The sequence below is a fragment of the Schistocerca gregaria genome, chromosome 3 (assembly GCF_023897955.1).
Source record: "Schistocerca gregaria isolate iqSchGreg1 chromosome 3, iqSchGreg1.2, whole genome shotgun sequence".
NCBI lineage: Eukaryota > Metazoa > Arthropoda > Insecta > Orthoptera > Acrididae > Schistocerca > Schistocerca gregaria.
Window position 1 is genome coordinate 627,901,575 of NC_064922.1, and position 72,089 is coordinate 627,973,663.

Below are 72,089 nucleotides of genomic sequence, written 5' to 3' on the forward strand. Positions count from 1 at the left end.
TCCATGCTACTTTATCCTGTGCAATCTTCTTCATCTCCCAGTACCTCGGTTCTAGGCTCTCAGTCCGGGTGTGTGGTGTCCTTAGGTTAGTTAGGTTTATGTAGTTCTAAGTTCTAGGGGACGGATGACCACAAATGTTAAGTCCCAAAGTGCTCAGAGCCATTTGAACCATTTTTTGAACCCAGTGCCTACTGCAACCTACATCCTTCTGAATCTGCTTACTGCATTCATCTCTTGGTCTCCCTCTACGATTTTTACCCTCCACGCTGCTCTCCAGTACTACATTGGTGATCCCTTGATGCCTCAGAATATGAGCTACCAACCGATCCCTTCTTCTAGTCAAGTTGTGTCACAAACTCCACTTCTGCCCACTTCTATGCAATACCTCCTCGTTAGTTATGTGATCTACCAATCTAATATTCAGCATTCTTCTGTAGCACCACATTTCGAAAGCTTCTATTCTCTTCTTGTCTAAACTAGTTATCGTCCATGTTTCACTTCCGAACATGGCTACACTCCATACAAATACTTTCAGAAACGACTTCCTGACACTTAAATCAATACTCGATATTAACAAATTTCTCTTATTCAGAAACGCTTTCCTTGTCATTAGCAGTCTACATTTTATATCCTCTCTACTTCTACCATCATCAGTTATTTTGCTCCCAAAATAGCAAAACTCCTTGATTACTTTAAGTGTCTCATTTCCTAATCTAATTCCCTCAGCATCACCCGACTTAATTCGCCTGCATACCATTATCTTCGTTTTGCTTTTTTTTATGTTCATCTTGTATCCTCCTTTCAAGACACTATCCATTCCGTTCAACTGCTCTTCCAAGTCCCTTGCTGTCTCTGACAGAATTATAATGTCATCGGCGAACCTCAAGGTTTTTATTTCTTCTCCATGGATTTTAATATCTAGTGCGAATTTTTCTTTTGTTTCCTTCACTGCTTGCTCAATTTACAGATTGAATAGCATCGGGGAGAGGCTAAAACCCTGTCTCACTCCCTTCCTAACCAATGCTTCCCTTTCATGCCCCTCCACCCTTATAACTGCCATCTGGTTTCTGTACAAATTGTCAATAGCCTTTCGCTCCCTGTATTTTACTCCTGCCGCCTTCAGAATTTGAAAGAGAGTATTCCAATCAACATTGTCAAAAGCTTTCTCTAAGTCTACAAAGGCTAGAAACGTAGGTTTGCCTTTCCTTAATCTCTCTTCTAAGATAAGTCGTAGGGTCAGTATTGCCTCACGTGTTCCAATATTTCTACGGAATCCAAACTGATCTTCCTCGAGATCGGCTTCTGCTAGTTTTTCCTTTCGTCTATAAAGAATTCGCGTTAGTATTTCGCAGCCGTGACTTATTAAACTGATAGTTCGATAATTTTCACATCTGTCAACACCTGCTTTCTTTCGGATTGGGATTATTATATTCTCCTTGAAGTCTGAAGGTATTTCGCCTGTCTCATATATCTTGCTCACCAGATAGAATTTTGTCAGGACTGGCTCTCCCAAGGCTGTCAGTAGTTCTAATGGAATGTTGTCTACTCCCGGGGCCTTGTTTCGACTCAGGTCTTTCAGTGCTCTGCCAAACCCGTCACGCAGTATCATATCTCTCCTTTCATCTCCATCTACATCCTCTTCCATTTCCATAATATTGTCCTCAAGTACATCGGCCTTGTATAGACCCTTTATGTACTGCTTCCACCTTTCTGCTTTCCCTTCTTTGCTTAGAAATTGTTTTCCATCTGAGCTCTTGATATTCATACAAGTGGCTCTCTTTTCTACAAAGGTCTCTTTAATTTTCATGTAGGCGGTATCTATCTTAGCCCTAGTGATATATGCCTCTACATCCTTACGTTTGTTATGTAGCCATTCCTGCTTAGCCATTTTGCATTTCCTGTCGATTTCATTTTTTGAGACGTTTGTATTCCTTTTTGTCTGCTTCACTTATGGCATTTTTATATTTTCACCTTTCATCAATTAATTTCAATATTTCTTCTGTTACGTAAGGATTTCTACCAGCCGTCGTCTTTTTACCTACTTGATCCTCTACTGCCTTCACTATTTCATCTCTCAAAGCTGCCCATTCTTCTTCTACTGTATTTCTTTCCCCTATTCTTGTCAATCCTTCCCTAATTCTCTTCCTGAAGCTCTCTACAACCTCTGATTCTTTCAGTTCATCCAGGTCCCATCTCCTTAAATTAAGAACTTTTTGCAGTTCCTTCAGTTTTAATGTACAGTTCATAACCAATAGTTTATGGTCGGAGACCACATATGCGTCTGGAAATGTCTCACAACTTAAAACCTGGTTCCTAAATCTTTGTCCTACCATAATGTGTCTGAAACCTTCCAGTGTCTCCATGCCTCTTCCATGTGTACAACCTTCTTTCGTGATACTTGAACGAACCAAGTGTTAGCTATGATTAAGTTATGCTCTGTACAAAATTCTACCGGGCGGCTTCCTCTTGCATTTCTTAGCCCCAATCCATATTCGCCTACTACGTTTACTTCTCTTCCTTTTCCTACCGTCGAATTCCAGTCACCCATGACTATTAAAATTCGTCTCCCTTCACTACCTGAATAATTTCTTGTATCTCATCATACATTTCATCAACTTCTTCATCATCTGCAGAGCTAGTTGGCATATAAACTTTGTTCTATTGTAGTAGGAGTGGGCTTAGTCTCTATCTTGGCCACAGTAATGCATTCACTATGCTGTTTGTAGTAGCTTACCCGCACTCCTTTTTTTTATTCCTTATTAAATCTACTCCTTCATTACCCCTATTTGATTTTGTATTTATATCCCTGTATTCGCCTGACCAAAAGTCTTGTTCCTCCTGCCACCGAACTTCACTAATTCCCACTATATCTAACTTTAACCTTTTAAATTTTCTAACCTACCTGCCCTATTAATGGATTTGACATTCTACGCTCCGATCCGTAGAACGCCAGTTTTCTTTCTCCTGATAACGACGTCCTCTTGACTAGTCCCCGCCCGGAGGTCCAAATCTAGGTTGGCCGGATTAACTTGTTGTTAACCCGCGAACCAGATTTGAACTGGGTTAGGTTCGTCTCCCCTTATTCCAGCAGCGGAAAGATAACGCGCTCGGCACTCCGGGCGGGCATATTATGCATCCAAGTTGCTCACAAGTATAATATACCGACGCATGGAAAAAAACGTTCGTTAATGTTGTACTGTGGAAACATTCGCAATTCTGAGAAAATAGGAGTAAGCTATAGGGAAAGTCGAGTAGTAAACCGCATGTGAAAGAATCAAGAGCAGCAATAAACTAAAAAAAAGCAGGAAAAAAGAGCAAAGATTAAAAGGGATGAGGGCTTTCGCCTCACTGATCAGTCTATACATCGAAGAAGAAGCAATGACAGGAATAGAAGTTTCAAGGCAGGGATTAAAATTCACAATAAAAGGATATCAATAAGAATATTCACTGATGACATTGCTGACGTCAATGAGTGTGAAGAGGAATTACAGGATCTGTTGGATGGAGTGACCATCAAATGAGTACATAATAAGGAATGGGAGTAAGCATAAAAAGGTGAACGTAATGAGGAGTAGCAGAAATGAGTTTTGTGATAAACTTAACGTTAAAACCGGTGACCACGGAAGGAATTCTGTTACCTTGGAAGCAAAATAATACATTACGGACACAGCAATGAGGATATAGAAAACAGACGAGCACAGGCAAAGAGGGTATTCGTGACGTAAAGAAGTCTATTACTATCAAATAACAGACTTAATTTGACGAATAAATTTCTGAGATTATACGTTTGGAGCACAGTATTGTATGTGAGTCGATCATGGACTGTGAGAAAATCGGATGTAGTGCTGTAGAAGAATGTCGAAAATTATGTAGACTGATAAGGTAAGGAATGAGAAGGCTCTTCGCAGAACCGGCGAAGACCGGAATATATAAAAAACATTGACAAGAAGAAAATGTCAGGGAACTACTTCCATGCTGCAAGAGGAACCGGCGTAGCGGAAAAAAACTATGGAAAAAATTGAGATTGGAATACATGCAACTAACATTTGGAAATGTAAGTGCAGCGGCTTCTCTGAAATGAAGAACTTGGCTCAAGAGAGAAATTCGTGGCGGGCTGCATCAAACCAGTCAGAAGACCGATGAGTCACAACGTAAAAGGTTGACAGTGGAGCCAAGATTGGACCAATTACTATGCGCAAGAAGCCATTTAAGCTATCATTGTTCCTGCAATCCACATGCAAATGGAAGACGAAGAAATCTTAATAGGCGGTGCGATGGGAAGTAGCTTCTGCCACGTGCTCCTCACTGCTCAAGGGGCTTGGTTTGTAGGAGGGGCGTTCAAAAAGTAGTGAAAGACATTTTTTTTCTGAAAACAGGTTGGTTTTACTGAGGATTCCACTACACCATATTATTCCCCCATCTTTTGGCTACAAAACCCTATTTTTCGACATAATCTCCGTTCAATGTGACGGACTTACGCCACTGTACGCCTGCATTATACCACGTACTAATCGACGTCAGGGCCAACTTCTTGCTGCATTAATAACTACGCCATCATCCACGTACTGCTTTCCCCCGGAGTTCATCCTTCATTGGGCCAAACAGACGGGAATCGCAAGTTACGAAATCCGAGCTGTAGGGTGGATGAGGGAGAACAGTCCAGCGAAGTTTTGTGAGGTCCTCTACCAACAGAGACAATCAGCTGTGCGACGTGGTGTTTGATCGTGACCCATCTACCACCTCAAATGAGAGTGGCCGCACGTTCCAACATTGCAGACGGCTGTGTGCGGCCGGCCGGCACCTGGGTAATCGGACACGTTTGCGCGACCTTTTTGAGATGATGACAGACGCCTCGCCCAACCACACACCGTGATTTTATTTACTGTCAGGTCTCTGTAGACATTCTGAAAGCGCTTATCAATATCTGCGATGCTCTGGTCTTCGCCAAAAGAAACTCAGAGACAGCTCTCTGCTTGGAACGTACCTGCGTTACAGACGACATTTTGTAGGCTATGTATAGCGGCGCCACCTACCGGTACTTCATGAAACTATAGGGGGCTGAAGTGGGAATATTCCAAGATGTCCCAACAAATTCCACATCGTTTCAACCGAAATTAGCCGAGAAAAAGGTAAACGAACTTCCAGCATGCCGGAGTGGCTTGGGTCAGCAACTTCTGTTAATCAGTAGAACGAAAAACCAGTCCAATTTTTTTTCATTCGATGATTAGTTTCGGGTCTGACCTATTTTCATATCATCATAACATAGTCGACAATAGCACATTTTCAGTGCATACCGATATCGGTATACAATGTAAATGTTCAGTTTCATTGCACATTTTTGACATCTTCGGAAATGCCATTTTCGACTATGTTATGATGATTTTACAATGGGTCTCGCTCGAAGCTAGTCATCGAGTGAATAAAATGTAACAATTTTCAACTTGGACTTGATCGCCTTTTATATGTATGATATGATAATGAAATCAAGACCCTACGCTGCCGACAGGCGTTCATTTACATCAATGGGGACAGTTTAAAATGTGTGTCCCGACCGGGACTTAAACCTGGGATCTCCATCCTTTCTTTTTCGATATAGTTCGTTGCGTTTGGTCTGGGTGGTCAAGTTGATCGTTGTTTCCTTTAGTTAGTTTTTTTATTACAGAGGGCAAGCAGCCTTCTGCCCAAACACGCTGAGCTACCGTGCCGGCCTACCGCCGAGGGCACAGAGGATAGCGCTACTGCAGGGACTTATCCCTCGCACGCTGCTCATGAGACCCATGAACTCAATGTCCACACACTATATTCCTAGTGCCCCTGCCCATTACACTCATTACTCACGGCAGACAAACTTACCGAGTCCCGTAAGAGTTTGGGCAATACGTGTGCATCTGCAGATGATAAATGGGTATTCATTGGACAAATATATTATCCAAGAACTGACATGTGATTGCATTTTCAGGCAATTTGGGTGCATAGATCCTGAGAAATCAGTATCCAGAACAACCACCTCTGGCCATAATAACGGCCTTGATATTCCTGGACATTGAGTGAAACAGAGCTTAGATGCCATGAACAGGTACAGCTGCCCATGCAGCTTCAACACGATACTACAGTTCAGAAGCAGTAGTGACTGGCGTATTGTGACGAGCCAGTTCCTCGGCCACCATTGACCAGATATTTTCAGTTGGTGAGAGATGTGGAGAATGTGCTGGCCAGGGCAGCAGTCGAACATTTTCTGCATCCAGAAAGGCCCATACAGGACCTACAGCATGCAGTCGTGCATTATCCTGCTGAAATGTAGGGTTTCACAGGGAATGAATGAAAGGTAGAGCCACGGGTCATAACATATCTGAAATGTAACGTCCACTGCTCAAAGTGCCGTCAATGCAAACAAGAGGTGACCGAGACGTGTAACCACTGGCACCCCATACCATTACATCAGGTGATACGCCAGTATGGTAATGACGAACACACGCTTCCAATGTGCGTTCACCGTGATGTAGCCAAACATGAATGCGACCACCATGATGCCGTAAACAGAACCTGGATTCATCCAAAAATGACGTTTTGGTATTCGTGCACCCAGGTTCGTCATTGAGTACACCATCACAGGGACTCCTGTGTTTGGTGCAGCATCAAGGGTAACTGCAGCCATGGTCTCCGAGGTGATAGTCCCTGCTACTGCAAACATCATCGAACTGTTCGTGCAGATGGTTGTTGTCTTGCAAACGTCCTTATCTGTTGAATCACGGAGCGAGACGTGGCTGTACGATCCGGTACAGCCATGTGGACAAGATGGCTGTCATCTCAACTGCTAGTGATACAAGGCCATTGGGATCGAGCATGCCATTCTGTATTACCCTCCTGAACCCACCGATTCCATATTCTGCTAACATTCATTGGATGTCGACCGACGCGAGCAGCAATGTCGCGATATGATAAACTGCAATCGCGATGGGCTACAGTCTGACCTTCATTAAAGGCAGAAACGTGATGCTACGCATTTCTGATGGTACGAGGCATCACAACAACGTTTCACCAGGCAACGCCAGTCAACTGCTGTTTGTGTATGAGAAATCGGTTGGAAACTTTCCTCACGTCAGCACATTGTAGGTGTCGCCACCGGTGCCAACTTTGTGTGAATGCTCTGAAAAGCTAATCATTTCCATATCACAGCATCTGTTTCCTGTCGGTTAAATTTCGCGTCTGTAGCACGTCATCTTCGTGGTGTAGTAATTTTAATGGCCAGTAGTGTATATCATTCGGCTGCAGAGCGGCGGACTGTGCCGCTGCCAGCCCTCCCCTGCCCATATGGGACAGGGGAATGAAACCACAATAAAGGAAAAAAAAACTAGGACTGGCTTTTCGTTCTGCTGAAAACAAAACTGTTGTATTACTTGTGGAACGGCCCTCGTAGATCGCTGTCTTCTCTTCCAATCGCCGTGTTACACTATCTGTTCAAGGTCGCTGCCGACGATAGTAACATGGCAGATGTGGTCCGAGCTCTGGTAACAAACAGTTGCCGGCGAGGTCGCCGCCGGCCGCAGCGGCAGCGCTGCGCTCGCGACCTCGCGACCGCGCGTGCGTCGCTTCCCCGTCTACGTCAGAGGCGCCACTGGACGCGGCTGCCTACCCGCCGTCTGGCGGCCGGGGACCTCACAGTAGCAGCGCCGCCATGGCACCACCACGCACCGCGCTCCTCGTCCTCGCCGCAGTACTGCTCTGCGCTGTCGCCGCTGCACCGTCAGTACGTACACCCGCTAGCCTCGCCACTCTCTCAGCTCCATTCTACATTTTGTTAGCCTTCTACATTAATTTACCCCTACCGTGAACTGCATGACTCACAATTTGACGAGCTCTTCTCTTATCGCAGCGCTCCCTCATGTACTCTTCCTTTGTCCATTTCACGCCTCATTTACAACTTAATGTCTAATGGCTTGTTCGAAGTTCTGTGTCCATCCCTCTGGCAGATTTCACTGGCATTGATATTTGTTTTAAATCTTTCGGAACTAATTTTGTCCATTTAGTGTCCGCTGCTCTACTTCTGTGTAGAGTGTTGAAGTTTCTTGAAGGGAACCTTGGGTTTAGCATTCAACGTGGAGTAGCGGGTGGCCGTATTGGATTGCTTCGTAAGTTCGTAGCGTTTTTCCGAAAGTTAAATAAACACAACAGATACACATAACAGAGATTTTAGTCATCAATAATACATTATTCTTCACTATTTACATAGTCTGCAATGCCCGGGGTAACTCTTCGATTCCGCCGCTGTAAAAATCACGATGTTTTGAGTCGAAGAACTCGTCGAGTCTTATTCGGAGCGCATTTTCATCCAGCAAGGAAGTTTCTTGAAGGTTGTTCGATACAGAGCGGGAAAAGGTGAAAATCTCAGGGTGCAAGAGCTGGTAAATACGGTGGGTGCGGAATGACTTACCAACCTAACTCCTATATAGTCTCTTTTGTCAGTCTAGCAGAATGCAGACGGGTGTCATTGTGCAGTATCATCATTTCACGCAGTCTTCCTGGTTTTTGTCTTTGGATTGTGTCTGCAAGACGTCTCACTTGTTGACACAACAGTGATGTGTTACCTTGGGTAAGCAATTCGTAGTACACCACACAGTCACTGTTCTGCCAGATACATTATCTTTTATGGTTCAAAAATGGTTCAAATGGCTCTGAGCACTATGGAACTTAACATCTGAGGTCATCAGTCCCCTAGAACTTAGAACTACTTAAACCTAGCTAACCTAAGGACATCACACACATCCATACCCGAGGCAGGATTCGAACCTGCGACCACAGCGGTTGCGCGGTTCCAGACTGAAGCGCCTAGAACCGCTCGGTCACTTCGGCCGGCTATATGGATGCACGCATGTCTTTGTAAAGGAAATTACTGCTTCGTCTGCGCTAAACCATTCCTTTCTTTTCCTTACGTTAGCAGAAAGACACCATTCCTCGTCAACAGTAAAAGAGAAAGCAGGATAGGAGTGTTCGGGTTTCTTCACTAACCTGTTGATGACGAACGGGCTGAGAGACACATATGGCCCCCCGCTAATTTTTGTGAGTTTGGCTTAGAGCATGCGGTTCCCATACATACTATTTTTGAACCTCCCCCACTGCATGAAAATGTCGCACGATGGTGGAATAATCACAGTTCCATACACTTGCCAGTTCTCTAGAACACTGACGTCGATCATTGTGGATTAAAGCCTTTAAACGATCTTCATCAAATACCGAAAGTCTTCCTGAACGGGTAGAGCCACTAATGTTAAACGATCCTCCTTCAAATGAGAGAACCACTTTCTTGCCGTGCTCTGTCCAACTACATCATCCTCAAACATAGAGCAAATGTTTCTGGTAGCCTCCGCTGCTGTCACCCCTCTATTAAACTCAAACAGAAGAATATCTCCGAAATGTCCTGATTTCTGCACTTGGCACTGAATTTTCCAGCGTCCTCAGCTCCATTCAGTATCTCCAAATGACAAAATGACAATATGTAAACTCTTATAGGAACAGTGAATTACAAATAAAAAAACGACTATCGACAAATAAACTCATAGCAGCTGGAATAACAAGAGGCAAAACAAAAACGCTTCAACTTAATTAAAGTGAGGCTACTCAAGGAGGTCCAGTGTGGACTGAAATTATCGTATGGCAGCGAAACGCGACAGATATGCTAGTGCGTTAATGCGGAACCGATTTACACTGGAAAAAATAATTTTCAATGTTGGCCACCAGATACGAAGCTGGCGTTGTACAGCATCTCGTCGACGCCTCCGGTACTCATATTGAACAAACTGGGTAAATGGTGGTTGATAATAAAATCAACGTTATGCCTTCCTCACTTATTTGACCTTTTCTGCTTGCTTCCGGTTCCCAGTCCACTACATATGGGTACATTCCTGTACAATTTTTCCATTCCATCGTTGTGGCTGATAAAGCAACCACTGTAAGATTTTAGAAAAAATACAGCCTTAGTTATGGAGGTTTTTATTTTCAAATTTCAATGAGACGTTTCGTCTGTGGCAGGCATCTTCAAACGGCAGCAAACAGATCACTCCGTACGCCGTCTATAAAAACGAGTACACGATGCGAATAAATCGGCAAAATGTGGTTAGGGTCGTAATCGCATTTTGTCACATCGTGTAATCATTTTTATGGACGGCATGCGCCGCGACCAGTTTCTATAATCTGAAGATGCCAATCGCAGGCGAAACGCGTCCCCGTAATTTGAAAATAGAAACCTCTGCATCCAAGACTATTTTTATCTCACGTTTCTATCCGTCATTGATTCACAGTGCCAGATGTGCACCTAGTGGCCGAAATTGAAATAATTTTTTTCCCAGCGGAAATCGGTTCCGCATTGACGCATTAGAATACTACCAGCTGCGTTGCCACACTGCACCTCTGTGATTAGCTACACTTTCATTATAGTAGTAATGAAAAAAGTTGCGAATATATCAACTCAGATATTGATTAGATTTGGGTATAGTTCAACTGTTGGCAGCTTGTTTTAAACCCTCAGAAATGTAAAATTGTGCCCTTCACCAAACGTATAGAAGTTGAATCCAATGACTACAATGTAAATGAGTCACAGTTAGAATCAATCAACTCATACAAATATCTGGGCTTAGCAATTAGTGTGGATATGAAATGGAATGCAGATAGCAGACCTCGGTTCGTGGGCAGGATACTGCGAAAATGCAGCCACTATATGAAGGTGATAGCTTCCAAAAAATTCGTGCAATACATCTTCACTGGAACATATAAAAGTGTATGCAATTTTTTCACTTTATTCCTTATGAAATGCAGGCACTATAAAGTGTTTTTACAATTCACACAACATATAAAGTGGCTCTAAATATTAAAATGTTCTTGTGCAGTGCAGGAACAGAAGACATACTACTGAAGAATAAGAGTGCTGTAACATAAAATGGAAGTTTTCTTAAGATGGGCATGATAGCTCGAAACCAGTAATGACATTAAAAAAAAAGCATTTTAAAGCCATTTGTGGCTCACTTCGCCCTTCGTCAACGAATCCCTTAGAACCGTACCAGACAACATTAACAGGGGTACTGAATATGTCCAAAGAAGGGCAATACCAATTTTGAGAGCTTCGTTGTTTGTTAGACTCGAAGGATTGCGTCACTAATATGCTCAGAATCATTTCTCACAATGCTAAGTACACACTGTTACGCACTTCAACGGTTCGTGTAGATATTCTTCACGGGTTTGCAGCCGGATCATTTCGTCCTCCAGAGGAGGACGAAATGATCCGGCTGCAAACCCGTGAAGAATATCAGCAGTTATTACGCCGGGAAAGTCTACGAAATCACAACGGTTCGTGTAGTTTGCATATAAAGGTGGACCATAGAACACTTATCTCCCCTGTTCCCTGTTAAATGTGCAGGTTCGTGATTACGAACAGCTCTGCATCTACCTCCTTTCTAAATAGGAAACATATTTTTCCACGGAGTCTTTCAGTTCCAGTTTCCTGTAATAACTACTTCTCGGGGCTCTTTCGGTATACTGTGGGTGACAATATGGGAGTTGTTATTATAACAATATATTGCTTATGTTTCAGATTTTAAACGTATACACTTGTTGTTGTGGTCTTCAGTCCTGAGATTGGTTTGATGCAGCTCTCCATGCTACTCTATCCTGTGCAAGCTTCTTCATCTCCCAGTACCTACTGCAACCTACAGCCTTCTGAATCTGCTTAGTGTAGTCATCTCTTGGGCTCCCTCTACGATTTTTACCCTGCAGCTGCCCTCCAGTACTAAATTGGTGACCCCTTGATGCCTCAGAACATGTCCTACCAACCGATCCCTTCTTCTGGTCGAGTTGTGCCATAAACTTCTCTTCTCCCCAACCCTATTCAGCACTTCCTCATTAGTTATGTGATCTACCCATCTAATCTTCAGCATTCTTCTGTAGCACCATATTTCGAAAGCTTCTATTCTCTTTTTGTCCAAACTATTTATCGTCCATGTTTCACATTCATACATGGCCACACTCCATACAAATACTTTCAGAAATGACTTCCTGACACTTAAATCTATACTGGATGTTAACAAATTTCTCTTCTTCAGAAACGCTTTCCTTGCCATTGCCAGTCTACATTTTATATCCTCTCTACTTCGACCATTATCAGTTATTTTACTTCCTAAATAGCAAAACTCCTTTACTACTTTGTCTCATTTCCTAATCTAATTCCCTCAGCATCACCCGACTTAATTCGACTACATTCCATTATCCTCGTTTTGCTTTTGTTGATGTTCATCTTATACCCTCCTTTCAAGACACTATCCATTCCATTCAACTGCTCTTCCAAGTCCTTTGTTCTCTCTGACAGAATACAATGTCATCGGCGAACCTCAAAGTTTTTATTACTTCTCCATGGATTTTAATAGCAACTCAGAATTTTTCTTTTGTTTCCTTCACTGCTTGCTCAATATACAGATTGAATAACATCGGGGAGGGACTACAACCCTGTCTCACTCCCTTCCCAACCACTGCTTCCCTTTCATGCCCCTCCACTCTTATGACTGCCATATGGTTGCTGTACCAATTGTAAATAGCCTTTTGCTCCCTATATTTTACCCCTGCCACCTTCAGAATTTGAAAGAGAGCATTCCAATCAACATTGTCAAAAGCTTTCTCTAAGTCTACAAATGCTAGAAACGTAGGTTTGCCTTTCCTTAATCTAGCTTCTAAGATAAGTCGTAGGGTCAGTATTGCCTCACGTGTCCCAACATTTCTACGGAATCCGAACTGATCTTCCCCGAGGTGGGCTTTTACTAATTTTTCCATTCGTCTGTAAAGAATCCGCGTTAGTATTTTGCAGCCGTGACTTATTAAACTGATAGTTCTGTAATTTTCACATCTGTCAACACCTGATTTCTTTGGCATTGGAATTATTATATTCTTCTTGAAGTCTGAAGGTATTTCGCCTGTCTCATGTACCTTGCTCACCAGATGGTATAGTTTTGTCAGGGCTGGCTCTCCCAAGGCTGTCAGTAGTTCTAATGGAATGTTGTCTATTCCCGGGGCCTTCTTTCGACTTTGATCTTACAGTGCTCTGTCAAACTCTTCACGCAGTATCGTATCTCCCATTTCATCTTCATCTACATCCTCTTCCATTTCCATAATATTGTCCTCAAGTACATCACCCTTGTATAGACCCTCTATATACTCCTTCCACCTTTCTGCTTTCCCTTCTTTGCATAGAACTGGGTTTCCATCTGAGCTTTTGATGTTCATACAAGTGGTTCTCTTTTCTCTGAAGGTCTCTTTAATTTTCCTGTAGGCAGTATCTATCTTGCCCCTAGGGAGATAAGCCTCTACATCCTTACATTTGTCCTCTAGCCATCCCTGCTTAGCCATTTTGCACTTCCTGTCGATTTCATTTTTTGAGACGTTTGTATTCCTTTTTGCCTGCTTCATTTACTGCATTTTTATATTTTCTCCTTTCATCAATTAAATTCAGTATTTCTTCTGTCACCCAAGGATTTCTACTAGCCCTCGTCTTTTTACCTACTTGATCCTCTGCTGCCTTCACTACTTCATCCCTCAAAGCTACCATCAGCCAGGAAATTACGACCACCTACCTAATAGCCGGTATGTCCACCTTTGGCACTGATAACAGCGGCGACGCGTCGTGGCATGGAAACAGTGAGACCCTGGTAGGTTGCTGAAGAGAGTTGGCACCACATCTGCGCGCACAAGTCAGATCTGGCGAATTGGAGAGGGGGGGGGGGGGGAGCACATAATTGGCACTTGACACTGCGTTCCTCGAACCACTCTATCACACTCCAGGCCTTGTGACATGGCGCATTATCTCGTTGAAAAATGCCCCTGTCGTCGGGAAACATGGTCGTCTTGAAGGGGTGTACGTGGTCTGCAACCACTGTACGATACTCCTTGGCCGTCATGGTGCCTTGCACGAGCTCTACTAGACTGTTGGATGCCCACGTGAATGTTCCCCAGAGCACAATGGAGCAGCAGCCTGCTTGTCTCCGTCCCACATTGCAAGTGTCAAGATGCTATTCTCTTGGAGGACACGGGTTCGTGCCCTCCCATCGGCATGATGAAGGAATTTTCGGGATTCATCAGACCGTGCAACGCTCTGGCACTGCGCCAACGTCCAGTGCCGATGGTCAAGTGTGCATTTCTGTCGTAGTTGCCGATGTAGTGGTGTCAACGATGGAACATGCATGGGTCATCGGCTGCGGAGGCCCATTGTTGGGAGTGTTCGATGCACTGTATATTCAGACACACTCTTAATATGCCCAGCATTAAGGTCTAATGTTAATTTCGCCACAGTTCGCCGCCTATCCTGTTTTACCATAGTGACCGGGCTGCGACGTCTGACATCTGTAATGAGGGTGGGCCGCCAAACCCCACGTCGTATGGACATGATTTCACTGTGGTTTCGCCACTTGTTGAAGATAATCACCACAGCACTTGTCGAACACCCGAAAAGTCGCGCAGTTTCCAAAATGTTCGTGCCAAGCCTCCATACTACTCTATCACAAAATGCTCTCGGTTAAACTCAGATAGATCGCGCACCTTCTCCATACTACACACTGGTAGCACACTCGCTGGTACTACATGCACCTTGCATGTATCTGACTAGCAGTCTTTCCTCGCCAGGTGACGCTGCTATCTCCTCGACAGGTTTATGACGATTGCAGGTCGTGGTAATAATGTTCTAGAATTATACCTTTAATACCAGTTTCTTTGATTGAATCGAGTGCCGCTTTGCTGTTGACTGGAATCTTGTTTTACCACCTACGATCTTGAACGCTGTAGTTGCAGCTGCATAAACGTAAAATGGAAAATCTGCAACATAAAGAATGCAGCGCATTGTTAAAATTTCTAGAAACGTTCAAAGTGTGTTAGAAGTTGTGACTGCACGAGGATTATACAAATGAAACCCGTTCAGGAGTTGTAATCATTGAAAGAAGAGGAAATTAAAAACAAGGAACAATCACATTCTGTTGTTGTTGTTTTGGTCTTCAGTCCAGAGACTGGTTTGATGCAGCTCTCCATGCTACTTTATCCTGTGCAAGCTGCTTCATCTCCTAGTAAGTACTGCAACCTACACCCCTCTGAATGTGTTTATTGTATTCATGCCTTGTCTCCCTCTACGATTTTTACCCTCCACGCTTTCCTCCAATACTAAATTGATGATGCCTTGATGCCTCAGAATGTGCCCTACCAACCAATCCCTTATTCTAGTCAAGTTGTGCCACAAATCCCTGTTCTCCCCATTTCTATTCAGTACCTCTCATTAGTTACGTGATCTAGCCATCTAATCTTCAGCATTCTTCCGTAGCACCACATTTCGAAAGTTTCCATTCTCTTCTTGTCTAAACTGTTTATCGTCCATGTTTCACTTCCCTACATGGCTACAGTCCATACACATACTTTCAGGAAAGGCTTCCTGTCACTTACTTCTATACTCGATGTTAACAAATTTCTCTTCTTCAGAAACTCTTTCCTTGCCGTTGCCAGTCTACATTTTATATTCTCTGTGCTTCGACCGTCATCAGTTAATTTGCTCCCCAAACAGCAAAACTCCTTTACTACTTTAAGTGTCATTTCCTGACTGAATTCCCTCAGCATCACCTGATGTAATTCGGCTACATTCCATCATCCTCGTTTTGCTTTTGTTGATGTTCATCTTTTATCCTCCTTTCAAGACACTGTCCATTCCGTTCAACTGCTCTTCCAGATCCTTTGTTATCTCTGACAGAATTATAATGTCATGGGCAAACCTCAAAGTTTTTATTTCTTCTCCATGGATTGTAATTCCTACTCCGAATTTTTCTTTTCTTTTTTTTCCTTTACTGCTTGCTCAATACACCGACTGAATAACCTCTGGGATAGGCTACAATCCTATTTCACTTCTTTCCCAACCACTGCTTCCCTTTCACGCCTCTCGACTCTTATAACTGCCATCTGGTTTCTGTACAAATTGTCAATAGCCTTTCACTCCCTGTATTTGACCCCTGCCACCTTCAGAATTAGAAAGAGAGTATTCCAATCAGCATCGTCCAAAGCTTTCTCTAAGTCTACAAATGCTAGAAATATAAGTTTTACTTTCCTTAATTTATCTTCTAAGATAACACGTAGTGTCAGTATTGCCTCACATGTTCCAACATTTCTATGAAATCCAAACTGATCTTCTCCGAGGTCGGCTTCTACCGTCACATACACAGATCAGTAGTCATTGTCACTTATGGCTTACATATTTTTGGCAAAATAGTGCTCATGCGGCTGAGACAGGCGCCCGTTCGTAGAGTAGGTGTTGGATTTTACGTTTCTCCCAAAAAATGATGTTGCTTTCTACTTGCATTAATCTCTAACTGCATCCATTTGCCTCGTTGAAACATTGCAGAGTCGTCAGACTGCTGCAAAGCTTGTCAACTGAGGCATGAGAATGGAAAAATGAACACATAATTTAAAATATAACTGCAGCATCTTCTGACAGTACGATAAATAACTCACACCTGCCGTCAGTCACTTCATGCTGATACCAGGAAATACCTGTGCATGTGTCTATGAAATGGGGCGGTGTAGTCTCAGATGAATGGGAGGCCCTGCTTTTTTGATAGAGTACTGAGAAATCTTAGTTTGTTTAGAATTTGTACCAGATTGAACCAACATAGGATATCGAACGTATACGCACAAAAGGTCAATTTAAAAGTGCCCTAATCGTCACCAGGCAGAATCGAATAAAATTACGAAAATGCTTAAAAAATAGCAACTGGCTGACATACGAAAAATGACACTCATTATCTAACGAACATCATACTCCGAATACTCTAAGGAACACTTTTCACTATGACGTCCACGAATTTACTTTAGTCCCTTATAAACCACACCTGCAGAGGCCATCAAGATAAAATTAGACAAACAAGGCTCCATACGTTCAAGGAAGGAGAAGAAATCTTGAAATAACTCACAACAAAAAACATACTCTGTGACACACTTTACGCTGATTTACAGAATATCCTTGTCGACTGACAATTTCTTCAGTGACCATAAAAGTGAATGTCCCGTGATGACAAAGGGAGTCTCAGAGCAGACTGTTCTAGAACCTCTGATAACTTTGCGGCGCTGTTCAATCATAATCTGGGCTGCACATTGCCACCAAATTTTTGGGAACTTATTGTTGTGAGGCATCATTTTATATTCAGTTTCAAGATAAATTGTTGAAATAACGTTACATAATGGTAAGACGGAGATTTCGGAACTAGGTTTTGATTTGCAAGATATTTCCAGAGGCAGATGTGGACACTGACCACAATTTATTGGTTATGAGCTGTAGATTAAGACTCAAGAAACTTCACAAAGATAGGAATTTAAGGAGATGGGGTCTGGATAAACTGAAAGAACCAGAGGTTGTAGCGACTTTCTGAGAAAGCATTAGGGAACTACTGACAAGAACAGGGGCAAGGAATACAGTACAAGAAGAATGGGTAGTTTGGAGAGATGAAATAGTGCAGTAGCACAGGATCAAGTAGGTAAAAAGACGGGGGCTAGTAGAAATCCTTGGTTAACACAAGAGATATTAAATTTAATTGATGAAAGGAGAAAATGTAAGAAGGAGGTAAATGAAGCAGGCAAGAGGAAATACAAACGTCTAAAAAATAAGATTGGCACGAAGTGCAAAAAGACTAAGCAGGAATGGCTAGAGGACAGATGTAAGGATGTAGAAGCACATATCACTAGGGGAAAGGAAAATTAAAGAAACCTTAGGAGAAATAAGAACCACCTGCATGAATGTCAAGAGCTCAGATGGAAAACCAGTCCTAAACAAAGAACGGAAAGCAGAAAGATGGTAGGAGTATCCAAGGGAGATGTACTTGAAGGCAATGTTAGGGAAATGGAAGAGAACGTAGATGAAGATGAGATGGGAGATATGATACTACGTGAAGGTTTGACGGAGCACTGAAAGATCTATGTCGAGACAAGGACCCGGGAGTAGACAACATTCCGCTAGAACTAATGATAGCCGTGGGGGATCGAGCCGTGATAAAAGTCTTCCATCTAGGGAGCAAAATGTATGAGACAGGCGAAATACCATGAGACTTCAGGAAGAACATAATAATTCCAATTCCAAAGAAAGCAGGTGCTGACAAATGTGAAAATTACCGAACTATCAGTTTAGTATGTTACGGTTGCCAAGTACTAACACGAATTCTCTACAGAAAAATGGAAAACCTTATAGCAGCCGAGCTCGGGGAAGATCAGTTTGGATGTAGGAAGACGCGAGCCAATGTTGACTCACCGAATTCTTATAGAAGATAGGTTAAGGAAAGCAAGCCTACATTCATAGCGTTTGTAGAAAGTTTAGAGAAAGTTTTTGACAATGTTGAGTGGAATTCTCTTTTTCAAATTCTAAAGGTGACAGGGGTAATATGTAGGGAGCTAAAGGCCATTTATAATTTGCACAGGAACCAGATGGTAGTTACAAGAGTCGAGGGGCATGAAACGAAAACAATAGTTGAGAAAGGAGTGAAACAGGATTGTAGCCTAGTCCATATGTTATGCAATTTGTCTATTGAGCAAGCAATAAAGGAAACAAAAGAAAATTTGGAGTAGTAATTAAAGTCCAGACAAGAAAAAGGACTTGGAAGAGCAGTTGAACGGAATGGACAATGTCTTGAAAGGAGGATATAATATGAACATCAACAAAAGCAAAACGAGGATGATATACTGTAGTCGAAATAAATCAGATTATGCTGAGGGAATTAGATTAGAAAATGAGACACTTAAACTAGTAGATGAGTCTTGCTGTTTGGAAAGAAAAATGACTGATGATGGGTGAAGTGGAGAGGATTAAAAATGTAGACTGACAATGGCAAGAAATGCACTCCTGAAGAAGAGAAATTTATTCACATCGAATATAAATGTAAGTGGAGGAAGACTGTTCTGAAAGTATATGTACGGAGTATAGCCATGTATGTAGGTGAAATATGGACGGTAAACAGGTTACACAAGAAGAGAATACAAGCTTCTGAAATGTGGTGCTACAGAAGAACGCTAAAGATTAAATCGGTAGATCACGTATCTAACGAAAAGGTACTGAATAAAATTGGGGAGAAAAGATTTTTTTTTACAATCTGACTAGAAGAAGGGATTGTTTGGTAGGAAACACTCTGAGACATCAAAGGATCACCAATTTAGTTTTGGAAGGCAGCGTGGACGGTAAAAATCGTAGAGGGAGACCAAGAGATGAAAACAGTAAGCTGATTCAGAAGAATGTAGGTTGCAGTAGTTACTCGGAGATGAGGAGGCTTGCACAAGATAGAGTAGCATGGAAAGCTGCATCAAACTAGACGTTGGGCTGAAGAACAGATTTTCACTAGCGATTTTGTGGAATTGCTTGTGTCTCAGAAAATGCGCTGCCCCCTCACGGCCTTCGTGGAACTTCTGTTACTAATCAGCAGTTGTAGCACATAACAGGGCTGCTATCCATACAATGGAGTTGTTCCCAGATGTTTAGCAATTGTGCAGTGTCGCTTATTCGTAAAAGGAACATCTGTTGCTGTTTCGTCCGATTTTGCACAGCACGAGCCATCCTTTCACACTATTACCACGCGCATCCATCACATCATCACACACAAAGCATGGACGCAAACATCCGGTTTCAAAACGCAACAGATACCGTATCACGCGGCATGATTCCAACAGGGTTTCATTTGAACGCCGCTTGAGTAATGAAGATATCTGAGTTGTTTCCAGCAATGGTCAACACTGTAGACAGACGACTGTAAGTAATCCACTTTCTTTCTTTTTTTACACATCGGCGTTTTAGAAACAACGATAAGCACAAGAAATTTAAAAAAAATTAGCACTTGTGACTATAAAAGCCGTTCTGGCGCAACATTTCAGTTGGTCATAGACAACGTAGGTGTAGCTTGGTGCCTAAGAGGATGTCAGACAAAATTTGAAATAACAGGATTCAGTCATAAGGTGGCTCTAGAATTTTTCGTTAGTTGTAGCTTTTTTATCTTCGGTAATCATTTTAATGTAAATAATTCAAAGTTGCTCCTTAAATTGTAAGCCTCCCTGTAAATGGTTGTGTAATAAGGATTGGAGAAAGTCAATAATCTTGCCCACTTAAGCAGTGCGACATTCAAACCAATATTTGGGTTAAGGATAGCTTTGCGTCTCAGACAATCAAGTAAATTAAACATCTAATACACAATTACACGTCAGAAACTCACTAGAGTTATAAATTTTGTATGCAATAAGAAACATGACTTTCCATTACTGTGATTACGCTCATCTGTGCATGACAGCGTTTCAGAATCAAACTTTTGCATGCATTCGTTTTTAAATTAGCGTTCCAGATGTAACTGTTGCGGTAATATCCTCCATAAACACTGTATTAATTCACTTAGAAATTTTTCATTTAATAAAGATCATGTGTATTACACTTCGTCCAATCTGACTACTATGTTTTATTCCACAATGTAAAGGTCATAGAACCAAACTTTTCTGGAATTACTAATCGAATTCAGGGCGATGGTTGTTTACAAATAAAGTAGGGCGTGGACATTTTATATTAGTTTCATGCCTGCACAGTTGTCAAACTGGCAGTAAAAAAACTGTATCGATGTTGTACAAAGTAATCCTTAAAATTAAAATGATGTACCTATATAATAAACTTTTCGGCTTAGCATGTAGTGGGGGCAGCTCACTAGCGACGCACATGTAAAATAGCCACTGGGACGTCTCACCCAGTTGTACAACTCTCCGGGGCTTACTCTATTAGCACTGAAAGTAATCACCATTGGGCACAACATACGTTTGGCAATGTATATTAACCCTTTCGTGGTTTATGGGAGACGTATGTTCCGCTAAAGTAATATGCGGTTTTGAGCTTTGTGGCGTCTTGTATATCTGTCTAGTGCTATCATGAAACAAGATGCCTTCATACCTCGGAGAAAACTAATACGGACCACGGGGTGGATATATAGAAGGCTGTGGGCAATCAAATGGGGCGGCATGTGTTTGTATGTAGCACAGTGAATTTGTTTCACGAAAATCGGATTGAATCACCATCGTCAACATTCCAAGAATGTCCGGAGTAAGAAATCGTGTTTTCTTATAAATCATAGACATTGTTTTGAAACATTAATTGTCACCTCAGTAATTCTGCTAGTTTGCACTTAATTCATATGTAGTGGAAGTACGCGCCCCAGAAAATTTTACAGAATGTAAAAGGCAACGGTGTGTGGTATGTCACAGCCATCTTCAAATGTTATGCTGAAAACTTGTGTCAGATATTTCATGTTTTTGATTGTCAGGAGAACAAACGTGTTTTGGAACTGATGTGTTACACTTTTTTCATAAGAGTCATCCTGCTAAAATCATTCTAAAATTAAAAACCTAACTCTGCAAATCCTAGGTTCACGTGAAAACATGGATCTAATTAGGTTCGTTGGACACATGCGACTAACATCACCCATTTTCAAATTCGATTAGCTTAAAATTCCTTTGTTGATGAAGGTATATTGTCTATCTCAAACGAAGATAGTTTTTGCTCTTTAGTTTTCAGATATACGCGGCATAAATTTTAACTATGAGAGGGTTAAGCCGTTGTAAACTCTTGTTGAAAGTTTCTCTTGTAATCGATCTAACCATTGTAAAACATGTGCTCCTTAGCTTCCATAAATTTCAAGAACGACATCTTATTTCCATAGAAACACCATCCAGCTGCGTTTAAATAATTTTGTTATCTGGACAGTACTATGTTTTAGACCACCATAATGGAATAAAATGTATTAATTTCCGGTGTGGATTATTTAATTATACTGACCCGATCCAGCGATATACATATAGTGCCCGTCGAAAAAGTTCCGAGACTGATTCTATTCCTGGGGGATAAGCGACGGCAGCGTAGTAGCTACAGTGGCAGCTTGAACTAATAATTGTAAACAACAGATGTGCATTCGACCAGTCAGCTGTGAGCAGGCAGGGTTAACTTGTGTACTTGGCCCTGTGGTGTGTAAACATTCACATGTCACATATCACATAGAGTAACATATTTCAGTCAAGTGTTCAAGACAATCACCAGAATTTTTCAAGAAGAGAAATGTGTGTGGAAAGTTTGTGTTGAATGAAATAAAAAACGCAGACAATTCTTTCATGGAAAAAGTTCTCATGGGTGACGAGACTTAAACCGGTATAACGAGTCACCCTCGTCCTGGGAACAGCCTTGTCAAAGAGGCCCACGGAAAGGTGGCAGAATAACCAATAAACAACGACGTGAGAATGCAGTAGGCAATGGAAACAACTGCTTTAAAGGCACATAATGTATATCCACAGTACATGGGGCCGGAAATTGAAATAAGTGTCCTAATGACCCCTCCATTGGTAAAATATTCCAGATTAGCCTCCCCACTCGGAACTCAGGGAGGCGGCTGCCAAAGAGGAGTTGACCATGAGGAAAAAACTGAATAACTAATGAAAGGGTAATCTTTTACGAGCCAGAATTAAATGTCAAACGTTTGAACGGGGTAGGGAAGCTAGAAGACTTGATGATCGAAATGCTAAGGCTTAATCTAGATATAGTAGGAGTCAGTGAAGTGAAATGAAAAGAATGCGAGTACAGGGTAATATCAACATCAGCAGAAAAATTATATAAGTGGAGTATGATTCGTTACGAATAGCAAGATACATAACAGTTGAGTTGCTCTAAACAATTCGGCGATGTGATTATTCTCATTTGAATCATCAACAAAACCAACACCAACAACAATAGTTTAGTAATACACGCAACGTCTTAACAAGAATATTAACAGACAGAGAAAGGATGTGGGGCCATTAACGAGTAGCTCAATATGTGAAAGGAAGTGCCAAAATAATCATAAGGGTTTGAAGTGCGGTAGTAGGGGGAAGAACAGAAGTAACAGTAACAGGCTTGGTGGTGAGAATGAGAGAGCAGAAGCAATAATTGAATTCTACATTAAAATTCAGTAAGTAATAGCTGTTCAAGAGGAGGAAATATACTTAAAAAAGGCGCAGAGACACGGGTAGACTTCAGCTAGATTACATCAGGTTCAGACACTGGACTGTAAGGTGTGCGTAAGAGCAGAGTTGGATCGCAATTTGGGAATGATGAAGACTAGACTGAAGTGCAATAGCACAGTCAGGAAGAACTAATGTGGACATAAGTCTGATAATGGTTTGTTGAGGACTTTTGACGATGTTGACTGGAATAGTTCTTTGAAATTCTAAAGGTATCAGTGACAAAATGCAGGATGCGGAAGATTATAGTGTACAACTTTCACTGAAACCAGACTACAGTTAAAAGAGTCGAATTACATGAAAGGAGAACAGTGGTTGCGCAAGTAGTAAGGTAAACCGAGGAGAATTTGGAAAGGGGATTGAAGTCCAGGGAGAAGAAATAAAAACATTCAGGTTTGTAGATGAAATTGTAATTCTGTCAGAAATAGCCAAAGACTTCGAAGAACAGTTGAACGGAATGGATAGCCTCTTGAAGAGATACCAAAGGAATGTGAACAAGAATACAGTAAGAACAATTGGATCCAGTCTAATTAAATCAGGTGATGCTGAAGAAATTAGATTAGGAAACGAGACACTGACAGAAGTAAGGAGAATATGGGGATTGTACCAAACGTATACCTGACAAGGAGCAATTTGTTAACAAGTAGTATAAATTAGGTATTAGGAAGTTTTTCTGAAGGTATTTGTCTGGAGAGTAGCCTTGTACGAAAGTGAAACGAAAACGAGACGTAGTTCAACAAGAAGAGAATAGAAAGTTTTGAAGTGAGTCGCTAAAGAAGAATGCTGTATATTAAATGGGTAGATCACGTAACCGAACCGAGGAAAAAAATTAATGGCACAATTTAACTAAAAGAAGAGACCGGATGGCCGGACGCTTCCTGGGGCATCAAGGAATCGTCACTTGGATAATGGAGGAAAGCATCGGGAGGTAAACGTTGTAGAGGGAGACCACGTGGTAAATGCAGTAAGCAGGTTCAAATGGATGTAAGTTGCAAAAGTTATTCGGAGATAAAGAGGACTGCGCAGAACAGAGTAACTTGAAGAGATCCATCAAACCAGTATTTGGGCTGAAGACAACAACAAGTCTTAGTAACGGGTGAGGTAAGTGGAATGTAGCAAACGTGGCCCATTAGTAGGAATGTTTTGGAAAAATCACAGAACAACGAAATTCAGATTGTTGCATTAGTTAAACAGACCCACATATTGAAATAAACAACTTTCTTGCCTCCACTTCTATTTACAAGGCTTACAGTCGTTATAACTTATGTAGTCATGTGTGAGGTATTTATATATGACTTAATGAAGACGTAATTGAGCAGATCTGGAATCTCACAAACATCGGTAGGGTTAGAATCGATCTTCTGCGTAAATGAATATTCGCAGTTTCGTGTTTTCGTTCGCAAGAAAAAAGTATCACTCTGTGATTCTGCTTAAGCGTCACGCGGAGCCATAAATCTCGTTTCGTCACGCAGATAAACATGTCAAGCTACCGTCTAGTCAGAGTACTAGATAATGCTGTAATTCATCACTACAAGGAAAAGTTAAACCCATATAAATATCTGCTAGAGCACTGTGCGAGTGATACTGAGATTGTTCAATATCATATTACTCTCATAACTCGTAAGAAGATAAACAAGAAAACCTAAGATTGTGTGAAGTTTGATACACGTTTTATACACCTGTATAGTAAAATGGTAACAGCAGCCTTAATTTTGTAGAACCTACAAAGACAGTACATTTTTCTGGATTTCTAGTCCAATCGTTGATGCCGAAAACACATGACATCATCTCTCGCGTTCTTCAAGACTGGAAGACGGAAGCTAGGTAGAGGAAGTGAAAGGGGGATGGGGGTGGCAGCTCAAATTGATTTCGCGGTGAACTGCGAAATAGAATTGTAAGAGAAATGACTCTTCGTATACTTGCTGCTAGTAAATATTCATTAATTGCTCCAGTTTTCTTCAAACTGATACTGAATTGATACGTCTCTGCAGGGTTGGGGGTCACATTGCTCTCACTATGTACTCGCTTGACTACGAACAGAAACATGACACTTTCAGCCATTATAAGAGGTCTGTGAGAAAAGTAAAGAGACAGGCATCCCTGCAAGTAATCTGGCAACGCTGTGTTGTTCTACCTGTGTACACCGGCGTGTTCACCCTTTCAGACGCTCAGTCTATGTTTCAGCTCTGTATAGCCGTCACGTGATTTTTGAGAGGGCCATCAGTGAAGTCGTGTTTTTGTGTGTGCTGTGAAAATGGAACAGCAGAATTTAGAGCAACGTTATGCCATCAAGTTTTGTGTTAAACTTGTGGAGTCTACGAAAAGTAGACTTTGAAAAGTTGAAACAGTTCAACAAGGAACATTCCCGATCTAGAGCGTAAGTTTTTCGCTGTCACAAATCGTTTTTGAAAGGCCGAGAACGCGGTGAAGAGGAATCCCTCTCAGTGAGACCGTCAACTTTTAAGAGATCAGACCGACATTCGATAGTAAGGATGACGGGTGACCTATTAAACTTAACACTTTCAGCGTACATCAAATTTTGACCGAAGTTTTGTACATGCGAAAAGTTTGTACCAAAATGATGCTAAAAAATCTCACAACTGAGGAGAAGGACAAATTGAAAGTGCGGCTAGTGATGTCATGCTAGTATCACATTTCAAGACAACTCTGCCGAATACCATCATGCACATCCCAAACGATGGGAATGCCATCACACTACCTCTTACCTACATTTCACCTCTTCTTTTGATGCCTCTGCGATGGAGGTCAGAACCATGACACCTAGCTATGAAATCACGCAGTTGTCTTATGGCTGGCCGAAGAAAACACTTCAAACAAAAAAAAAGGCTCTAAGCACTATGGGACTTAACAGCTGTGGTCATCAGTCTCCTAGAACTTAGAACTACTTAAACCTAACTAACCTAAGGACATCACACACATCCATGCCCGAGGCAGGATTCGAACCTGCGACCGTAGCAGTCGCACGGTTCCGGACTGCGCGCCTAGAACCGCGAGACCACCACGGCCGGCACACTTCAAACATACCGCCACTCAGAATTGCCAGGGAAGGTCCTCATGTGGTGTATAAATGGTGTCAATGAAACCACTCCTTTCTTCTGGCCAGTCATTCCCTCACGTTGAAAATGACAGTTCACGTTGTGATAAGCAATGGGACTACGGTCTTGACAACGTTCGACTCTGCTGGCACCCTCTGGGCGTTTCAACCCTACTCTAAGGATATGGTGGGGCTACAATCCCACTGAACCTGACTTGCCCCTTTAGAGTGTAATGCAACTACAGTTTTCGCTCCGGCGTACGGCCTGGAGCCAATAGAGACCGTTGAAAACGATTCGACGAAATCTGAACGTGATCCGAAGTAGCATAGGGTTTTATACTTTTTCATCCCTCCTTTTTCGAGCCCTCCTATGACGTAATCACTAGTGACAGGAGGGGGAGGAGTGCAACATTAAGATGTGGACGAACAGAACGACAGAGGCTCCCTCTAAGACTCCTCACCTCGTTAACACCCTCAATGCCACACACACATCTTAGTTGAAGACGTTACATATGTTCGTGTCAGGAACTTCGGCACGCATTCTGCCTTGTGGCTGCTGGAGCGCCTGAAGGCAGGCAAACACCACTGGAAGGGTGTTGAAGAGATTGCCTAACAGTAAGCCCCAAGGCTGAATGTCAATTTTTTCTCTGCTGTACAGCTTGGAATTACTGAGGACCGTGAACTGTGCTGAAATTTGGTGTCAATGTGACATTATTAACCCCCCCCCCTCCCCCTGCAACTCGTATGAACTTGGTAGCGCGTTAGTTCTCATTCTGAGGGTTCCGGGTCCGAGCCCCGATCATGCTAGTTTTTGTAGTTATATGGGACAACATGTCCCTGACGTAAAAGGTGTGTACGGAGTTTATAGATGCTTGGCGGTGCTGACATCCAGCAGTCAGTTATTATTACTGTTATTATTATTACTATTAATGGCCCTGAGCACTATGGGACTTAACATCTATGGTCATCAGTTCCCTAGAACTACTTAAAACTAACTAACCTAAGGACGTCACATAACACCCAGCCATCACGAGACAGAGAAAATCCCTGACCACGCCGAGAATCGAACCCTGGGACACGGGCGTGGGAAGCGAGAACGCTACCGCACGACCACGATATGCGTACTATTAATACTTCCGCACGTGTGACGCAAGTGTTTCTGTAGTCTTCTGTTCCGATTCTTAGCATTTAGTTTGCGAAACTACATATGTACTCTATAGGTTAGCTGCTCTCAAATCAACGAAGCGAAAGCCAATGGAAAATTGCTGTAAACTCCGAACATTCCTTCTATATGTCATGAACAATGTCCCATATAATAGTTTTACAGTTAGTATAGTACAAAAATTATCAAAACCAGGGCTCGAACCTGGGACCCTTGCCACGACAAACTAATGCTCTATCAACTTCCCGACTGGAGCTCTAAACGAGAGACGCCCACAATTACTCTTTTCCTGTGTTTCGTAGGTCATGTGTTGCCTATACTTTCCGTTTACGAACATTCTCTCGGACGACAGCACACAGCGCAACCTATATTGGAGTGTAGGTTGGCACTCTGTCGATATACAACGTTTGGTACCGGCCTGACTGATTGACATCTGGAGGTTTGCGTGTCAGAGCTTACACACCCAGTTCACATACCATTACACACTCGCTATTGTCAACGTTAATATGACACATCGTATTAGCCTTAAAACGTATCTTCCGACCTTCCACACAGCATTTGCCCACTGTTACGTCAGAGTACAACACCTGTTTCGAAATGAGATTGTTGGATATGGACTACATGCCCTATCCATTAACTGCCCTCTTAAAACCATCATTTATACTGCTTGTATGCCTCTTTAAGGACGATAGCATCTGTGAGTCTGTCTTAGCATATCGTATACAGAAGCCTCTTCAAGCATTGCTGATAATACTGTTCGAGCTTGTTAAGATATTTCCAGGATTCAAATCCATAAGTCAGGGCAGCACTACAACTGAATTGTACACGAAGGTCTTTGTACACCTGTTTTAACATAGCAGAGTTGAGACAGGATCGGGACGAGAAACTCCTTCGGCTCCCAGAACAAAACATAGTTTTAAACTACCAGGAAACACATTTTTTACACTTTATTTTTTCAGACTTTTAATCCGCATGGTCAGAGGAGCACGTGGCTCAAAGACCAGTTAGCCTGCGAGCAATAGTGTGTGAATCGCACCTGCAGCACAATGGCCAGCGTCTCCACTGCTGAGGTCCACGTGAGGTTTCCAGAGCAGCCGGTATACATGACAACACGCCGGCTGTTGGCTCATGAGAGGTTGATGGAAATTCAAACAGAATCCTGAGAAGCTGTTCCATCTTAATAAGTAATGTCCGTAGTGGTATACGTAATGCATCACTGGCACAGGAAATTTTTCCAGACAGGTTAAAATATGCAAATGTTAAACCATTTCGAAATAAAGGTGACAAGACAGACTTAAACAATTATCGTCCAGTTTCCTTACTGACAAATTTTTCCAAAATATTCGAAAAAGTAATGTACTCAAGAGTAGACACACACTTATGTGGAAACAATTTACTTAGCATTTCACAGTTTGGTTCCAGAAGGGTTGCTCGAGTAAGAATGTTATTTATACTTTCATCCATCAAACAGTGCAAGTGTTAAACAATAATATATAGGCAGTTGGTATTTTTGTGCTGTTTCCAAGGAGTTTGATTTCTAGATATGTTACTCTCTCAAAAAAATCTCAAGTTTTATGAAATTGATAACTTTACACATAGATTCTTTAAATCGTCCTTAACAAGCAGAATGCAAAAGGTTGTGCTGAATAATTCTATGTCGGAAACGTGGAAAATTTTAGTGACTGGACAAAAATCACAAAGACAGTCACAGGGTTCAGTTTTGCGTCCACTCCTATCACTTATATATATATGAATGACCTTACACTTAACAGTCAACAAGCAAAATTGGCCCATTACAGAGAAAGCAACAGAAGACTTGGTAAATGACATTTTCCCAAGAATTATTAACTGGTTCTTTGGAAATGGACTCTCCTTAAATTTTGAAAAAACACACAACATTCAGTTCCTTACAGCTGACCGTCATACCAACAATCAATGAAGCCATGAGACGGAGTCAGTATATAGAGTAGAATGCTTCTAATTTTTGGGTATAAATTCTGACCAAAACCTGAAGTGGAGGGAGCATATTAATGAGATTCTCAAACACTTAAGTTCGGCTACCTGTGCTCTGCGTATAATTGCTAATCTTGGAAACAATCGTATCAGCCTCTTGACATATTTGGCATATTTCCTATCAATAATGTCTTGCGGAATAATTTTCTAGGTACCTTAGAAAGAACGTTTGATAGCACAAAAGCGATCACTACGAATAATATTTGGTGTTCTTCAAAGAGCTAGGCGTTTTAACTGTACTGTCACGATACATGCATTCGCTTATGAAATTCATCATAATTAATCCTTCACAATTTGAGAAGAACAGTGACGTCCATATCTACAACAGTAGAGGGAAAAATTACCTTTATTACCCACCAGGCTATCGCACGCTGCTTCGCTCGCATAGATTGTATGGTCCGTACAGATTTTTTTGTCTATCTTTAATCGAATTTTTGTTTTGTTCACAAACTGCAACACCTTCGAAACTTTTCGCGCTAAGTAAGCCCATAGAAGCATCGTCTTTTTCCGAATAGACTTCTGGCTAGGTGGAGTCCAAGGTTTTTATTAATCATGCCTTTGAGTTCTGTCGGAGTTAACTCCATAGAAATTGTCATCCCCTAACACGTATTTCTTTATAACTAACCTAGAATGAAATACAAATTTTTATAGTTCAGCTTTGAATATTTTTAATATAACGAAATATTTTCTTAAAAAATTTTCATCCCTTATTTCAGCCGCTTTGGGAGACAATTTAAAAAAATAGATAGACATGTATTTGTTATTCCTAACACACGATCCAAATAGAAATTTTCATAGGTTTAGCTTTGAAAATGCTTTCGTAATAAAATAATTCCATAAAATTTTTCTCCCCGTATTTCACTCTCTTACGGCGCTGAATTTTCGAAAACATTGTAACACGTATTTTTTTTGTTTACAAGCGAAAAGTCAAATACCAGATTCATGCATGTAGCATTAAACATGCTTTAGTAGTTCTTTAATAGTGATTTATTTTCAAATAAATTTTCTTCCACTATTTTACCACGTTAGTGGTTGAATTTTCAAAAATGATGAATAAATTTTTTATTTCTGACCGAGGAACGAAACACCAATTTTCGTAGATCTAGCTTCAATATTGGCGTAATGGCGACATATTTTTAAAAACCTTTCATCCCCTATTTCACCCCCTTAGGGGTGGAGTTACGAAAAATCTCTTCTTACACAGCGTCTATAGTATAACATCAATACCCTCTGTAAATTTCCATTTTCTATCCTTAATGGTTGGTTTGGGCGATGATGAGTTCGTGAGTGAGTCAGCCAGTGTGGGCATTGCCCCCTATAAGCAGAGTTTGTTAAAACTGTCAGCGACTCAGAAAGGAGTTCAATATGCAGTAACAAAAATTTTTGATCATTTACCCAATAATATAAAATGTTTGACAGATAGTGAAGAAAATTGTAAGTCACATTTTTAAATCATTTTTCCTGGTCAACTCCTCCTGCCCCACTAACGAATTCCGCTTAAAAACTGGTAGCAAATTTTTTTAAAAGTTAAATATAGTTGCACGAGTAGGACTGAAAACAGTGAAGTGTCCATAAATTTTAACACTAATCGTGTATGCATATCCTGCAAGCTGACTTGTTCCATATCATTTCGATAAAAGAGTCGTTCGAAGGATCCATGGAACACGTAAGTGAGACTTGAGTTTCTCCCGGGGAAACTTATGGGATGCAGTCGGGCGACATCGTCGACATCCGCCGATATTTCAACAGAAGCACACCCTACCATTTTCAAGGCAAAGCTGCAGCAGGTAAGAGCTGTACAAGAGCATTTAAAACCTTGGTTTTCAGAGAAACTCTGGGAAGACAGCACTCACGCACATTGTAAACACCAGCGCCATCACAAAACGAAGATGACCCACGTCAGAAGTTTTCGATAGCGAAATTACTATAACAGATGAGATAGCGTTAATGAGTCGCTCTGTTTTTTTGACAGACGAGGAGCAGGGTTCCATAAAGAATGTAAACAAAAACCATCGTCTTTATTTATAAGGTTACTTGCCAATCTTATTTCAACAGATTTGTTAATAACACTATCCCACTAGCTGTAAGTCCATCTAGGATCACCATGTTGTTTTATTTCATAGGATGACCAGAGCCAAGACAAGGTTCTGCAATGGGGGATTTGCTCGGCTGTTGTAAGGGCATGTGCAGTTTATGCTCAGTACACCGGTCCTCCACAGTCGTGTTAGTCTGACCAATAAATCATCATCATCGTCGTCGTCGTCGTAATCGTTGTATTCGTAGTCGTTCGTGTGGCATGAGTGTAAATGTAGTTCGAGTCCGCAGTAAAATACAGGATATACATCCTGGGTACGCTAAATGAACGAGGCCGTCTCGGCAGCCAGCCCTTTGTTGGCTTTCCTGGCTACAAACATGCAGACTATCCATCCATTAATATATGCTGGAGATTATAAGAAACACTACGAGCGGCGGAAGTATGCACTCAAAAACGATTGTAACCAATATGCACTGAAGAGCCAAATAACGTGACACACCTGCGTACTATCTTGTAGGGCCCACGCACGCACGCAGCAGTGCCGCAAGACGACGTGGCATGGACTCGACCAGTGTCTGAAGTAGTGCTGGAGGGAACTGACACCGTGAATCCTGCTGCAGGGTTGTCCACAAATCCGTAAGAGTACGAGTGGGTGGAGATCTCTTCTGAACAGCACGTTGCAAGGCATGGCATATATGTTCAATAGTATTCATGTCTGGGGAGGTTGGTGGCCAATGTAAGTGTTTAAACTCAGAAGATAGTTCCTAGAGCCACGCTGTAGCGATTCTGGACCTGTGGGGTGTCGCATTGTTCTGCTGGAATTGCCCAAGTCCGCCGGAATGCACAATGGACTTCAATGGATGCAGGTGAAAAGACAGGATGCTTACGTACGTGTCACCTGTAGGAGTCGTATCTAGACCTATCAGGGGTCCTATATCACTCCACCTGCACACGCCCCACACAATTACAGAGCTTCCACCAGCTTGAACAGTTCCCTGCTGACGTGCAGGTTGCATGGATTCAGGAGATTGTCTTCATACCCATCCACCCGCTCGATACAATTTGAAACGAGATTCGTCCGACCAGACGACATGTCTCCAGTCATCAACAGTTGTATGACGGTGTTGACGGCCCCAGTCGAGACGTAAAGCTTTGTGTCGTGCAATCATCAAGGATACACGAGTGGGACTTTGGCTCCGAAAGCCCATTTCGATGATGTTTCGTTCAATGGTTCACACGGTGACGCGTGTTAATGGCCCAGCATTTAAATCTGCAACAATTTGTGAAAGTGTTCCTCTTCTGTCACACTGAACGATTCTCTTCACTCGTCGATGGTCCTGCTCTTGCAGGATCTTTTTCCGGCCATAGCGATGTCGGAGATTTGCTGTTTTACCGGATTCCTGATATTCACGGTACACTCGTGAAATTGTTGTACGGGAAAATCCCCACTTCATCGCTACGTCGGGGATGCTGTCTCCACCGCTCTGACAGTGACTATAACACCACGTTCAATTCTTGATAACCAGCCACTGTAGCAACAGTAAGCGATCTAACACTACACTAGACTCTTGTCTTATATAGGCGTTTTCGACCGCAGCGCCGTATTCTGCCTGTTTTCATATCTCTGTATTTCACTACGCATTCCTATACCAGTTGTCGCTTCAGTGTATTACATGCCACAACTGCACGGAATGCGATAGACATCCACCTTGATCGAACAAGGATAATCCTTTACGGACCCTAAAATGATCCTGAACTTAGATGCTGGTCGAAAAACACACTTCACATCATATTTCCGCAAAGTACCACCAATTCTGTTCGAACGCTCCATACATAAATCAAAAAGGCCATAGAATTTAGTGTCACCTCGGTATTATCATCAGTTCATCAGTCACTCGGGTCACAGTTGGTCGATAGCGCAGCGCACGTTTGATCTGTCTTTCGCTATAACCATTCTGACGAAATGTGACTACGAGATTGGCTGACTGGGCTGACAAAATCTTAGGATCAGAGGTGACGTATGTACTATGAACCAAGGTACGAAGTACCGCTTCACGTTGTACCAGATGGTGATAACTATCTACCTGCAAACACAAGTCTGTGTGAGTAGGCTTCCTATAAACGGTGTGTCCCAAAGTACTTCTAACAATACCACCACTTGCAAAGTAGGTTAGAAATCAGATTAATACTGTTGCTTACGCAGCATATGTTCGCTTTATCGGGCAACAACAAAGTTATTGACTGTGGATGGTATCGTCAGAATGGAAATAATGAAGTCACTGTAAAAAAGTCATTAATTTTGGCACAAATCTTCAATGGATTCCCACATAGATTTCGTCAAAGTTGTTATGGCTCATCTTGCTGATTCTAGGGTGATTCCACTGTGACTGCTAGAAGGTCCAGATCTGTATTTTAGCAATATTTGAAGACCTAACAAATGCATTTTTCAGGAAATTCTTAATGCTCAAACACTCCCAGATCAGAACAATGGTATGGTAGAAATAATTTTTGACTTGGTGTTCACGATCCACATTTTTATTAAACTTCTTGTAAATTCACATATACTTCTTCCTAATTGTCACATCATCAAGAAAACAGTTTTGTATCAATCTTCATATATTTAATTTCCACTTTAACCAAAAACAAGACTTTACTGTTCTTTTACAAAGCGAAATAACAACTTAACTTCTGCAAAGTGAAACAAAGACTGCTCTGCGCGCATTCACGCCAAAGCGGTTACAAGTAAATCAAATATTACGACAGTTTCAGAGAAATGAATACGCACAAGAACCATATCACTGTAATATATCGATAAATCGGAGCACCTATACATTAATAAAACCAAATGTGAATATTGTCACAAAAATATGTCTGTTACTTCGCAAAAAAGTCGTACGATATTACTGGTATCGGGGTTGAAGTGCCATAATGGTCATGTAAATAAAGAACCATTACATACTACCATCAACCTTCCTCCTGAGCAGCACATCAGGGGTGGGAGGACGGCCATCGTTTTCCACGCGAAATAAATATTCGGGTGGATTGAATTCAGGTGTTCTAAGAAGTCCTTCTACAAAAGTATTGTCTACATAACTGAAAAAGCACGCAGGTTTCAAGTACGTAGGCGAACAGTTGTTGCTTGGCCTCACGGCAGTGAGAATCTGAACGACGTTTTAGAACACCTGGATGCAGCTGCGCTTACGTGCTGCAGTTTTGCCTTGAAAATGGCAGAGTGTGCTCCTCTCGAAATATCGGCTTTTGTCGACGACGTCACCTGGATGCATTCCCATAACTTATTTCATCATGTAACTAACTAACCACTTCCGACTGGCGACCATTTTTCAGGGCACCAAGCTGACGAAGGAGCAGCTGCGCGCCATGTTCATGAAGAACCTGCGACGCTTCCGATCGTTCCCGTGCAGGGAGCCGCAGAGGCGCTCCGTGATGGTGGGCGACCTGCTGCTGCGCAGGGGCGAGCTGTCCCCCAGCCAGACGATCGCGCCGCCGGCCACCGTGCTGCACCTCTGCGGGCCCTCCACCGGCTGCTGCTACAGCTCCGACACGGTAACCCCACTGCAGCACTCGTCACTTGACATCTCGCGCCTTACAGCGTACTTCCTCCTCCCAGAACTCCCGATCTTACACGTCAACTGTCCACCTAATTTCCAAAGTGTCCGAACGCAACGTCAGCCCACTTTGCAGTGTTCACTTAGGGAATACAAGCGTAGTGTGTTATGGAGCACTGCCAGCAGAATAGTTCGGCCGCTCTGAACGCTGATCCAGTACATTTATCTCTTTCTAAATACAACCAACTGTCTTGAAAAATGAGTGATTGAAATACATTGACCAGCCGAAACGTTGTGACCACTGCCCACAGCGAGAGTGAATACCGCCTGCTGGACTTTCTGGGCACACGACGCGGTAAGGGAGGCAGCGAGGTTATTTATACTGAGATGACAAAAGTCGTAGGATAACTCCCAACATCGTACCAGACCTCCTTTTCCTCGGCGTAGTGTAGCCTTTCGCCCCTACTGTTCAACCTGTACATCGAGGAACCAATGATGGAAATAAAAGAAAGGTTCAGGAGCGGATATAAAATTCAAGGTGAAAGGATATCAATGAGTCGATTCACTGATGACATTGTTATCTTGAGTGAAAGTAAAGAAGAATTACATGATCTGTTGAACGGAATGAGCAGTCCAATGAGTACACAGTAGGATTGAGAGTAAATCGAAGAAAAAATGTTGTTCAAATGCGTGTGAACTCTTATGGGACTTAACTGCTAAGGTCATCAGTCCCTAAGCTTACACACTACTTAACCTAAATTATCCTAAGGAAAAACACACACAGCCATGCGCGAGGGAGGACTCAAACCTCCACTGGGACCAGCCGCACAGTAAATTGAAGAAAGACGAAGGTAATGAGAAGTAACAGAAATGAGAACAGCGAGAAACTTAACATCAGGATTGATGGTCACGAAATAGATGAAGTTAAGAAGTTCTGCTACCTAGGCAGTAAAATAACCAATGACGGACGGAGCAAGGAGGACATCAAAAAGGGCATTCCTGGCCAAGAGAAGTCTACTAATACCAAATATCGGCCTTCATCTGAGGAAAAAATTTCTGAGAATTTACGTCTGGAGTACAGCATTATATGATAGTGAAAGATGGGCTATGGGAGAACTGGAACAGAAGAGAATCGAAGTATTTGAGATGTGGTGTTACAGACGAATGTAGAAAATTAAGTGGACTGATAAGGTAAGGAACGGGGAAGTTCTGCACCGTATTGGAGAGGAAAGAAATATACGGAAAACACTGAAGAGGAGAAGGGACATGATGATAGGACATTGTTAAGATATGAGGGAATGACTTCCATGGTATTCGAGGGTGCTGTGGAGGGCAAAAACTGTAGAGGAAGACAGAGATTGGAATACATCCAGCAAATCATTGAGGACGTAAGTTGCCAGTGCTACTCTGAGATGAAGAGGTTACCACAGGAGAGGAATCCGTGGCGGGCCGCGTCTGCCAGTAAGAAGACTGATGACCAAAAAAAAAAAGTGCAGCAATTCGACGTGGCATGGACTTAACAAGTTGTTTGAAGGTCCCTGCACTAATGTTGAACCATACAGCGGCCCGTAACTTCGTAAGTGTTACCGCTGCAGGATTTTGTGCACGAATTGATCTTTCAAATACGATCGAAAATGTTCGATGAAATTCAAGACCGGCGACCTGAGTGGCCAAACCATTCGCTCGAAATGTCCAGAATGTTCTTCAAATCAGTTGTGGCCCAATGACATGACATCGTTGTTTGGGAACACGAAGCCCATGAATGACTGCAAATGGCCTCGAAGTAACTGAACGTAACCAGGATATAAAATGTTGGCTGCCAATGGCAAGAAAAGCATTTCTGAAGAAAAAAATTTTTAATATCGAATATAAATTTAAGTGTTAGGAAGTCTTTTCTGAAGGTATTTGTCTGGAGTGCAGAAGAGTAGCCTTATATGAAAGTGAAACGTGGATAATAAATCAGTTCGGAAAAGAAGAGAATGTAAGCTGCTGAAATGTGGTGCTACAGAAGAATGTTGAAAGTTAGATGTCTAGCTCGCGTAGCTAATGAGGAGGTACTATATAGAATTAGGGGAGAAAAGAAATTTGTGGCATGACTTGACTAAAAGAAGGGATAGGCTGATAGCACACGTTCCAGGACATCAAGAAATCGTCAGCTCAGTACTGGAGGGAAGGGTAGAAGGTAAAAATTGCAGAGTGAGACCCAGAGATCACTACAATAAGTAGGTTAAAATGGAAGGGGTTTGCAACAGTTATTCACATATGAAGGGGCTGGCACGGGATAGAATAACATGGAGAGCTACACCAAATCAGTCTTCGAACTGAACACCACAACAACAACTACTACTACAAACAGGCCTCATAATGCACAGCAAATAGTCATTGATAACCTTTCGTTCTGAGGCGATTCCAACGAAAATCTGTTATGTGACCCGCTGGGTGTCTCCAAATCACGGAAACAACAAAAGACGTGTGACATAAACCGTTTTATCCAACTTGTCAGCAATGCAACACAACTAAAACAGCAAACGTAGAGACCCCGCTTCTTGTCCACCAACATTACACCCAAAATGAAGTTCGCGGCACCTCTTTAGAAGAATATTCCATTTTTGTTCCTCACTTAACCAGCCGGTCGATGTGGCCGAGCGGTTCTAGGCGCTTCATTATGGAACCGCGCGACCGCTACGGTCCCAGATTTGAATCCTGCCTCTGGCATGGATGTGTATGATGTCGTTATGTTAGTTAGGTTTAAGTAGTTCTAAGTTCTAGGGGACTGATAACCTCAGATGTTAAGTCCCATATTGCTCAGAGCCATTTGAACCATTTTTTCACTTAATTATAACAGATATGACAAAAAGAATTTTTCAAAAAGAATTTTTTCGGTCACCTGAGAAACAAAGAACATTCATGAGCCTAAAGCAACAAGCAGTCACCTACAACAATTGCTGTCAGAACTCTCAGTTCTGAAACGCAAGTGGCAAGTAACATAACGCAGTGTTGAAGCGTGTCTAGTCGGTAATGTTACTAAACCTTCATAATTTCCTTCAGGTAGATTTCCGAACTACGGGTCGTATGTGAGAATCCGTGTACTTGAGTCGGTTGTTTCCGACACTTGCAACAGCAGAATAATTAAAATGATCCCCAGCACCATAATCAGATTGTAGTGTTTCAAAGGATTTCGGCAGGGCGATGGAGGTGTACCACAAGAAAACTGAGCTCCAACGTAAAAAACTCATTTCATTTTGGAATACAGGGACTCAAATTGCGCGAATAAAATTATTCAAATTCTCTCTGACTACTATGTGATTTATCAGTTTAGTGGGAGAATCTGGTCTTTGTTAGACGAGGTCATGATTAAGGTCGACTACGGGAAACTATCTCGCTAAGGTGTACACAAGTCCTCAAGCTCCAATGCCACCCAGGGAAATTTCACTCCAGCGTGGGACACGTACTGAATCTGCAGCTGCACCATCTAATGCTGTCGCGATAACTTTTCGCCATCCAAACAACTAAAACAGTGCAGGGAAATCTTGGGTAAATGTGATTGTTATAAATTATATGCTCACAAGCAGAACATTTTTCAGACAGTATCCACATTTGCCGCAGAATGATCCTATAAAATTATAACTTTGTATGAGACATAGATCAGGAGACATAGTCTCATCGACACTGAGATGTGTGAAAAAATGTCGCATCATGCATGACGTTTATTACTTCTTTGCTGCTAATTCTATACATAACATATTTCGTAGACAATATCCACTTATGCAACTGAAAGTATCTCTACAAATATATCACTGTACGCACGTAGTTCGACAGATATGATGTCATAAACTCTAAGACATTTGAAAAAGTGCCGCTTTATTCATGAATTTTTAATACATTTATTCTTTACTCCTAAGACACTCTTACAGTCGAGTCATCACCAAGAAACCCATGACACCTAGCAGCGTTTTGACAGCTTTCAATGGTGAAGCAGTTAACAGAACTGTAAAGATGGCAACAACAATTTGATCTGCAGTTTTCACCACAGTGACACAACGAACTGTTACAAATCAGATACTTAAAGGACAGCTCCGAGCCAGACGTCCTGTAGCGTGCATTCCACTGACGCCAAATCACCACCATTTGCGACTTCAGTGGCGTCAAGCGAGAGCTCAGTGGGGAGCAGGCTGGAGGTCTGTTATGTTTTCTGATGAGAGCTAATTCTGCCTCTCTGCCAATAATGGACGTGTGTTTATTAGGAGGAGGCAATGTTGAGAACCTGGAACCAATGTCTCTGTGTGCTAGGCATACTGGAGCTACACCTGCAGTTATGACCTGGGATGCGGTTTCGTATGACAGCAGGAGGGCTCATGTTGTTACCCCAAGCCGCCTGACTGCAAATTTGTTCGTCAGTCTAATGATTCGTCATGTTGTGCTGTCATTCATAAACAGCAGTGCAGAGGATGTTTTCCAACGGGACAACGCTCGCCCACACACCACTGTTGTAGCCCAACATGCTCTACAGAGTGCTCACATTTTGCCTCCGCCTGCACAATCATCAGACCTGCCTCCAAACGATCACATACCGGACGTCATCGGACGACATCGGACGACATCTCCAGCGTCATCCAGAAACAGCATTAATCGTCCCTTAATTGACTGATCAAGTGCAACAGGCATGGAACTCCATTCCACAAAATAACAGCCGGCACCTATACAAAACAATGCACGTACGTTTGCATTCTTGCCATACAACATTCTGGCAGTTACCCCTATTATTAATGTACCAGCATTTCACATTTGCAATGGCTTATCTCGCGCTTCGTTAGGCTGTGATCGCGTAATGTTAATCACTTATGTTACATAGTGAAACGTATTGTAGAAGTTTCATTACTGTACATTAGTTACGTTTTGGTGTTGTGTTTATTTTTCCCGTCAATGTATAAGATTTCGTCTCTAACAGAAAATCGCCAAAATGAATACCCAGTCATTGCCCGGCTTGTCAGCTAGTAAGAAAATAAGAGATGTAGACGAAGGTAATGACTGTGCTAGAACAGAAAGAAATCAATGACGAATTTTCTAGGACAAGAGCACTAGCTCGAATGCTCAACAATACGGCAGAAAATCAGCCATGATCTTTTGGAAGGAAGCATTCAAATTTCAGCTTAAGTGATTTAAGGTAAGTGCGGAAAATGTAATTTTACTTTGTTGAACGAGGATCTGAATCCGACTACCCAAACATGAACCTGTTTTCTCGAACACTGTCCATCCCACTGCAAGATCAAATCAGTGAAATGATGACACACACATACGAATATACGCGTATCGAACACTACTATACATGAATCGGAAGCAGCAAAGCCTTATCTTTTGTCTCGAAAGAGATGTTGTACTCTACTATCTGAACACAGATTTGTTGCGGCTTCTCACACTAGTCTATTACATCCAGATTACTTTATCTTTGCGTAACTGCTGAAACCTCTACCTTTCTATTCCCATAACTTCCTCCCCTAAGGAAACACGGCCATTGGCTGTGTCACAACACAGAGGATCGGACCTGTGCGCATAGCGACTTCGCGGCCTATGTGCGTACGCCAGAGTTACGCGTGATTGAGCAAGCCACGCAGGCGATGTGTCATTAAGCAACATTGTGTTGCTCATTTTCCGCAACTTCCGCCAAGCTATGAGAAGCTTATTCGCCCCGCTCTCGCACACTGCAGCCGAGTGAACACTACTTGGATCAGTCACGCGCCTGCTGTGTTCTATTTATTAATCCTTGTAACAGTTTTCAGATGCTGAGATTAAGAAATTGAAGAAGGAATACATTTGTATGGAACATATTTAAATCACCTTCTGTTCAAAGACGAGACGTTGTTTCAAAAGTCTCTAGAAACTCTAGAACCGATTTGCTTCAAAGGAAATATTCTTAGCAAAAAACGTGAATAATTATTGACTGAGTTACTTCAACTTTTACACGACGTTCCAATAGACATTCGGTCGGATGTAGACTAAATGTATTTTTTTAATACATGCAGGGTGTAAGAGGTGCAAGTGTAGATATTTTTGTATGTGTACCTTAGTATGTACAGACATAAATATGTTCGTTGTTTCTTCTCTGTGCCGAACGTTCTTCCCACAAGCACGTAACAAACCTTACGAAGTGTTCCTGGAGCCACTCTGTAGCAATTCTGGACTTGTGGGGTGTCGCATTGTCCTGCTGGAATTTCCCAGGTCTGTCGGATTGCCCAATGGACATGAATGGAAGCAAGTGATCAGACAGGATTCTTACGTACGGGTATCTAGACGTATCACTGGTCCATTATTATTCTTCCAACTGCTCACGCCCCACACCATTACAGAGCCTCCACCAGTTTGACCTGTCCTTTGCCGACATGCAGGGTCCATGGATTCATGAGATTGTCTCGATATCTGTACACGTCCATCCACTCGACATAATTTGAACCAGACTTGTCCGGCCAGACAACATGTTTCCAGCATCAATAGTCCAATGTCTGGCCGCGAGGGGTAGCCGCGCGGTCTAGGGCGCCTTGTCACGGTCCGTGTGGCTGCCCCCATCGGAGGTTCGAGTCCTCCCTCGGGCATGGGTGTGTGTGTTGTCCTTAGGTTTCGTTAATTTCAGTTAGATTGAGTAGTGTGTAGGCTTAATAACCGATGACCTCACCAGTTTGGTCCCATAAGACCATACCACAAATTTCCAACATTTTTGCAATGTCGCTGTTGACGGGCCCAGTCGAGGCGTAAAGCTTTGTATCGTGCAGTCATCAAGGATACACGGGTGGGCCTTCGGCTCCGAAAGCCCATATCGATGATGTTTCGTTGAATGGTTCGCACGCTGACACTTCTTGATGGCCCAGCATTTAAATCTGGAGCAATTTGGCGAAGGATCGCACTCTGTTACGTTGAAATATTCTCTCAGTTGTCGGTGGCCCCGTTTTTGCAGGATCTTTTTCTGGCCGCAGCGATGTCGGTGATTTGATGTTTCGCCGGTTTCCTGATATTCAAGGTACACTCTTGAAATGGTCGTAACAGGAAAATCCCCATTTCATCGGTCCTTGGAAATGCTGTGTCCATCGCTCGTCCGCCGACTATAGCACCACGTTCAAACTCACTTTAATCGTGATAATCTTCCATTGTACTAGCAGTAACCGATCTAACAACTGCGCCAGACTCTTGTTGTCTTATATAGGCTTTGCTGACCGCAGCGCCGTGTTCTGCCTGTTTACAGATCTCTGTATTTGAATACACTTGTTTATACCAGTTTCTTTGGTGCTTCCGTGTAGTATAAATTACTCTTGAAATAACGTTTACTTCTTTGGTCTTGACTACTTTCGTAAATTGCTTTCGTAGTAATATACCCTTTTAGTAACTGTTGGTGAGTTCTGTTCCTGTTTGTTTCTTTAGTTGTAATTGAGATGGTAATGCCTTTTTATTACTTTGCCCAAATGGTGCATCACGTGTTGAACCCGGCCAACAGCTTATCACGTTTAAAATTTTCGTTTTGGCTTCAAAGTTGGTTTGTATATTTTTAATGGAAAAGAAATTTTTGCTGTTTCCTTTTGGTTCTGCTTGTGCTCAGAAGGACAAAGTGTGGGTATATGTATACAATTTATGGCCTCCATGATACTTGGGGATACCAGTTCGATTTAGTTGCCTTTTTACTTTGATACATACAGTGGGTTTAAGGTATTTAAATTGTTTATCGCACCATTAAAAGCTCTTTCAGCAGTGTTATGATAGAAGGCAGTGAGATCGCCTGCTACGATTTTATAAGAACCAGCGCAAAAGATTCATAGTCCACAAAGAATTTGCAGCCTAGGAGGAAAAGCGCGATTCCTGTGAGAGTTAAGCTGCAGCAACGACTCCGCCATAGCAAGCAGTAACTCAAAAGATTCCACACGAAACCCAATCCGCTCACTGAAATTACTCTCGCTATATATCGCAAATAGGCCTCTTCTCTCCAATAAAAGTCTCTTTTCTGAAACGTCTACCTGTTCCTCTATTTTCACGCATTCTTCGTAGTCCATGCGATCTGTATAATCTGATATTTAACACGCAGAAACACACTTTACTTTCTAACTTTTCATCTATAACTGCTGAGGAGTAAATTTTAGCCCCATTTCCTCTTTCAGTTAATAAAGTCGTAGCTCTTTGATGGTGCTCTGCACCAGCTCTGTAGTGAATAAAGTTACTTCACGAGTAAATGAAAAATTTACTCCTGCAGTAATTTACTCCTTTAGTTCAGTACTTTCGACTGGAAGTCAACGATTTCTTTCTCTCTTAGTAAAGTACTACTTCAGTTTCACTTAACGCTTGGTTGGTGTTGGTCACTCTTAGTGTTCTTTCCTCATTGCGAGTAACGAAACTGGTTTACTGCCGCGCGGAGTGGCCGCGTGGTTTGAGTCGCCATGTCGCGGATTGCGCGACAACTCCTGCCGGAGGTTCGAGTCCTCGCTCGGGCATGGGTGTGTGTGTTGCTCTTAGCATAAGTTAGATTAAGTAGCGTGTAAGTCTAGGGACCGATGACGTCAGCAGTTTTGTCCCTTAGGAATTCACTCACGTTTGAACATTTTCTCCTTTACTGCCGCAGGTGTGTGCGCCTGTGGAGAATCAGACGGTGACGCTGCCGTTCCGAGTGCAGGACACCCTGCAAGGCTCCGACTTCAGCGACATGTCCATCAACTTCGTCAACCACACTCGCTGCGGCTGCGTGCCCAGGACCGAGGCCACTGACACGGAGACAGTCGTCTGGGAGACCAACAGCGTCCCTTGACTCGCTCCAGAGACGAAGGCCGCGTCGACACGCAGTGCCGGTCTGCAACACGGGTCCACGGTGTTTTAGCCGACAGCCTGCCAAACGAGCGAATTAACTGATCTTGTTGCAGGCTGATTCTCTGCAACATTTAAGACTGCATATCATATGTTGCATTCATAATATTGTTTACATCTTCCAATCATGTATTTTTTTCTTTTGCGAATCACAATATATAGCACCTAACACTTTTTAATATCAATCATATTACTTGCCACGAGCATTCTTTACTTGGCTCTAATAAAGTAATAGAACGCTATAAATGTTGTCGACATGTGCTACCTTAAGGAAACTGAACGACGCACAGTTTCCGTATCCCAGCTCTCTTGAATGGAAAGAGCTTTCCCCTGTTAGGGGATGAGGTAAATATTGCGAGGCCATCGGAATCTCACGCTATTACTCTATCCAGTATCAGAACTTGGGAACGCATGAACTATGACCCTACTTGCAGGGAGCCATTGACTTGAATAGATACTGGTGCAAGGTGCTAGAATTAGCTACACAAATAAAAGCTAGCTGAAATTAGCACAGAACAACGTACTCTTAACCGTGGGCAGCCTCCACTGATACAGAGACGTTTGCAGGGTGACATATTCACCTATAGCAACATAAGATGAACTGAGAACACTTCGGAGTACGAATTCTGAAGCATGAGAACTAGGCGGATGGGGGAGGAGGGGGGGGGGGGGACAAAATCCGGTGAACCTTACTTACCACATGACAGGCGCTGCTGCTCCCCTGCAAAATCGCAAGTGCTAGCGATCGCCAAACAACTGAAACGGTGATCTAATGCGAGCGTCATTGTTAGACTGTATCTGAAGTCACGAACCATTAAGTTTTATCCTCACATGGCGGAGCGTACCTATGAACAACAAGAGATCCCGGACGAGATGGCAGCTAATGGCCTTCCAAGAAGAGGTTCAAGAATGAGCTCGGGCGGCGATGCTTAGGGCTTTTGTTAGCTGGTGGGCACCTCACACTAGTGTGTCTATGGCTGATAAAAGTAGTTCCTGCGCTAACTTTCTGGGTAGTCAAGCGGTTAGCTGTCGCCTGCTGGGCCGCAGACCTGGCCACTTCCTTTCTGCCCCAGAAGTTTCCTAACCTGGCGCATCCTCGGCTATTGGGACGGCAGGATGTTCCCCATTCATGCGCGCCTCAAGACGAAGAAAACGCTCCGTTTAAACTTGAATTTTTTTCATGGCCGCCGCCATTTTGAACAATGTATCATTTACCCACAAAATGACGACAGCCGAAATCTGTTTACAAGCTTTAATTCGCTGTTGAATCTTTAGTTACTTCGAAATAAAATTTATAGGCAAATTATGGATAGAGCAGCGATTTTTTCCTCGTCAAAAGGTTACGAATCTATCACATGATTTCATATTCATTAATTACAATCCACACATTCTTTGTTTTCGGCCTATCTCGGCCGTCTACGCACTCGTCACTGTACGTGGCATTCTTGGGAGGGTTCGTAACACGATGTGTTACAGACAGCGAGACAGTATCCTGTCTTAAAGTAGAATTTCAACAACACCGCCGTGTCTATAACCTGAGCTATTGCTATTAAGATCAAAATTACGACCATATTTCAATTACTTGTGATTATATGCCTTCTGTGTTCACTGTTGTCACCTTACAAGTGTATTCATTAGAAAAAGCAATATTTGATGCACTTTTGTGTTGGGGACAATCATGTATCAGTCATTGATAGTTTTCTAACATGTTGAAAAGTAATATTTATGAAAAAAAATTTACTGTGTTTGTCAGTTTTTGTCTCTCCATGCATCTAACAAAAGGTTTCATTTTTCCTATTGAGACGCTGGTATTGTACTACAAATAACACTTTTCATTCTACCGCTTATTAACGTGAAGCTAGGAGTATACAATGCACATCATTTTTCTACGTAGTCTCCCTCCTTCTCAATGCACTTGACCCAAAGATCAACGAGCTTACGCATTCCTTCCAGATAAAAGGTTTTCGGTTGGTCGTGAAACCACTTTTGCACCACATTTCGCACGTCCTCATCTGAGGCAAATCGGTGACCAAGCAAAGCATCCTTGAGTGGCCCAAACAAGTAAAAGTCACTTGGAGCAAAGTCTGGGTTGTAGGGAGGGTGTTGCAATACCTCATATTTCATTTTGTTGATGGTTTCAGTAGTGTTACGGGCCATGTGTGGCCGTGCATTGTCGTGCAACAACAACACTTTTTTCGACAGCAAACCTTGGCGTTTGGTGCGAATTGCTGGCTTCAGCTTCTTTTCCAACAATTCGTTCCCTTTTCCATGAAATCTGCCAGTACGGGTCCCTGTGAGTCCAAAAACACACTTAACGTAACCTTTCCTGCGGATGGCCCCGTCTTGAATTTTTTCCTCGTCGGCGACCCAGGATGTTTCCACTGCATACTCTGGCGCTTTGACTCCGGCTCGTAGTGATGCACCCACGTTAGTGACAATTCCGCTCGAAAATGCAGCACCTTCGTTGTTGAAGCGAGTGAGTAAGCGTAGACAGACCCTAACACGGTGAACTTATGGTCGTCGGTAAGCGATCTTCGTACCCACTGTGCACAGACCGTATGGAAACCGAGCCCGTCGTGGATGATGTGATGGGCGGTGCCATGACTGTAGTTTAAAGCGGATGCTGCCTCATCGATAGTGATTCACCTATTCGCCAGAACCATCTCTCCAGCTTGCTGAATGTTGTCATGTTTAGTGGAGGTTGATGGCTGTCCCGATACCTCTTCGTGCGTTACACTTGTTCGACCACTTTTAAACTTCTCGATCCACAAAACACACAGTTTTAGGGGATAGTGCACTTCTCTCATGTTGCGATGATAGTCTGCGATGAATGTCTGCCCCTTCGACACCCTCCGACCAGAAGAATCGGATCACTGGCCGTTGTTTTTCTTTGGTGCACACTTCTAATGGAGCTGCAAAAGAAGGAAGAACAATGGCGGAAATAAGATCAAACTGTGACAGCATTACCATGGTGTGCAAACAACGTAAGAACACTGTTGCAGAAGCAACGTAAGAAGCGTGCCAAATTCAGAAGAACGCAAAATCCCCAAGACTGGCTAAGTTTCACGGAAGCTCGAAATTTAGTGCGGACGTCAATGCGAGATGCTTTTGATAGTTTCCATAATGAAACATTGTCTCAAAATATGGTAGAAAACCCAATAGATTCTGGTCGTATGTAAAGAACACCAGTGGCAATAAACAGCCTATGCCGTCACTGCGCGTTAGCGATGGAAATGTTACCGATGATGGTGACACTAAAGCGGAGTTTCCGTAATTCCTTCACGAAAGAAGACGAAGTAAATAGTCCAGATTCGAAACCAGAACAGCTGTTATCATGAGTGACATAAAAGTAGATATCTTAGGTGTTGCGAAACAACTCAAATCACTTAAGAAAAGCAAGTCTTCCGGTCCAGATGGTATACCAATCAGGTTCCTTTCAGAGTATGCAGACACTATAGCGCCTTTCTTAGCAATCATATACATCCACTCACTTGACGAAAGGTTTGTTCTTAAAGACTGGAAAGTAGCACAGAACACACCAATATTCAAGGAAGGAAACAGGAGTAACCCAATGAATTACAGACCCATATCACTGACCTCAATTTGCAGTAGGATTTTGGAGCATATACTGTACTCGAACATTATGAATCACCTTGAAGAAAATTACTTATTCATACATAACCAACACGGAATCAGAAAATATCGTTCTTGTGCAACACAGCTAGCTCTTTATTTCCTTGAAGGATTGAGTGCTCTCGACAAGGGATCTCAGATCGATTCCATATTCCTAGATTTCCAGAAGACTTTTGATACCGTTCCTCCCAAGTGAGTATTGATCAAATTGCGTGCATATGAATTATCGTCTCACTTGCGTTACTGGATTCGTCATTTCCTCTCAGTGAGGTCACAGTTCGTAGTGACAGACGGTAAATCATCGAGTAGAACAGAAATGATCTAGGTGATAATCTGAGCAGCCCCCTTAGATTTTTTGCAGATGACACTGTAATTTACCGTCTAGTAAAAGCATCAGAAGATCAGTTACATTTACAAAATGATTTAGAGAGAATTTCTGTATGGTGCGAAAAGTGGCAATTGGCACTAAACAAAGAAAAGTGCGAGGTCATCCACACGGGCACTAAAAGAAATCCGATAAATTTTTAGTATACGATAAATCGCACAAATCTAAGGGCTGGAAATTCGATTAAATACCTAGGAATTACAACTACGAGCAACTTAAATTGGAAAGACAACATAGATAATATTGTGGGGAAGGCGAAACAAAGACTGCGCTTTGTTGGTAGAACACTTAGAAAATGCGACAAACCCACTAAAGAGACAGCCTACATTACACTTGTCAGTCCTCTTCTGGGATATTGCTGCGCGGTATGGGATCCTTACAGGTAGAATTGACGGAGGATATCGAAAAAGTGCAAAGAAGGGCAGCTCGTTATTGCGCAATAGGGATGACAGAGTCACTGATATGATATGCGAGTTGGGGTGGCAGTCACTGAAACAAAGGCGTTTTTCTGTGCGGCGAGGTCTATTTACGAAATTTCAATCACCAACTTTCTCTTCCGAATGCGAAAATATTTTTTTGACACCCACCTACATAGGGAGAAATGATCATCATAGTTAAATAAGAGAAATCAGAGCTCAAACGGAAAGATCTAGGTGTTCCTTTTTCCCAGGCGCCATTCGAAAGTGGAATGGTAGAGATGTAGTATGAAAATGGTTCGATGAACCCTCTGCCAGGCACTTAACTGTGAATTTCAGAGTAACCATGTAGATGTAGATGTAGACAGCAGTATAACAAGACATGTGCGAGGACAGAAGACACTGTGCGCAATGTAACAGACGTTATGGCGAAAGTGCAGATAATTTTCGTCTTGCCCTCACATACATATGACATTGGCTATCATCAATCGTTTCTCCTTTATCGATTGTTTTGGTCAATTTTGTTGTGAAGTACAGTATTCTGTTCATGTCTGACACAGTGTTCTAATTCTATTTTATGAACAAATCACACAAAAAATCCTATCTAACAGTTTGTGCTAACGGTTATTGTTCATAAACAGTTCGAATACTTATTATAAAAGATAACATAATTGTATTTCCCAGGTTTAACATACCGACAGGGACGTCGCAGATCACCAAATACTGAAGTAGAACCTTTTTGTAAACAACTCATTTATAACAAGATGATTAGAAAAAGAGGAAAAAGATATCTAACAAATTGTTATGAAATTTTTTCAAAGACATAATTCATAATTATTTTGGTTTTATTTTGGTTCATTTTGCACAATAAATTTCACACTCCACTAAGGGTCTGAGATATGTATTTAGGAAAGCTAGAGAACCATACTCCTTAAGACAAAAACACCAGAAGCACACAGAGTAAAATTCTCGTGCTTGTTAGCACAGCTGTGGTACATACCATACGACCAAGCCACGACATGACTACAAGTTACCAATTAATTTAAGACTTTGTCATCGCTACGACTGAAAGAACCAGTGTCGCTACATCGACCGTCAGACAATTAAGAAATGCCTTCTCACACAGTTTAGGTGAATGTTACACAAAACTAGCAGTACCCTATGAAACGAAGCTCACGTACTCAGTGTGAAGTAGAGCCAAAATAAAGCATCACATGTAAACGATAATTGTATTTTATCCATAGCAGATGCAGTTGAACTCCATGACTGCCCCTTAATAGTGTGCAGAATAATAACCGCTAACACTCATAATGCAAGGAGATTTTATTTAACACACAACTATTTCCTGGCTTGCGCTCATTTTCCGGTGTTTTACCTTCACTTACGTGTTTCCACACTCAGTACTGGAGTTCACTGTTTAAATAAAAAGCAAATAATGTGATGGTGACTAAATAAACGAAAGTGAAATAACTGGAAGTGGCTAAGCGACGTGTTCTTACATATATTTCAAATTACATTTATCACATCTTTTACAAACATTTTTTCGATTTTTCACGCGTTAGCTGTATATGTCACCATTGTAATTACTGGAACTTCCATATTATGGCTTTGTTTACATTGGAAAACAGAGGTTATGGTTTGTGTATTTCTGCAGTTACTTCATCTAAAGCGCCAATATTGTGTCAAAGCCGCAATATGGAAGTTCCAGTAATTACCATCGTGAAAAATATACAGTTAACGTGTGGTAAATCGAAATATGTTTGTATAAAAAAATGTGATAAGTGTAATGTGAACATGATATGGATACTCAATTGTTATGTGAGTCCACGAAAATTTTCAAGTCTGTGTCATTGTTATAGCTTCAGAAAATTATTACACAAATTAGAAATCAAACATATCTCGCTGTAAACGTGGGTAACAATCTGAAAAATTGCAATCATGGAGTATCTGCTTTTATTTTTTCCATACTACTGCATGATAATGGATGTCCCCAGCCTTTCTACTTTTCTTAATTTTAGTTAACGTTGTGTCTTGGATTCCAGGAAATTTTATAATAAATATCACTGTTACTTGATATTACTATTACTAAATTTTAATGTAATGGAGCATGAAAAATTGCAGAATATCAGAATGAATGCAGTATTTCCTGTGTCCCACTTTTATACCGGTATCGAGGCGACGCAGCACTGTTTCCACATAATCCAATATGACGTAGTCCCTTATTTGAGTAAGAAATGGCGAACTTCGGCGTAACAACAGCAATTGATTTCATGTTCAACACAGATAAATTCTAAATTCGAAGAATTTTAATTACTCATAACTAATCATCGGATTTTGAAGAGGGGAATTCCATTGAATTCGTCTCTTTTACAACTACGACAAGCAGAAGAAATTAGTATACTTTCATTTAAAACAGCTAAGTTGCTACCGGCAGCTCTGTAATTAATGTAACTATGAAAAGAGACCATATCACACCCTGGCAAGAACAGTGACACAACTTAAAGATACACTACTTTAGATAAATCGACTAAAAGGATTCTATGAAGCTTATATTGAAATAGTAGTAGCGTCTTTTAAATTCTAAGTACGTAATTTTGCCAGTAAAGTCCATTATAGTATTTACAGCGCTAATATATTTCTCTTCTCGTAAATTGTGAGGTACTGAATTGTGTCACTTTTCTTGATTTTCTGAAACCTTTTTTGTTTTTATTATGACCATTTGTGTAATACTTTTGCTATTTTTCTACGCCCAAACAATATATATTACTTACTGTAATATAATACATTCAAACATCTACCACTTAAAATTAAAACATAAGTAAATTTTAAAAAAAAATGGAAAAGAGATGGAAACTATTTTATTAGAAAAAAGCAAAACTGTAATTTATGAAAATCCATAGAATTTAGTAAGGAACATCAATTAGATAAAATTTAACCCTTTCAGACCCACTGGATACAATTGCGTATGTTGATATTTAATGTGTAATAGCTGCAAAATAAATATTTTTCCTCGATGGAGACCTCGTGTACAACATTTCTGCTGTATATATATATATATATATATATGTGTGTGTGTGTGTGTGTGTGTGTGTGTGTGTGTACGTGCGCATGTGTGTGTTTGTGTGTGTGTGTTTGTCTGTGTTTGCGCTGACGTCTGAACATTCATACGCTTTTTCATGGGAAAAAGTCGATATAGTCATTTGAATTGTAACTGAGACCTCTGATTTATTTTAAGTGCTTCTACGAGTATCTTTCGTAGTGTGTTTCTACATCGGTCAGTTATGAACTGAATATTATGTCAGAAACTTTACTGTGTCCTCGTGGTTGGATCTGGACGCAACCAGCCCTTATATTCTGCAGTTTTGACGATTTTTACTATATCTTTCTGATCTGGGAATTGAAGATCCTGCTTCAGTATCAGTATCACTTGCAACGCTTCTATCGCTATCTGGTACTGGCCACTTCCAGTCCTTAGAAGCAATTTATCCCTGTGGGACACAGTGCTCCCAAACCACACGTTTGTTGTCAACCCTAGGCCAGTGGCGTAGCCATTCTGATTAGGTAATATAACATAAGTTAAAAGTAAGTTTAGTCGAAAGAAAAAGAATAATTTGCATATCAAAACATAATGTCTTTCTTTTGCAGCCTTTATTTTTAAAATACATTCACGTCGCCTTTAGCCCAAATAGCTGGATTGTACATCTTCCAACAATGTTACAAATACCTAAACGTGTGGTCGACACAAAGCGGCTGGTAACGCTGGAGCATTTCGAAGCAATGACTGGGAGCAGTCTATTACGCACGTCTTTTGGCTTCCATTTTAAAGGAAACGCTGAATCACGACACTACTAAACACAAAAGAAAAGTAAACATGTATAAAATTTATCATCATAATCAAAAATAAAGGGGAGTTATGAAGCTCTGACTGTTTACGTTGCCTTGACAACCAGGAATGTAGAGCGGAGTTACAAGTATGATGTGACCACCTAGATTTAGGTATCCATTGTACCTTGCACCTGTGGACTGGGGGTTGCGACTTTGATTATCATCAACACGTCTTCGGTCCCGGGTTCGAATCCCTACGCTGCTTAAATTTCGATTAATAATCAGCATTGGCGGTCGAAGACTTCCGGCATTCTGACAACGGCCTTGTCAAAAAGGGCGGAGGAGCGGACAGAGGCTCAGGGGACTCACTTGTCCTACGGGTGGGAAAATGCGAAAGAAGCAGCAATGATCAACGGCATGAGTATGCAGAAGGTAATAGAAACCACTGCATTAAAGACACGTAACGTGTATCCACAGGACATGTGGCCTGTAATTGAAGAAGTGTCATGATGACCTCCGCATTAGTCCCCCATTCGGATCTCCAGGAAGGGACTGCCAAGGGGGAGGATACCATGAGGAAAAGACTGAATAATCAACGAAAGGACAATGTTTTATGAGTCGGGGCGTGGAATGTCAGAAACTTGAATGTGGTAGGGAAACCACAAAATCTGAAAAGGGAAATGCTAAGGCTCAATCTAGATATGGTAGGGGTCAGTAAAATGAAGTGGAAAGAAGACAAGGATTACTGGACAGATGAGTATCGGGTAATATCAACAGCAGCAGAACATGGTATAAAGGGAATAAGAGCCGTAACGAATAGGAAGATAGGGCAGAGAAAAAATGGTTCAAATAGTTCTGAGCACCATGGGACTTAACATCTGAGGTCATCAGTCCCCTAGAACTTAGAACTAATTAAACCTAACTAACCTAAGGACATCAAACACATCCATGCCCGAGGCAGGATTTGAACCTGCGACCGTAGCGGTCGCGCGGTTCCAGACTGAAGCGCCTAGAACCGCTCGGCCACAACGGCCAGCTAGGGCAGAGAGTGTGTTGCTGTGAACAGTTCAATGACAGGATTGTTCTTGTCAGAATCGACAGCAAATCAACACCGACAATGATAGTTCAGGTTTACATGCCGACGTGGCAAGCTCAAAATGAAGAGATAGAGAAAGTGTATGAGGATATTGAGACGGTAATACAGTATGTAAATGGGGATGAAAATTTAATAGTCATGGGGGACTGGAATGCAGTGGTAGAGGAAGGAGTAGAAGAAAGGTTACAGGAGAATACGAGCTTGGGACAAGGAATGACAGAGGAGGGAGACTAATTGAGTTCTGTAACAAGTTTCAGCTAGTAATAGCAAAACTCTGTTCAAGAATCACAAGGGGAGGAGGTATACTTGGAAAAGGCCGGGTGAAACGGATAGATTTTGATTACATTACATCATGGTCACGCAGAGATTCCGAAATCAGATACTGGATTGTAAGGTGTAAGGAGCAGAACACAATTCAGTAGTGATGAAGAGTAGGCTGAAGTTCAAGACATTAGGTAGGAAGAACCAATACGCAAAGAAGATGGATACAGAAGTACCAAGGAATGAAGAGATATGCTTGAATTTCTCTAAGGCTATAGATACAGCAATAAGGAATAGCTCAGTTGGCAGTACAGTTGAAGAGGAATGGGCATCTCTAAAATGGGCCATCACAGAATTTGGGAAGGAAAACATAGGAGCAAAGAAGGTAAATGCGAAGAAACCATGGGCAACAGAAGAAATACTTCAACTGATCGATGAAAGGAGGAAGTACAGAAATGTTCCAGGAAACTCAGGAATACAAAAATGCAGGTCGCTGAGGAATGAATTAAATAAGAAGTGCAGGCAAGCTAAGACGAAATGGCTGTAGGAAAAACCTGAAGACACTGAGAAAGAAATGATTGTCGAAAGGACGGACTCAGCATACAGGAAAGTCAAAACAACCTTCGGTAATATTAAAAGCAAGGGTGATAACATTAAGAGTGCAACGGACATCCCACTGTTAAATGCAGAGGAGAGAGCGGATAGGTGGAAAGACCACACTGAAAGCGTCTATGAGGGGGAAGATTTGTCTGATGTGATAGAAGAACAAACAGAATTCGAACTTAGAAGAGATAAGGGATCCAGTATTAGAATTAGAATTTAATTGAGCTTTTTGAGGACTTAAGATAAAATAAGGCAGAAGGGATAGATAATATTCCATCAGAATTTCTAAATTCATTCGAGGAAGTGGCAACAAAACGACTATTCATGTTGGTGTGTAATGTACGAGTCTAGCAACATACCATCTATTCTATCTATCTATCCATCGCTTGAGCCTTGTCCTGCAGTTACGCAGGGTCAGCCATCATTAATCGGATTTGGTATGTTAATGTTTAAGGGGTAGCCGGATGCCCTTCCTGCCGTCACCCCGTACCCCCTGGGACGAAATTAGTATACCACAACTGTCTGCGTCGAGTGTAATAGATGGAATAGGGTGATGTCTGTGAGCCGTGTAACTGAGCCACCACATGGGGACCAGCCCAGTATTCACCTAGCGGGATGTGGAAAACCGCCTAAGAACTACATCCAGGCTAGTCGGCACATCGACCCTCGTCGTTAATCCGCCGGGCGAATTCGATGCAGGGCCGGCGCGCCTACCCGAGTCCAGGAAGCAGCGCATTAGCGCTCTCGGTTTCCCTGGAGGGTAGCGACATATCATCTGACTTTCAGAAAAGCATCATCCACACAATTCCGAAGACGACAAATGCTGACAAGCGCAAGAATTGTCACACAAACAGCTTAACAAGTCATGCATCCAAGTTGTTTACAAGAATAATGTACAGAAGAATGGAAAGAAAATGATGACGATCAGTCCAGCACGAGAGAGGCAATTCTGAAGTTGCAGTTAATAATGGAAGCAAGACTAAAGAAAAATCAAGACACGTTCATAGATAGGATTTGTCGACCTGGAAAAACGTTCGACAATGTTACATGGTGCAAGACGTCCGAAATTTTGAAAAAGTTGAGCTAAGCTTTAGGGAGAGACGGGACATATACAATGTGTACAACAGCCAAGAGGGAATAATGAGAATGGACACAACCAAGAACGAAATACTCATATTAAAAAGGGTGTAAGACAAGGATGTAGCTTTTCGCCCCTACTCTTCAATCTGTACATCGAGGAAGCAATGATGGAAATAAAAAAAGATTTAGGAGTGGAATTAAAATTAAAGGTGAAAGGATATCAATTATACGATTCGCTGATGACATTGTTATCTTGTGTGAAAGGAAGAAGAATTACATGATCTGCTGAACGGTATGAACAGTCTAATAAGTACAGAGTATGGATTGAGAGTAAATCGAAGGAAGACGAAGGTAATGAGAAGTAACATAAATGAGAACAGCGAGAAACTTAATATCAGGATTGATGGTCACGAAGTAGATGAAGTTAATGGATTCTGCTACCTAGGCAGTAAAATAACCAATGACGGACGGAGCAAGGACATCAAAAGTAGACTATCAGTGGCAAAAAGAGCGTTCATGGCCAAGAGAAGTCTACTAATATCAAATATCGGTCTTAATTTGAGGAAGAAATTTCTGAGAATACACGTCTGGAGTACAGCAACGTACAGTATTGAAACATGGACTGTGGTAAAACCTGACCAGAAGAGAATCGAAGCATTTGATGTGTAGTGCAACAGACGAATGTTGAAAATTAGGTGGACTGATAAAATAAGGAATGAGGAGGTTCTGCGCAGAATCGGAGAGGAAAGGAACATGTGGAAAATACTGACAAGGAGAAGGGACAGGATGATATGACATCTGTTAAGACATCAGGAAATGACTTCCATGGTACTCGAGGGAGCTGTAGAGGGCAAAATCTGTAGAGGAAGACAGAGGTTGGAATACATCCTGCAAATAACTGAGGACGTAGCTTGCAAGCCCTACTCTGAGATGAAGAGTTTACCACAGGAGGGGAATTCGTTGCGGGCCGTACCAGACCAGTCAGAAGACTGATGGCCAATAAAAAAAGTATCTCTAAATCGCTTAAGGCTGTTGCCAATGATAAGTTTCCTGACCCATCCTTGTCCAGACAGAACTGATGCTCTTTCTGTACTAACCACACATTGACATGGTTTTAAACCCCAATCTTCCTTCGCACTTGACAAGCCGATGTACATCCTGTACATACAGAGTAGTAAAGCCGAACACCAGTCAGAACAAATCTCTGCAGTTGGGGCGGACGTAGGACTTTTTTCAGGGGGAGGGGTGTGAGGAGATTTGAAAAATTAGTAAAATGTATTAATCGAAACTAAAGTAATATATTCATAAACATTATAATGACTTTAATACACAAACAATGACGAAACGTCACTTACAGAAGAAAGCGACGAGGCTTCTTACACATTTCATCCAGTACTTCATCAGTTTTTATTTCAATATTTTTGTGGTGATACAGCTGGGCCAGTCCGCTTAACCTGTCTACTCCCATTGTGTTCCTTAAGTAAGTCCTCAAATACCACAATGTTGAGAACGAACGGTCTGGTGTTCCTGCATTTTCTGCCAATATGCCGAAAAGTTTCAGCGACTAATGACTTTGGGGTGAAAATAATTTAGTTACACCTTTTAAAATAGTAATGAAATCCGTGGGCATGTTGGAAGATATACTTCGAGCGTGTGTTGCGAGTAGACCTAATTAGTTGCTTTCAGTTTGTCTATTCGCCTGTTTTTCTGCAGTTATAGGTCATGTCAGGGTAGTTTCATGGTATAAAATTATTACGTCTAACTTCTAAAACGTCAGTTGTTATAAGGTATGGAAATCTACCATTGGGGCACAGACTCTGGAATACTCTTGAGTAAATTTCCACATACACTTTAATGCGTATGTGGAAATTTACTCAAGCTCTCTTTTACAATGAAAATGGGCACTGACCAGCCAGAACTTTTGACCCCCGATCTAATGTCGACAAAAACCCATCCAGGTAATAGAAGTGTCACCTGGCAAGGAATGACTGCTTGGCAGACACACGTACAGCACAAGTATTATCAGTGAACGTGCTTTCCTTGTGTAGAACGGGGAAGGCGTGTGACGTATCAGAGTTTAGCCGAGGGCAGAGTGCAATGGCCCGTTTGCTCGGCATGAGCATTTTGGAAACTGCACAACTTGTCGGGTGTTTGAGGACTGCTGTGGTGAGTGCCTTCAACATGTGACGAAACCAAGGTGAATTCACATTCAGAAGTCATGAGATTAAACTGCCACACCTCGTTACATATGTCGAACATAGTGGGCTAGACAGACAGGTAAAGCAGGGCAGCTGGCGAAACGTGGTGGATCTACCATTAGACTTGGAAATTTTGGAAATTTGTGCTAAGTTGCTATGGGACCAAACTGCTGAGGACATCAATCCCTACACTCACATACTACTTAATCTAACTTAAGCTAAGGATAACACGCACAACCATGCCCGAGGGAAGACTCGAACCTCCAACAGGGGGAGCCAACGCGAACCGTGGCAAGGCGCCTAGGACCACACGGCTACCATGCGCGGCCATTAGACTTAAATGCTGAGCAGAGCTCAAGTGTGTCTGAACACACCGTGCACAGAACGCTCTTAATGTTGAGCCTCTGCTGCAGACGAACCGTGCATGTGCCGGTGTTCACACAATATCGGCAACTATGGCGCAAATAGGCACTTGACCATCGCCACTAGATACTGGTGCAGTGGCAGAGCTTTGCATGGTCTGACGAATGCTGATGCCTTCTTCATCCTGTCAATGGGAGGGCACTAACCCGTCGTCTTCCATCCTTGACACCTGTGCTGAAGAATGGAGACAAGGTGGCAGCGGCTCCATTATGCTCTGGAGAACATTCACATGGGCATCCAAGGGTCCAGTGCAGCACGTGCAAGGCACATAGGTGGTCAAGCAGTTCATACACTGGTTACAAAACATGTACACCCCTTCGTAACGATCATGTTTCACGACAGCAGTGGTATTTTTCAACAATGTAATGAGCTATATCACAAGGCCAGGATTGTGATGGGGTGGCTCAAGGAACACAGTGGCATGTTGCAGTTGACGTGCTGGCTCCCCAACTCCTCAGGTGTGAAATCAATCTAACACGTCTGGTATGTGACTGAATGTAGCACCATAACTTTCTTTTACATTGCAGACTTTTTTGCAATATTGTGACATCAAACAGCGGTTTTCATAATTAACCTTAACAGGCAATGTAAATATCGCACTTTTCCGCACTGTTCATACGGGGTGTTTCAAAAATGACCGGTATATTTGAAACGGCAATACCAACTAAACGAGCAGCGATAGAAATACACCGTTTGTTGCAATATGCTTGGGACAACAGTACATTTTCAGGCAGACAAACTTCCGAAATTACAGTAGTTACAATTGTCAACAACAGATGGCGCTGCGGTCTGGGAAACTCTATAGTACGATATTTTCCACATATCCACCATGCGTAGCACCTTTGACAACGTGTCTGGCGGAATGGCTTCACATGCAGATGAGATGTACTGCTTCAGCTGTTCAATTGTTTCTGGATTCTGGCGGTACACCTGGTCTTTCAAGTGTCCCCACAGAAAGAAGTCACAGGGGTTCATGTCTGGCGAATAGGGAGGCCAATCCACGCCGCCTCCTGTATGTTTCGGATAGCCCAAAGCAATCACACGATCATCGAAATATTCATTCAGGAAATTAAAGACGTCGGCCGTGCGATGTGGCCGGGCACCATCTCGCAGTGTCGTCTAAAGCAGTTTGTACCGCCACAAATTCACGAAGAATGTCCAGATAGAGTGATGCAGTAATCGTTTCGGATCTGAAAAATGGGCCAATGATTCCTTTGGAAGAAATGGCGGCCCAGACCAGTACTTTTTGAGGATGCAGGGACGATGGGACTGCAACATGGGGCTTTTCGGTTCTCCATATGCGCCAGTTCTGTTTATTGACGAAGCCGTCCAGTTAAAAATAAGCTTCGTCAGTAAACCAAATGCTGCCCACATGCATATCGCCGTCATCAATCCTGTGCACTATATCGTTAGCGAATGTCTCTCGTGCAGCAATGGTAGCGGCGCTGAGGGGTTGCCGCGTTTGAATTTTGTATGGATTGAGGTGTAAACTCTGGCGCATGAGACGATACGTGGACGTTGGCGTCATTTGGACCGCAGCTGCAACACGGCGAACGGAAACCCGAGGCCGCTGTTGGATCACCTGCTGCACTAGCTGCGCGTTACCCTCTGTGGTTGCCGTACGCGGTCGCCCTACCTTTCCAGCACGTTCATCCGTCACGTTCCCAGTCCGTTGAAATTTTTCAAACAGATCCTTTATTGTGTCGCTTTTCGGTCCTTTGGTTACATTAAACCTCCGTTGAAAACTTCGTCTTGTTGCAACAACACTGTGTTCTAGGCGGTGGAATTCCAACACCAGAAAAATCCTCTGTTCTAAGGAATAAACCATGTTGTCCACAGCACATTTGCACGTTGTGAACAGCACACGCTTACAGCAGAAAGACGACGTACAGAATGGCGCACCCACAGACTGCATTGTCTTCTATATCTTTCACATCACTTGCAGCGCCATCTGTTGTTGAAAATTGTAACTACTGTAATTTCGAAAGTTTGTCCGCCTGAAAATGTACTGTTGTCCCAAGCATAGTGCAACAAACGGTGCATTTCTATCGCTGCTCGTTTAGTTTTTATTGCCGTTTCAAATATACCGGTCATTTTTGAAACACCCTGTATATTTTACAGCATTCTAGAATGTTTTCAACGTTCTAGATCCGGAAATATAATTAATTTACAGCTGTAATGCATTTTTTAACCATGTAGCAATATACTGGCGGCAGTATGAAACTGTTGTCTAAAGATCGAACTTCCCTTCAACCAGACATGAGTATTAGAACAAGGCGGACACCAGTCCAAAGTACCGTTATCCAAGATGGCGGTAATGACGTCATCCACGATGGTGGCGATGACGTCAATCAAGATGGCGGCTGTGAGGACAATGAAGATGGCCGTTGTGACGTCAATCAAGATGGCGGATTTTGGCAGGAAGTTTGAATTTTGGTGGGAAAGTGCTATGCCTCCCCTCCCCCTAGAAAAATGGCGCGAAGTGCAAATTCCAACTAAGCAAAGTACTTGTCTTTATTATTTAACCAATTTCAAGCAGATGCGTTCGCCACTGGGTCTGGACTCCAATTGGCTTAGTTAATATCGTCACCACAAGAGGGTGCCACCATGACATCATATCATGACGCAAGTGCCGTTACTCAAGATGGCAGCACCCAGTGTATCCACTACGAGCTACAGAGCTCAACTGGCTTAGTTCATATCGTCGCCGCCAGAGGACGCTACCATGACGTCGGGTGATGACACAAGATCCGTCTGCTCTCTCTCTCTCTTTCAGGCATTATAACCAGACACGTGTCGCATTAGCGGCCCATGAGGGAGCAGCCGCTAACCTCACAGCCTCCAGCCTCCACCTTTATACTTGCGCCTGACATAGTCTTATGTAAATATGCCAACTAATTTAACTGAACACAAGTGACACCAACATTGCTCATCTAACCTATCAATTACTTGAGTACTTAATTCCATTTTAATTTTAATCATATTCAATAAGTGAATTTAAAATTTCAATATCCAATGATCAAATGAGAAGTTCCACATTTTTCCACTATGAGTGCAGTGTTCATTCCTGACCTAACACCCCCCACCCGTAGAATGCTGCAGTCCTATTGGTTACTGTATTAGTCACGTGACTCGACTTCATAGAACCGACCACTTGGAATCAATTTTCGACCATGCCACACCCAACTGGACTTGGACTCGAGTAGTTAAAATCTCCACCATGATCCTCAGCCCAGCACTACGTCCCCTTACCGACCTATGATGGCGGTCTAATGTGTACCAACATGCACTAACCTGTACTAACATGTACTAACGTGCATGGTGTGTCATGTCATTCAAGACGGTGGAGCGAAATGGCTGAGACAGATCTGAACACAAGTCTTTATTTTGAAGGTAGTGTCTCCACCACGAGATTTAGTGTCCAACTGGCCTAGTACACACTACTGCCACCAGATCGTACTGCCATCCCTTCTACGACCTAATCCCATATCATGGTCTGTAGGGGCGAGAATGGTGCCTAAGTAACTCAGGCTGCACTGGGCTGCTGGGGAGAGTAAAAAAGGAGTGCACTGTATTTAGTTTGAAACATTTTATTTAGGGATCGAATTACTTACGCCGCTGGTATCGAAGCACCATCCACCTATTCTTCCTCGGATTTCCAGTGGTTATTTTACACAGATCGCTAAATTGCATTGACAGTTAAAAGCGCAAAATTCTCTCCAAATTATCAAGCACATACCAGACTCTCAAGAACATTGTAAGCCGGTAAGATATTTACCCCTGTAACTACAATTAAATATTACCATTGCTGCTACAGTCTGACACCAATCAATGAACACGTAATCCCTCCGCTTGTCGACTGTGCTTCAGTATCTATAGCGCATATAATTTTCCACTTAAAAACTCTATCCCATACCTTCATCATTATCAGTCTGCTCAATCTAAACGTCCCTCATGATATGACAGACACTCATCCTCTCTAGTCATGCCATAACATAAACCATACTATCTTTACAATCCAATATAAACACATTTTACACAATGTAAGCCACACCAACTTTACAATATATACACGTTTTAGACAAACAGTGCAGTAATCCTTCATATTTGTACAGCACCTGAAACAATTATCATACGCCTACACTCACACCGGCTGTATATTACAATGCTCCCCAGCCCTAGGGAAGCGGCGTCAGCCTTTTCTTTCTTTCTACAGACGCGACATTCTGCGGCAATAAACTACTTTACACTGATCACCTTTTCGCACCAACAACTAAACCTCGCAAAATGGTCTACAGATCATCAAATACGTACCAGACTCGCAAGAATGTTGGAGCATGAAACCGATCACCATCCCAGCAATATATCACCGAGTACCATGTCGATATAGTAAACATACGGTTCATATCCCCCACCATACAAAATCACCCCTTTTACATCAGCGGGCCGAAGTCACTCTCAGAACTGTTCTAAAAATTCGCGATCGGTTTCCCTCGACACAAACGCGCTACTGTCTCTGCTTCCTTGCCTGCTCGCTTTTCTATGCACATCTCCAGCATTGAAGATTACAAGAACACAAGTATTTTCACCGTATTATTATACCATTTTCGCTATACTTCTCCATATAAAGCACTAGGCGGCGTCCTACCGATCGCTAACGCAACATAATTCCAGACATATAGACTCGAAAGCAGTTGTCCACAAACACGAAACTTTAGCTAAGTGGATCGTGCACTAGACCACTGACTAACTAGAAACAAACACATGAAAAATGGTATTTCCATCAGCGAATACCGATCTCGCTGATCTAACGTACTCCAAATCATCCATATAATTTACAAGCCAACTAAGGTCTTTGCCATGTCTAGAGAACAGACAAACGTATCTTCCACATGTCAGATCTTTTATCAACTAAACAAAGACGCGAAATGTGCAGAAGCAGTCAACCGAACAATTTACAAGGGAGGGAATAATGGTCCAACGCAAACGCACCTCCATACACAATCTTCTCAGATTTCCACTTGATCACGAAAGCCACCCATCTTACGATCGTGATCTCAATTGAACGTCATTTGACAGTGAACGAAGTATCTTAAATACACCCTTCCAAAGGCAGTGGCTCTGAAAATTGAAATATCTGTACCTGCCTTACGACTGGACTTACTATTACATTTGCTATCACAGTACTCCATGTCAAATCCATACCTTCCCTACAACAGGGCACAGTCATCTCCTTTCCACAAACACATACTTTATAAACCTAATTCTCAAATGCATACATATTACGAACCCACCGCTACTACTAAGTATAAAAGTTCGTCAATAAATCATTGCCTACTATACGAAATAATACTGACCCAAAATCAATGATGGATGTGCATGTCCCTTAGGTTCTTCTTGCAAGTCCTGCAACAATGTCATAGAAAGAGAGACGTAATCGACCAGATGTTAAAGAAAAAACCCCATCCCAACAACTACCTTATCTTACCGTCACAAGCGATCTTGGTTCTGCAGGTGCACACAAGTATCCAGATTAAAAGCTATAGCCGCTTTACCAAACCAGATACCACATTACCTATGAATGAGGTTGTATCTTTCCAGACAAATACCATGACAGTGATTGTAGGAACATGTAAGCACATGATGCAACCTTGGGATAAAAACAATGAATTTTGAAAGTGATTCTGCTAAGGATTTCCATTGTATTTGCGACTCCCTCACACCGACCCCAACTAGATAATTCTTTATTATTTGCACCGCATTCTATCTCAAGACCATATCAGAGGTTTCACGATATATCCGCTGCGTTATAGGCCATGACTCAAAATTGAGAAGGAACACAAACAGAAGTAGTAGTAGATGATGTGCTGACTGAGATCTTAAGAAAATATACACTGTTTCCCCCGATCTCTAGTGTTACGCGGTATTGTTAGAAATTATGTCCACTATTTGGAATCGAGTCTTTCCCTTCAAGCACATACCCGCGTTCGATCCTATCGACAATTCCGTTAATTATTACAACTACTACTGAATGATATTTGTGGCACTCTCTCGAAACGAGTCACCTTTCCCGAACCTAGTTGCTACAGTAAAATTCCAACGTTGTTTTAGTCACCCCCTATGCATCTTACAATTGATCCCATTTCTACAGCTTTCCGCATGTGATTGTTCCAATTTAAGTCAGAACTGAGCAAAAGTCGGAGGAAGACATATCCATCACCTTCTGCAACCGATGTAGAAACAGAACGACCTTAGTTAGTGCAACAGGACCAAGTTTTGACCATTCGGCGGAAATGCGGACAATGTCATACGTCCCCAAACTACATACAAGTAGTACAGATCCGCATCCATTCAAATCAGTCAGCCCAACATGGTATCATCGTTATTCTCTACCCCTCAACAGAGAAAAATTACGAACTATAAAAGCTAATCCCATTTAGATGAACAGCTGTGCTGTGATCCAGCACGGAGAAAGAGATTCCACGATACTCCCCAGAATAGTGCAGCGTGCAGCCAGCCAAGCATTCCTAGCGGTATACACATCCATCTACGAATTTTCACCTCAAACCGATGCTGCTACTGCCTCCTGTGTCTTACGACGGAAATCATAACACGCCACACATCTGCTGATTTTAAATAAAAGACACTTAAAATATAAGCAAACTGGAAGAATTTTACGGCGTTGGCGTAGGTCTCCAAACTATAGTCCAAAGGTGAGTGACGAGCTCTACATTTAGACTCGTCTCTCACACTGATGGAATAGCTGACGACTATGCGTTCGCTTTCGACTCATTCGTCATATTGCACTCATGTACACGATCACTGTTCTGCTGCTAGCGACCCCCTGAAGTTGCTGTTCATCCACCAAAACATTTTCCCCAACTCAAACAAGCCATATCAGTCAATCATTATCTGCTAACAAATGCAGGAATGGGATGGAAAAGACACCATCCATGTACTCTAACAATAGACATCACACTTCATAGCGTGAAGAATTTTACATTAAGTTCAACACCGGCCAATGATATGACAGCATGTTTCCCCAATTTCAGTGTCATAGCTAAACCATGCCCTCTCCACATTGCGAGTATCATTGCTAACTTGGATAGATGACTGAGCAGTATGTCCATTCAGTCTTAATTCCCGAACACATAAATCATCAAAGTATACCAGACAGTGTTCCACGTATTTCTGTCATCTCGAGCATAGTCTTTAATTTACGATCTATCTCTCCGCGTATGGGAGTCACAGAGCATTCTCGCTGTCTTAGGGTAAAATTAGAGAATGAAAGATCCTCATCACACTCTCATCGACCAACCAGCCCTGCAGCACAATTAGCGAATTAATCTGCAACCGACCAGAAGAAGAATGCTACACTCCAAATCTCGTGAATTAATTGAGGTTTCCGGGTCCTAACCCATCCAAGTGTCGAGGAGCTTAGTACTCCTTACTGATGTATAGTAAGTGCCATCATATAATAGCAGACAGTTACGAATAACAACAAACGACTGATTTTCATACGCAATGAAGTTCCAGACAGATGGAGTTCGACGTATTTTTACATACTTGAACCAAGCTATGAACCCTATTGTTCTACAGTCTCGGATACGCACCTGGAAGGTATTCGTAAGGAAGAGAACATAAACACACGCACTCCTAAGGATACAACGTTCTGCACTTAAAACGGGCCTATAATGTTAAATCGCATTCGTTTGCGACCTATCAGGCGTATGCAATTGTAGCGTTGCTAATACTCCAATGTGAGAAATATATTTCAAGTGCATGACATACATTCTTCTTCCCGATTTCTCTACCATAAATTATCTTATTGAACCATAAAATGAAAAACACACTACATCCTTAAAACACTTGCTCTGCGTGAAAAGAGCACAATATAGGTTCCCTGATACGTATGGTGTCCACTGTTCACATCCGATCACGGTTCAGAAATTATACTATGCCTGCATCAGACCTATATAAAATGATCCTTAGTAGCGGGGTATACATCCTACAAGGAAACAGATAAACGCATAGCAGCAGCGTCCGACATGTGAAAATTGCAAGTCAATCCGTCACTAACTATGTAAACCGCACATGTGTTGGACAATTGTGTACACGGGGACTGTAGCGCCTCACAAGCTCCTATCGCTAACTTAGTTATGACGCTGAAGTCTCAGTTTTACACCCAGGATGCGACAGGGAGGATCGCCTAAATGAAAGTTCGTTTAGAGGAATGTGTCAAGTTTAATCACACATGAGATGGAAGTCCTCTGATAACCAACAGGTTAATCATTAACGATTTGCAAGTAGATAGCGCTTTCAACCATATACAGAACGCTTGGCTGTATACGAGTAGAACGAAGGCTATGTCACACGACTGATGCATCCCGACAGAACACTGGAAAGAAATTCACCTGCAGCAACTTATCCTTCTCTAGAATGAACCAGTCAAGCATTAAATCGTACCTCGATACAGCTCTATCTCAGTCGATCACCCCGTGCACTCTCAGTTATCCTTTAACGCAGATATAAGTAACTTTAGACGTGAATCGTTCTCTGTCCTCCTGGAAAGCATCAACTCGAGTGTATCACTGATACCTCGATAGACATACAGTATAATACTGCCTCAACGGAAAAAAATTGACTACCTCCCTGATTCCATTCGTTTCGATGTCGACGTTTTTCCGGATTTCTCCTGTTGCCGAAGACTTGCTCACATGTACAAATTGTTTGGCGCGAACCAGAAGAGACCCAAGTACTACCTCAATTTCACAACACTTCGGTGTATATTCTGTTAATTTATACCTATTCTGACGTCATTTTTGAGCAATTACATCTATTTTAGGTCATATCTACCTATGTGATCACGACATAATAACCATTTGCCTGTAAATGTATCACAGCCGCCAACACCTAGCCCAAATGCACTGATTGGGAGGTGTGATATAGCACTGAACTCGACTGCATCCAATCACCTCCACATTTGGAGACTGTTTGCATTGTGTTCTGCTGAACACGTCACGTATGTTCCGTTAGATGCAAGCAGACTGTGTTATTCTGCCATCCACGGTAAAGACAATGCTGGCCTGAGGTGTCTCGAGTATGGGGGCTGCAACTTGGAGTTCTGTGACGTCGGTATAAGGGAAAATGTATAGATGCAACTTTCACCTGCGCCGGGCGTGTCAATCGCACGCGCGAGCGGCAGAATTTGGGAGCGTCTGTGCTCTGTATGTGAGTCTTTGCTCCCGTCCGATCGTGTCATCATCAACGTCTAGGTGAATATGTATTTGGATAGGAATTTCTCTAGTGTCAAGTATGAAAAGGGATGTATCCGCTTCACGCCTGTGGGCAGCTGTGTGTGGTTTGACAGCTGGCGGCCACGTCACTTCGCGGTCCTGTGGACAGGCTGTGGCGGAGGGTGCATGTGCGCATTGATTGCATTATTTTGCAAGCAGGTCTGCAGGCTGTGCTATGCGTTATTTGGACAGTTCCTGTGTATTGAGCGTGTCTACACATCACTGTGATGCATTAATTAGAGGGAGTCTGATTGTCTGTACTTAAATTATTTGCGTAAATTAGGAGCTGTTTGTGTATATGCAGACCGTGTATTGTGACCCCAAAGATAAAATGCGAGTGTTTTGGGTCAGTGTGAAAAATATATTCGATCCCTAAATAAAATGTTTCAAACTAAATAGAGTGCACTCCTTCTTTACTCTCCCCAGTAGCCCAGTGAAACCTGAGTCATTTTGGCACCATTCTTGCCCCTACAGACCATGATCTGGGATTAGGTCATAGGAGGGATGACAGTACGATCCAGTAACCAATAGGAGAACAGCATTCTAGGGGTGGGTGGTGCTAGGTCAGGAATGAACGTTGCGCTCATAGTGGGAAAATGTGGAACGTCTCATTTGATCATTGAATATCGAAATTTTAAATTCACTTATTGAACATGATTAAAATTAAAATGGAATTAAGTTCTTAGGTATTCGTAGGTTAGATGAGCGATGTTGGTGTCACACGTGTTCCGTTCAATTAGTCAGCAGCCAGTGCGAGTATAGAGGTCTAGCCTGCAGGCTGTGAGGTCAGTGGCCGCTCGCTCGCGAGCCGCTGGCGCGGCACATGTCCGTTTATAACGCCTGGGAGAGAGAAAGAGAGCAGACAACCTTGTGTTATCACCCGACGTCACACTAGCGTCTTCTGGTGGCGACGATATGAACTAAGCCAGTTGGGCTCTGGAGCTCGTGGTGGATGCATTGGGTGCTGCTATCTTGAATAACTGCACTTGAGCGTCATGATCTGCCATCGTGATGGCTCCCTCTGGTGGTGACGATATGAACTAAGCCAGTTGGAGTCCAGACCCAGTGGCGAACACAACTGCTTGAAATTGGTTAAACAATAAAGGCAAGTACTTTGCTTAGTAGAGATAAGCCTGGTGTGATGCATTATCATGTTGGAATTTTAAACTTCGCGCCATTTTTCTGGGGGAGGGGGGCGTGGCACGTTCCGGCCAAAATTCAAACTTCCCGTCAAAATTCGCCATCTAGATTAACGCTATCGCCGCCATTTTGGATGACGTCGTCGCCGCCATCTTGCATAATGCTACTTTGGACTGATGTCCGCCTTGTTAGAATACTGACGTATAAACAGCGTATTTTTCGCACTTCTGACGTATTTTGTAGGCATATTAGAATGTTTGCAACATCTTAGATGCAGAAAATAATTAATTTACAACTTTGTTGTGTGTTTTAATTGCAGTATTCTGCTAACCTATTAATTTAGTCTTAAAACGTATTTTAATGTATTGACCTCAACCATGCTACAGTTCTCGGTCAAAACACTGCATTTTTTGAGCTGATTTTGTATTTTGTAGACATTTTAGAGTATTGTCAACTTTTACTTCTGGAAAATAATTAATTTACTACTCTGTTTTGCTTTTTACTGTAGAGCCACAGTGAGTACTATTTACTCATTGCGCAACCAATGACCTAAAGAAGTACAGATGTCGATTTTTCGGTGCAGCCATCTACTAGTGGCGCTATGCCCTTGTTCTGTACAGTCAGCAATCTGCTGGTGACAGGAGCAAGCAGGATGTGACAGTTGACTTGATTTTATTTACTTTTTCAGAGCCTGTGTGATGGTATTTAAAACGAGAAGCTCGCTTTCTGCTAATAAGAATTCCTATCTCTTTATTGATATTTTATAATCAATGGTTGGATTTAATTATTCACAGAGAAACATGATATCTTCTCATTCCAGTATTCTATGGCGAATGATATATAGCTTCAAATCAAAGTCGCCAATGTGAAGAGCGGCAGCTTGTGACACTGCCAGCCCTTTCCTGCCCATATGGGGCAGGGGAATGAAATCACAATAAAGGGAAAAAAAGTTACCATTGTATCTGGAAACCCGATCGTCAGTTTTTGGAAGTCAGTAAGGGGAGGGGCGCTGCTTCATGCAAAATATGCAGAAGTGCAGCACTTGGCAGGAGGATACGAGTCCTGGAACGTCCTTGGAGGTAAGGAACTGCTTATCATTCTCTCAGTGAAATATCATGTGTGCAATTGCCACAACTGTCATACAATGCCAGAGATAAGAAACTACTCACAGGCGAAGAGTTGACTTTTTTAACTAGAAGCCACAGTGCCCTACTACTTATACAGTCTTTGACACCTAGAAGGTTGGTTTCTGTTGAGGTGGAACATGTTCGTCCACAATAACATGCTTCACGTCTTCCTTGGAAGCTGGTGACAGATTGTGTAGAAAAGTTATTCAGATAGTTAGTGCGCACAAAATTTCCCATTGTGCACACCCTGGATTGATGTGTGGTATGTGTAGATTTGAAGAAAGATGCAAGGACAAGTGAGCATTCAACCTGCTGTGAAAGGGTCGTTTATAGGCATTGCAGCTTGATGCTGTCTTGGAAATCAATGAGAGCAGTTGATGATGTCAAAGTCCAATAAACAGTTGACAAATATAATCTAAATTATGTTCTAATAATCAATTTGGAAACGTTGTTGGTTGCTGGTCGATTTGGTGGAGGGGACCAAACAGTGAGGTTGTCGGTACCCTCAAATTAGGGAAGGATATCAAAGGAAGTCTCCACCTTTTCAAAGGATCCATCCCGGCACTTGCCTAATCTATTTAGGGAAATATTGTTCTGATCTACAAATTAATAACAGATGCATACACTCAACTTTGTAATTTTATATGCCAGCAACAAAATACGGAAGAGTTATTTAAAAATTGAATAAGTCATTTCATAGCTTGCGTATATTGGAGCTCTCTTACAGTCCTCGACACTCTGCAGATGGTGAAGAACTCAAGTGTCATGGATCAGTGGTACTGTGTAGCAGATCCATTACGCTAAGAAACTTCAACAAAGGCCATCATAAGAACACAATTAAGGTGAAAATTATCGTGACATCATCAGGGTGACATATCACCAGGGTGGCTTATTCCCGCTATGGAAAGTAGATGTTAAAATCCATTGTATTGCTGCCAAAAGTGAAAATGCTTGGCTTGAAGTTTCCGTATCTGGAAATTCTTGTATTTCGGACAAAGATTCAATGACAAGAGAAAATAGATGAACAGATAAGGAAATTTCATCCACACTTTCTACACACCAAGTCTCACAGAATTTCAAAAGCCTAGTTCTTCTTGCTTTGGCATGAACCTGTAATAATTTATTCTTCAGCATTTTCTTCCCCTTAGAGGAAGCTCTGAGGAACATGATGATTTTGTTAACGCTTACGAAAGAGTTCTTGATTGCAGGAACAGCACATGAATGGTTAGGAACTAAATATAATGAATGGTTAGCACATGAACGTAAATTGCCTGCAGATACAACATATGGAATTTTGCAGCACGTCCTTTGATCACAGCCCTCATACTTGCTGCCACATATAAATTCAGTTTACGAACATTACTAAGATTTAATCTCAGATCACGATAACTTTCTTTTAAGGGGGTAGGACATCAAACGGGCCGACTTGGAGCAGGAGAGGCACCACAGGACATTTTAATTTCCACTGTCTATACTTTTACAAATAAAATCATAAAACTTTGACAGTATGACCAGGAAGGGTTCAGGATTCATACTCATTGCAGTGGAAACTCAAAAACGTAACAAAACACATTTTTTTACATGTGAAATTTCAACATTTTTCACTTACTACTGGCTGCATTTGTTGCTATAGGTACACAAGTAAAAAAAAGGTATTTTGCTAAGTTTTTGTACCTCTATTGCAATAAGTGTGAGTCCTCAATCCTTCCTGGTCATGGTGAGAAAGTTTTATGAATTTATTTGTAAAAGTATAGACAATAGAAATTAAAATGTCCTGTGGTGACTCTCCTGCTCCAAGTCAGCCCATTTGACGTCCTACCCCCCTTAAAACATCAGCAAAAGCCAATCCACGAAGATCATATTGTTTTTATGATATTCAGTCCAAAGACTGGTTTGATGTAGCTCTCCATGCTACTCTATCCTGTGCAAATCTCTTCATCTCTGAGTAATTAGTGCAACCTACATCCTTCTCAACCTGTTACCAAGCCGTTTTTGACGCATTTTGTTCGTGGGGGTTGTCTACATCAGGGGCAGGTATACACTCAGCGACAAACCTATTGTTCTCCTTTGATTGACAGGTACTTTACTACTGTTCTGCTCAAAGGATCCATAGTTTTGATTGACAGGTCTTCAACCTATTGTTTGCCGCCCCCACCCCCTCCCCTCACCCCTCAGGAAACCTCCAACCCACAGCCTCCCCCTCACTGCTACAAGTACACTTTCAGGTCTGAGTTATTCGAATAGCCCCTCTCACTCTTGTCTATTTGATTGACTATGTAACTAAATAGATAAATTCATTAACCCCTCCCCCTCTGGAAAGCCCTTCTCCTCTAGAAAATGGCAGGAAGTTAAAATTTTGGTGGGAAAAAGGGCACTTGGGTTACCTCCACTAACCTAAGAAAATGGTAGGTAAGAAGGTCACTTGGGCTACCTTCACTAATCTAAATCATCCAACCGCCACCTCTTCCTTCGAATTGACAGGGAAAAGGCGATGATGATGATTTTGAGTTGGGTTAAGGGGGCACTTGACATCAAGGTCATCAGCGCCCTGACGAGAAATCAACAGGATATTTCATGGGCGGGGGGGTGGGGGTGGGGGGGAGGGGGGGGGAAGGATGAAGGATGGATAGGATGGGCATAAGTCTTTATTTTGCAGGCAGTCTTTATTTAAACATTTTGAGGCAGTAGCTCCATCCAGTATGTTCACCATAAGGTCCAGAGTCCTAATGACCTAGTACACAGTACCGCAACCAGAGGGCACTGTCCTCCCTTCCTTGATGTAATCCAAGATGGCGGTCTGGAGGGAAAATGGCGGGGAAAGGACGCAGCCTCTTCTGGGCTGCTGGAAAGAGGAAGGTGTATACTTTATTTATTTCAGAACAATTTATTTAGGG

The 72,089-nt window shown here is 42.2% G+C and overlaps 1 protein-coding gene across 1 annotated transcript; it reads left to right on the top strand.

Moving 5' to 3' along the window:
- Positions 1 to 7,463: 7,463 nt before the first annotated feature.
- LOC126355203 (uncharacterized) lies at positions 7,464 to 43,891 on the top strand. The gene is made up of 3 exons (XM_050005435.1): positions 7,464 to 7,747; positions 34,660 to 34,878; positions 43,474 to 43,891. Exons 1-3 carry the CDS (start codon positions 7,676 to 7,678, stop codon positions 43,654 to 43,656), a joined length of 474 nt encoding a protein of 157 aa, XP_049861392.1. The 5' UTR covers positions 7,464 to 7,675; the 3' UTR covers positions 43,657 to 43,891.
- The last annotated feature ends 28,198 nt before the right edge of the window (positions 43,892 to 72,089 follow it).

Excerpts from the sequence above, each read along its gene's own strand:
- LOC126355203 (XM_050005435.1), top strand. The coding sequence starts at position 7,676 with ATGGCACCACCACGCACCGCGCTCCTCGTCCTCGCCGCAGTACTGCTC. Across the intron at positions 7,748-34,659 it reads CTGTCGCCGCTGCACCGTCA|GGCACCAAGCTGACGAAGGA; the intron begins GTACGTACACCC and ends ACCATTTTTCAG. Across the intron at positions 34,879-43,473 it reads GCTGCTACAGCTCCGACACG|GTGTGTGCGCCTGTGGAGAA; the intron begins GTAACCCCACTG and ends TTACTGCCGCAG.